The following is a 72,089-nucleotide window of genomic DNA, read 5'->3' as shown; positions in this document are numbered from 1 at the left end:
TATTAGTTGTGTAGTGCTTGTAGTGCTTGAGACACCAACACACCAATGGTTTTCAGCAGCCCCTCGTGTCATTTGGAGTACACAGTTGCTCCCCATGGTATTAAATCTAAATGCAAAAGTTATATAGATATATATGGGTATAAAATATAAATATATTCAATATATATATTATAAATGGGAATGGATATTAAATAATATTAAATGCTATAAAAATAAAAACTATGTTTCATGGATACAATGCTCACTTAATTATTTATAGAATCAAAAATACGTATCTTATATTATTTAAACGTTTTTTTTTATAATACAACGCACATTGAAAACATTTCATAATGATAATAAGGAATTATCCGAGCATAGCTTTTATCTGATGCCAAATGAAACCTCAAGCTCCTTACAATACAGTACAGCCGCAACTGAACGATACTACAACCTGCGCTCGTCACCTTGAGACATAAAATTTAAGTCTCATTTGCCCAGTAATTTCACTAGCTACGGCGCCCTTCAGACCACAACACAGTAATGCTTACACATTACTGCTTCACGGCAGAAATAGGCGCAAATAAATTCTAAAATAAATTCTGAGCCGCATCATGGTTGCGCTCTTTACCTTGACAGAAAACATGCTAATGCTCAACAGCCTAGCAATTTTTATAGCTACGTCGCAATTCGTACTGAAACGCAAAAAGTGCTTCTACACAACCACTTGGCGGCATATGATATCTAGCCTAGATACTGGTTGTAATAACTTAAGATATAAAAAAAATACAATATATTACTCACCGCTAATAGATTTCATGTTTGTATTTTTCAAATTAAACTGATTTGTTTCATCATTGTCTATATACGTAAACTGTCCTTTCGTGCATTTCCAATTTAAAACATAACGTTATCTTAATAAAATATTTTGAATTGAGCCTGTATGTGCAATACACGTTCTTTTTCAAGAGTTTTGCAGCGGAAAACAAGGCTGTAAGCGCGGGAAATCTATGTCAAGGTCACACAGACAATAATTATGAAAATGCGTCACTGAAACTTAACCTCAACACTTAAGTTAAACATTTAAAAATACACTTTAAAGCTAACTCCCGCAAGTACATATTTAAATCTAGGAAACTACACTAACATAGCCCTACACACAACACTATTTTAATAGCTTTACGATCAAGGTCAAGTCAATATTTGAACTCAATTCACATTTTATAATGTTTCATTAAAATTTGACATAACTTGCGTGGTTGCCCCTCGATGGACGTAACATCCCAACTCGAAGTTGTAAGGCAACTGCAAGCAACGGTAGAGGTCTCTGCCTGTGAAATTGGCGCAATTATAACGCATGCGCAATGTGATTTGCGAACCGGCGGGATTGAGTCCGACCCGACGCCCCTCATTTGATAGAAAAATCGAGGACGTAATGTGACGTCAGGCCCCAGTACCGCAAATACAATATGGGTTAATCGTACGCTACAAAAACATGAAGTTAAGCCGAATGACCTACCTGTATTATGACTTGGCTCGTCGTCTACTCCGTCCCTAACTGGCTTAAATACTATATGTCGCATATACTTTTCATACTTCCCAATTTATGCTGAAATGTAACTTTATAGAGCTAAACTTTAGTTTCAAAACTTATTTAAGCTACGTTGAAAGCATATATTATCAATAATTTCGTTAGAATTATTTTTGATTACGTTGTGGTGAGTAAGTATCACGCATTTGAATAAAATTACTGTATTTAAAAAAAAAGATAATAGTGGCGTACTTAAGGTCACCTGATGGTAAGAGATCACCGCAGTCCATACTCTCTTGTGACACCAGAGGAATAACAAGAACTTCGCGAACCTTATAAAGCCTTGAATAAACGAACGTACATAATATAAATTCGCAAGCTGAAAACACAGTGAAACGAGCCGGGCGAGGATCAAACTATGTGTGGATAGAGTCAACGGTTACATATTGTATCACGGAGTGCTTTTTTATATTATGTTACAAACAATAAACAAAACTATTTTATTTCGAAGGTAAATTGCACTTGAAATATATCATTATTTCATATAGCTCGTTGAGATGGCAGATTTCCTTAGAGAAGAACGACCAAGAAACTCTAAGGTTGCACTTTTCAAAACAGAATGGTATTATAAGTTTTTATTTTCAATTTAATTTTACAAATAATTTGAATTACGTCAAAAAATGTAATTTAATAAGTAAAAACATAGTTATTGAGTACATACTTAAAGTACAATACAGTAGAAGCAGCAATCAACACATACCGTAAATAAAATAAAGGCATTGTGCGAGCATTTTATTAGCTATTGTGTAAAAAAAATATATATTAACTTAAATTTAAAAAAATAAAAGAAATATAAAACATAAATATTATTTCCCGGTGAGAGGATCATACAGCCACCACAAGCAGCACCCGTTCACGAGCATGACGCATGGACCAGCAATCGCCTCCCTAAAACATATTTTAGGGAAGGGAACGATCCGCCCCACGTCGCCGCCACAACTGTCACGAGAACTCTACCAAATAACAATTAGGGTATTACTGATAAAGAGGTTAAAATACATTGCTTCGTTAATCCGACATTTCATTGCCTATACTCATTGATGTACTTTAAATAATTAAACTCCCAACCGACTATTAAAAGGTCGTGAAAATTTTCCGTGTGGCGTTGTATATATACATTAAGATATACAAATAACATTAAAAAATTCATTCAATTGACACCTTATAACACAGCGGTAATGTTCAAAGTCGTAAAATTTGTATACGCTCATTAGAAGTAGTAACACTACGTCATGCGCTAGACGGACGCGAACACGAGGTAACAACATTTTTTTTAGCAATTAAAATGTAATTAATCTAGCAAAATAATTAAAAACACCAATTTTCTTACACAATTTTGTTAATTAAAGGGGAATTTACCTGAAATACGACAATCCATTCTTTTTAAGTTTGGATATGCTGTCTAAATAATAGACACTTTTTCACTACACACTTCGTCATTGCGCGACGTTGTATTCAAACCGCAGTCGAAACACAACTGAACGAAAACTCTGCCTTATAGACGCGTAGGCAGAGTTTTGCTACGGACAAATTTGAGCGTGATTGTGAGTCTAATTGCTTATCGTACATCAATGAATATACAGAACAAAATATCAGGGATACATTAGGTACTTCACCCACACTTCGTCTTTTAGTCTATCCCTATACACAGTTTTATACTAATAGCATTCCTGTTGTTATCCCTTTGTAAATAATATAAAAATGAGTAAATTTACATTTTAATTTACGTTCTTCTCAAATCCGAGGCACTATATTTAGAATGGGTGGTAGTTTTCGATTTTCAATGAGTGATTTTATATCCTATTTTTAAGTGATTTTATATCCTAAATTTGCAGCTGAATTTCAATTTTCCGCAGGATAACCTTATCGTGGCAAGGGATGGTTTGTTTTTAACATCGCAGGCCCTTGGCAACTTTAAATTGCTGTTTCTTTGTAAATAATTCTCGCACTTACCTTTTCCTTTCCACACAATTTGTTCTTCCCTTCATAATAGCCTTGATGTTTTATGATGTTTTTTGGGTTGCGTAATCAAATAAGACAACGGCCCTCTTTAAATACTTAACGTATTTATTACTATTAACTAAAATCTAAACTTTTAACTAGAATCTATATACACGCCTGTAGGCTTTCTCTGTAATCTAAATTCAAAATTGAGTACTGCTGTCATCTCATGTCTGGCGTACCCCAGGATCAGCTCGAACCATCCGACCGCGTGCAACTCAAAGCTGCTCGAATTGTCGGGGATCTAGTGCTCTATGAACCGCTAGATCAATTGGCGTTGCGTATAGACTAGAGGCGTCACTTCATTGTGTGTCTTCACCGCATTTATCTCGGGGAGTGTTCCGAAGAGGTGTTTGAGACTGATTCCTGCCGCCAAATTCGACCTTGCACGACATGCAATCAATCAGACTATCATCCCCACCATCTGTGTGTTGCTAGGTAAAGTGGGCGGCGGTGAAACGTTTATTTTAATTTTATTTGTAGAATTCAAATTTAAATAAGTTATTGTTCAAAACATCGTCTATTCGAAAAAGTATGTGTCGCACCTAAGAAGAACAGGCGCAAGAAACTCAGCTGGCTTTTTTTTATATAAAAATGTCGTAAGAATATTATGTAGTACAATAAAATTTATTATTAAATAGCCTGAGGGCGGTCTTCAATCGCAACCGGTTGTATCATTATCCTTTACCACACACACGTTATTAACAATTCGCTACCTCAGATAATATAGAAATATGTATTTCGATTTGTTTATATTTCTCTGGTCCATTTTGCTCTTACTGTGTATGTATGTAATAAAGTAACTATTTGCATGGATATCCATTTTAGATTTAGTTGTTGTACTTTAATGTAATATACAAAACTATATTTTTTGTTACCTAAAATATAACGCCTGATCATAAATCTGCGGCAATTTATCAGGGTTACAAAATTGCTATTACCAGTGAATTAATTATTTTATTGTGCATTTAGAAAAATGCACACGTAATTGTCTTATAAGTGTCATCAAATAAATTATAACTGCTACGCTTTAGATGAGAACTTTAAACTTGCGGTACTAAAGTTAGTCAGTCCAGAGATATTATTCCCGAATGGATTTTATATCAGCAAAGTTATTTTCATAGACCTTAATATCACCCATTGACGTCTAACAAAGAGCGAACGTTTTCCGACACAAGGAATAAAGATACAGAAATAGAAGAGTCTTTTAAGTCTTCTATTCTTCTACAATTTATAAAATTCCCCCAACTTTTCCATTCCTTCTTAAATAGATATATTACAAAGAAGTGAAACTAATATTGTATCCTTAAAGATACTCGTACAATATTAGTTACGTTAATACGTCTCGAGTACCTAATACCAAAAATACTATGCCTGCATTAGTGTATATATTGTCCTAACCTTTTGTTTATATTCTTCCTTCAGTAATTTTTGTGTTTTATCCCGACAGACAAACGGAAAAACAGACAAAAATTGTATAAAATACTTTTTTTTTGGATTCGGTACAATACACAGCAAGTATTATTTTAATGAATTAAATTCAATGTAAATTTGTCACTGAGTAACGAGATTATTATATGTATACTTAAATATTCTTGAAATTCTTCACTTTACGCTACCTTTACTACTCATTTTGAACCGATTTTAATTCATTTTTTTTTTCTAGTCTTCAAAGTTTATCTATCAAAAAACTTATACAAAAAGTAAAAAAAATATTTTTTCTGTAAAACAATACATTGAAGTTGGTGCTTATTACTGATTACTACCTCAGGCCAATTTAATTCGTATTGCCATTCTTTTAGATATATTATATCAGTATTGAATGTCTTACTGTCCTATGAAACCTTCAAAATGTGGTGAAAAATTTCTTTTAAGTAATTAGTAAGCTTGTTTTATAATTTCTTATATATTTTTAAAGTCAATAATAAATTCTGAATCAACAACTTGCAACCTGCTTTTCAATTTATATCGTGTATTGCAGTCAATATAGTTAGTTACCACCCCACGCCCAAGGCTCCTCAATAAATAACATATTACCTTTCGCTTGACACCAGACACAGAACGTGGCTTATAATTAAATTTTATCACGCTAAGTAAAATAGATTGCCTCGTTCGTCCTCAGATTCAATATACAGTCACTTATAAGTTTGAAAGTAATGAAGTTAATTCACCTTCAAATATCTGTTAATTGTAAATATTTATTTATCGTGACACTTTTATAATTTATAATAGATTAACGATTGTAATAATAATTTATGTCGTTGAAAGTCATTGTCGGGAAAGCTTATGGGAGCGCTTTTAGCCGCTTGCTTGAACTTTTGTGTATTTATGTGTCGAAGGCTCTGTATCTAAAACTATGATTATAAATAGATAAAATTAAAGAAGAAGGCAATATCGCTCTGAATATATGACCCTCAATTTCTTTGAATCCCATTTGGCTTTGCCTTCTAGATAAGCACAATAATTGCTCGCAATTTCAAGTCCCAGTACTCGATAGTGGCGAGCCATTCAGGGGAATGTGTTCGAAGAGTTGATACTGTAAATGGTGTTTTATAGTTGACGCGCAAAATTGAGTTTTATAGTGGTTAAAATTGAACTTTTCATTTTACCCAATAGTTACTTCTGGCACTGGTCAAGGATTTCCCGAGAGAGGCCGGCATGGCCCGTGTATAGTTATCTCCATTACAGTCATCACCTTTGACGGTAAGAATAGTTAGAGGTAGCGTTTTTGAGATAATTTGATTGAATCGTTACAGACAAAAAGGCAGAAAGGTAATAAAAATAGTGTAAAAAAAACTAAAAAACACGCTTTGGTTGAAAAGATAATGATTGTAATTTAAAATGAACATCAATTCCTGCCTTATCGATGAAAGATCAAAGTCTAATTGTGCAAATTGAAAAATGGAATAATTTTATGATATTAATGTACTGTCATCGGTCCTCGATAAATCTACGAAGTTTGAACGAAATCCGGCCGATTAAAGTGGGTCAAAATCGCGCTCAAATGAGTCGGTTTCAAACAAACATACATTCAGTTAAAGCTAGAAAAAAGCGTGTAAAAATAGAAAGCTTCATAGGTAAGTTCTAGAATAAAAAGAACATTATTTCACCTAAGCGTCGGTGGCGCCATAGGAAGAACCGTTAACATGCCAACGCCGAAGATTGTGAGACAAACTCTAATGCAATAGCATCAGTGTCACAATTGGTGGACTTGACAAAGTTATTGTTTTGACATATACTTATGTAGATACGTAATATAACATAATATTAATAGCTATTCGCTATGTATACATTTAAATTGATCTTATTGCAATATCATTCTCAATGCCTTACTTCCACAGTTTGTTTTTCTTCCAGAAGTTTTATATAATAGTTCGAGCGATAAGGAGCTAAGAAAATTCATAAAATAAGATTGACGGTTAAGTCAGCTCATGTCAATATAATATCGTTTAATTCGTATAATATACTCACCACATTGTATTGTTAGTTTCTCCTTTTTATTAAACATAGCATAGAGTTATTTAACATAGCTTAGAGTTATTTCCATCCGAAAAGTAATACGAGGTTCTCTCAAATCGGCAAGTCAACAAGTTCAAAGCTATTTGTTACTAAATAAATTATTTTTCAATACATTTGCTCGTAAAGTGAGCCTCATTACATTGTTCTAAGGGCCATTAACCGAACTATTAGCGGATTTTTGGTGCCGTTCAGATTGTTTGGGTTTTTTCAAGAACAATATTTTTAACAAAACCAACAATTTGTTTAGATTTGAAAGAGCGACATCTCAAGTCAAATTCGTAATATGCAAATATTGGGGTTAAGCAGGTTATCTGGTGCTCAATGCTGGGAGAGTTTCTTGCGCCGCTTCTTCTCTCTCAGAGCGCCATTTGTTTCCGAAGCGGTAGTAGTATCTAGTAGTATAAGAAATGACATCAAAAAGAATTCGAAAGGAATCAATTTTGAGAAAATCAATGCCTTTTATCAACTATAAAGTAGATAATCTAAAGGAAGCCACAACCTGAGAGTTGAACAAGACATATCAAGATTTATAAACGTTACGTCACTCTAACGGTAGGCTCAGTGGAACAGCGCTCCCACGGAACGCGAGACGTAGTTAGGGGGTTCGAGTCCCACATCGTTCATAAGTTTTGTGTACAAATTTATGGGGGTTATCACTTTAAAAAAATAAATTGTTTATCAAGGATGCTGAGCGGCGACGCATTGTAATGTGGCGGCGTATCAATTACCATAAGCTGAATGTCCTGCTCGTCTCGTCCCTTATTGTCGTAAAAAAGTATGAATTGTACGATTCCTTCAAAACAAAGAACTTTATCATTACAAAGTATTGTAATTTGTTTGAAATACAAATCCTCAGGCTTTGTACAACAGATGAGACAGCTTCAGTTTATTATATCTTGAAATTTTTCATAAGATACATTTTTAAAATTATATTCTGTGGTACACAATCTAGATTCTAGACGACAGACAACATAAAAATTTGTCTTAGTAAAAAATTTTTTAACGTCTATTAATATTATGTCTTTAATACAATATTAAATGTCTGTTAATGTTCTTCCTCATGTTGTGGTATCTTAGCATCAGGGGCTCCTTTCGACCCCGTGGATATAAATGCCCTTTGAAATGACGGAACGGAAATTACGAAAAAAAAATACGTAACTACACTTCTTAATTTCGTCATTGTCTAGTCGCATCAAACCAATATAGAATTATACCTTATTTCTTACCCGTGTACACATTAACTTAAACAGTTTTTAGACATAATTACAATTAGATACTTTTTAATAATCTTAACAATGACTGGTCACGTCCTTACGAACAATTTGGGGCTTTGTACAAGCTAACGCAATCGTGTGTCACTCCGCCCTTTAATACCGCACTGGCTCCTTCAGGTAGTTAATTAGTCAGAAGTTATCATTCACAAACCGCGATGCGTGAGACGATTTTATTCCAGTCATAGGTATTTAAGTGTTTTTTTTGATCGGAGAAAATGTCTTCACAAATATGGGAGTGGCATAAAAATATTTTCGATAAACAGCATTACACCTATTTAAGCAAAGTAGGTAATTCTTTCACATATCTTTATCATTAGCTTTGTCACATTAGGTCTGACCTTACAGCAACAAGGAAATAGATAAGTAACGTGAAAATGGGGCCTTCTGTCTTTTTTGGCGCGTATCAGCCCTGGGTTGGTAACATTAGTTAGTACGAGTAGATAAATGATAAGTGTGAGTTAATTAATTAATCAATGAATTGTGACTTGTGAGTAAATATATCTGGAAGATTTAGATATTTAAAGTGAAATTTTCTTTAGCGGCGTTGAGCACTTTTCTTGGGATGGGTATAATGTTAAACTCGCGTCAGGACACGTGACCTGATCGAAAATTCGTAAGACAGTCGTTGAAATTATGGCTGAAAGTTGATTTTTCTGACATATAAACTTTTTAATGTAAAATAATTATAATAGTTCTGAAGTGTTACATTTTTATGTATTAAAAATCGTCATTCTTGTGTACAATATTCAAATTCAAATTCAAATATTTTTATTCAAAATAGGATTTAAAATCACTTATTGAACGTCAAAATCTACCACCCATTCAAAAGAGACTGCCTCAGACCTGAGAAGAATGGGCGCAAGAAACTCAGCGGGCTTTTTTTTCTTTTTTTTTCTTAATATAAAATATGGATTACAATGTAATATCGTACAATAAACATTTATAATTAAAGAGCCTCAGGGTGTTCGCTTTATTCCCAGTCCGTGGTGTCATTAAGAAAATCGTTTGTGCTATAATAACCTTTCCCACACAAACGTTTTTTAACAATTCTTTTAAATTTCGTAACACTTTTGTTTTGTACATTTTCTGGGATCATATTGTAGAAGCATATACATCGCCCAACAAAAGACTTACTAACTCACCCCAACCGAGTAGTAGGCATAACAAGTTTATGTTTGTTCCTCGTGTTAACATTATGAATGTCACAGTTTCTAGAAAATTCCTCAATGTGCTTATGAACATACAAAACATTATCAAAAATGTATTGAGAAGCAACAGTCAAAATGTTTATACTCGTAGCAAAGTAAAGGAATATTGTATTTAACAAAAAATGCTAGAACTTTTATACTGATAAATAAAACGATTCCGGTGAACTTTTTCCCTAAATTTTTTCTGCCTTCCTGTGCAAATATATTTTTACTTCTGCCGGTACTACCGGAGTGCAACCCGTATTTTTTTGTATGTACGTCAAAATCGATCTGTTCTTTGTTGAGTTCTTGTACTTGTTTAAATATTGTTCTTTAATTCCTTGGCAGTCATTTTTGAATGCACCATCTTAGTTTTATTATTTGCTATTAAAGCGAGAACGAACAACCAAACTATGTAATAAGCTTACTTGTGCAGTGTTTCCAGAACTTAACGACATGGATATTTTCAAAAAAGCGCGTACCTAAACTTTTATTAAGGGCCGGCTACTCTCCAATGATGCACGATAATGTGAGCGGCGGTGCTTTATTTGTCCTCCTCTTCTATTAAAAATAGATATAGTAAACTACACTAATTATTGCAATTATATACAGCCTGCCGAGAGATAAAACGAATAAACGGATTGACGATCAGATGTCGGAATCTTCAAAAATAACCGTTTGTCTAACAAAACGTATATTTTTAAGACAAAATCTTATAATAATTACGCCCAAAAAATAACAAAACAGTTACACAAACGTGACAGTAATAAAACTAAGTTATAAGACTATACTTCTAACTTAACAAGGGGACCCGCTGGGTCAAACCTAATTGATTTTACTAAAGTTACTCCGGACTCAGTAGGAAACCCGTTAGAGTCACCTTTCACCGGACGAACAATTAATTTGAAACTGATACTTTTGTTGTTCGCGTCCAAATATATCTGATTTATAATAACACCTTTCGTTAATATTTGTTTATTTTCATTAATGTCCGTTTATAATTTTATTTCGTTGCATGTTAGGAAACAAATTAGATTATGATTGAGGGAGTTTTGTGTAAATGTTATTTCTTGATCGTAACTTATGAAAACATCATTTAATTATAAGTAATGGGAGATGTTACCAACGAGTAAATACTTTTTTTTAAGGAAAGAAAATCGATATATGAGGCCTTTGTATGTTTTTTTTATTTATACTAGTATTCTCTTTAATTATTAATTGATTCTAAAGTGACTAGACTCCGCTGTGCGTCCGTTAATATAACCAATATGGTGAATTTACAAAATAGCTGTCATGAAATTTAAAAAATATTAGATTTTACAAAAATACCAATTTAAATAGTATACACGTGCATCAGTTCTTCTGTCTGTCAACGGTTTTGTTTCCATTAATTATTGACACCCACCTAATGAGAAAAAACCAAGATGGCGTATGTCAAAATGGTCACCTTCAAAATTATTTTTTTAACTTCGCGCTAAGAAAATTTTAAATTTTAAAAAATTCGGGAGATTTGAAGGTTTTTGAATATCAAGATTTCTTCAGATCTTGACGTTTAAAGGTCCTAGTCAAATGCCGCCAAACCGCGGTTAAATAGGTTCATTATTTTAAAAGTTATTGCCGTTTGAAAATTAAAAAAATCGTGTTTTATTAAAACATTTCCATAAACCATATTACCAAATGATGTTAAATCTATAAATTAATTCGCAAAATATGCAACTTTGAAAACTGTCTTAATAAAAGTATTTTTAGAAAATAACTTTTAACTTCCTTCCTAACTTCCTTTTTAAAAGTTGGGAAATAATTGATTTAACCTCGTTTTTCAAAAATTGAGTTCATCAATTATATCGACGTCTTACGGTCCTAGGAAGCAATCCTGACGATTTTTGGTGACTGCGAGCGCCATTTTGTATGTATATATAGACCCCCCAGATGCAATATATGAATTATTTGAAAGTGTATTGGAGGAGATAATTAAAACAGAGTTTGCTACTGTTGTAAAAAGTGAATAGATTTAATATCATGTACATTCTACAACAAAAGTTAATAATATGCAAATATTACACTATATTTACTTCTAAGACAGTCAAATCACACGTGGTCTCTTGTCATTTAATGATTGGGAAACAGCTGGCATTCATAGGAGCAGACAAAGGCTATATGAACTATATAGTGAGAGATCATTATATAATCATGATGATCTTTTCTCGAGTATGTTAAAAAATACTCAAAAATTTTTAAAAATGTTTGTTCTATCGCAAAGTATGTTTATGCATTTTTTTATGAAAATAAGGGAAAAGTCGAGCAGGACGTTCAGCTGATGGTAAGTAATAAATACGCCCTACCCATTACAATGCAGTGCCGCTCAAGATTCTTGAATAACTCCAAAAATTCTGAGCAGCACAACTGCGCTCGTCACCTTGAGACATAAGATGTTAAGTCATTTGCCCAATAATTACAGTAGCTGCAGCGCCCTTCAGATCGAAACAGTAATGCTTACTACATTACTGCTTCATAATAAAGCCGGCATCCTGTGCAAATATATTTTTACAAAAATCGAGTTTTTATCATTTGTGTGTGTGTTGTCATTCGAAAGGGCTTGATCAAACTGGTATTTTTAATACAATTTATTTTTAATACAATTCCGGTAGATTTTGAGAATTCTCAAAATAACTACGAAAACATATTTTCTAGATATCGTTTTATTGGGAATAGTTTGTAAACGGCTTTACACTGATCGACTGAACACTGAGTGAAAATCGGTTTATTCATTAAAAAAAGATTGGGGTTTAAAAAAATGTAAAATAGGGCTTTATTTAACTTTTATCAGACATTTAAATACGAAGAGCTCAAAATAATACAATTTGTATTTGTAATTATTATACAAGTTAAAATCGTCAAGAGTACCGACTACTTGAAGCGTTCAGGGAAGTTGCAGGAATGGTCTTTAGAGCCAACCGTTTTCCTCATTTTTATATTATTATTTACATTAAAGAAGGCAACGATCAAATGCCTTATCTGATGGAAAGAAAAAAACCTGGCGCCCACGTGCCATTACAAAATATTGGGTGTTGTAATAAATTTTTTTGCTTATTCTCAGAATAACGTATTTATTATTATTTGACCGAGTACTTAATACAACATTACATGTATAGCTAAAATCGTCGTGATTTGATACTTTTAAGCTTATCAGTGACAGGCGTCAGTATAATTCGATCCCAGTCTTTGTTCGCAGTATCGACATAAGTATCTTATAATGGAATTTTCATGCACTTAATTTAATACCACCATTGGCTCGATCGTGAACACCTCTCCTGTCAGACTAGTGTCATGTGGAGCCTTATTAATAATCCAAAAGCAAAATACTTGGATTGCAGCAAGTTAGTACTTCACCCTACAACTTACATCGATGTCTCCAGCGTATTTCGATCGACGTTTTTTGTTAGCAGCGTCGCTAACAACAAATCTATACGACACACGTAAACTTCTCTAACATTTTAATGCCTTTTTATTTAAAAGTGTGTCTAGGCTATTAAATTTTTTTACCAGTGGGAGGCTCCTTTGCTAGGATGCCGGCTAGATTATGGGTACCACAACGGCGCCTTTTTCTGCCGTGAAGCAATTATATGTAAGCATTATTGTATACGGTGCCGTAGCTAGTCAAACTACTGGTCAAATAATACTTAACTGCTTATGTCTCAAGGCATTAGGTCTTATGGCGCAAGTGTGCCGCTCCAAAAACAGAAAACACTGAAATTTGAAAATAAATCTGACATTTAACTATTTGAAATTAATTACATACAGTACAGGCATACGAAAAGGCTGATTGAATATTGGTTTATAATTAAATTATTGTGATTTAATAACTCCGAAGTGCTCCAATAACAGTTTTTATCGTACTTTATAAAAAACATTTTCGACAAAAAGTTAGGAACATGATGATATATTTTGGAATACTTATTTATTATTTCCGTGCTCGTTACGGATCATACTCCTATTTCGCCACGAACTATGATGAAGTAACAACTCACACAATTTCATTATTACAAGTTTAATGAAGCCTATTAATTTGTACACTTAAACTTCCTACCCTCAAGGACACATCCGGTCCGAGGTTCGAGTCTCCCTAAGAGACGGCTGTTGTTACGTAGTAGCTGCGACCTCCATGAGCCACGTTGCCGGAAAAACTTTCGAGCTACCAACATAGGGGATGTTTTTTGTGACTAAGGAGATTTTTCAAAAGAGTTATTTTTTGGGTAAGTACAGTATGTTTTAATTCTTTAAACATTTTGCGTATGTAGGTACTATGGTATGTGGTGGTTTTGGTTGTTTAACAAAGAAAAGCTTAAATAGATATAAATTGTAGCACAAAATAAATTAACTGAATGTCCGCTCCATTACCCCATTAGGCATACCAACTTCATTTTTCACTTATCGGTTAATTGATTCCTATGAATCGGCCTATATGTTGTCCTGCTACACCGCCGCTGCTATGCCGCCACACAATTTTAAAACGATGCCACCATTTTTAAACAAATAACAATCACACAAACTATTATCTAACCTACTTTCGGAGTGTTCCATTTTCCAATACAAAAACTCCAGAAATATTCTACACGGCCAGTGTAAAAAGGCGTTTCTAACTGTTCCCAGTACTACTCCTCTTCAAATTACAATTATTTGACATTAAATTTCTCTTACTGTCACTCTGGTATGTACCAGACTAATGGATCTGTAGAATAAATTGGATAATAGAGAGCAGCCAAGCGGACGACACCGATCCAGTACATTGGAGCAAGTGCCGATAACTATCCGGTGTAATGTACCGCTTAATCCAATAATACGCCACTTCCGACACCAAAAACCATAACATTTTGAGACGGATTTGGCTAAACAAGCGAAACTAACACGTATTTATATAATAATGACGTTCAAGTTAATCTTTTGTGTTGGGAAGTAAGTATGGATATACAGATAATAGACAATATAGATCCTGCTGTTTACATTATTTTTTTATGAGAAAATTTACGACAAGAGCCTAGTGCGTGATACACTTTGCTCATCACGATACAGTGTCGCTAAGGATTATTGGTTTTACTCAATGACAAAAAGAGTGCTTAAAGATAGTGTAAGCAAACCTTTCTCCTTAGTCGTGTGTCAACTGTTACTGTGCGACTCGGGTTCTAAATTCAACATACGTAATCTGAAATGAATAAATGTTACATTAATGCTTATTGACCTACAATATTTTAAGCAACTGGAGTAAATGCGGCAATGTATAGATGACTGCTATAGTTAAAGCTTATTGTGGTTTAATTTGTTGCATGTTCTATATTTAGGTTTTTTTTCTACAACCTGATAAATTTACAGAACGTCATTGTATTCATACAAAAATTTAGAACGGCATCACAATTGCGCTTGTCATTTCGAGACATAAGATGTTAAGTCTCAAAATTCCAGTGTTTTTTTAACTACGGCATCCTTCTAATAAAACTAAAAATATGGATGTAAGGTGAATATAAATAATAATATAATAATAATAATATACGTTTTTTGAATACTAAATTTAACTCCTATTACAGCGATTAGCCTCTATAAAAATTATAAATCTCTTTCTTAAAAAAAAAATATTAAAAATCGCAGTACTATTATTTTATTTTCAACAATGTAACTGTAAAAACAGGATTTTAATCATTTTATGAAATAACGCATTGATTTCTGTCGTTTGACTATGATCAATATGAATTTGGACCGAACTTGATGAACTTCATGAACAAAAACAATATTTATAATTCAACTCACTAATTCACATATTGTTCGTTGAACATCAAAATATATCACGTCATGTTCATTGGCTTGAATATTGTTTTGACTTAGTGATATCGCATCAATGCTCTATTTCGCGCTTCGATGATTAGGAAGGTAATCTTTGACGTCTGTGTATCAACCGAGGTGATGTATTAGAAATCAGTGTACCTACCTTATATATTCTCAGCTATTTTGCGTTATTTTTGCATCATTTTATGTGTTTTGGTAGTTTTGTTTTTATTTTCGATAAGAGGAAAAACCGTTTATGTATTTAGGCCGTGATGGAATGGACTCACATGCAACCTTCTACCGACTGAAAAGCTCCTCTATGCTGGTAGCCTAATTCTTTTCCAGCGAAACGGGCGGGGCAAAGTCAGCCAAATTTATAGCTTACAAAATTTATATCGTTACTCTTAACCATGTGTCGCAGATGTTCAGGAGTGGTGGTCTCACCACTTCCCACCACGTGAACCTCTTGTCCGTTTGCCCCCTCTTGTATCAAAAACATTTTTTTTTTGTGGGAGCAATATTTACATTAGTTGCTAGACATATTTGACTCACAGTCACAATAAGGTAACATAACATTTGAAACAAAGTTGAAAAAATTTCCAATCATTCGACATAATTTATCCTTTTACAATCAATTACAGATCCAATGTAGGTGTTAAAGTGAACCCTTTGAGCAAACATTGTCAATTCACAATGTAAGCACGCTTGTCCCTTATTCATGTACATAATATATATGAGTAAGGTCTATTACATAATAATGATTCCCACAGCAAACAGCAGTCAGGTAAGCTGGCGTGTGCGATCCTCATTATAACTAGCTTCCGCAATCAAAGTTTACGCTTTGGTTTTCACTAAACGAAGGCGTTAATTGTTATAGAGTATATAAACATAGGTTACTAACCGATTTGTGTTAAATAACAATAACAAAGAGAACACCAAATATTGAGGAAGTCTTTCCAATAGTCTTTAAGGAAACAATTTGTTATTTTTAAAGTGATATTCCTCACTTCTGGGATTAATTATAGATGGATGCTTGGATCCTGTAGATAGAGACCTGATCTTACCTGAGAGTTGAAAAAAATATTCCAAGATTTTCAGATTATGTGGTATGAGTACGGTTGGCTTAGTTGGTAGAACGCTGGGACGTAAACCAAGAGGCGCGGATATGAGGCGTGGATACGAGGCGCGGATACGAGTCCCGCATCGTTCATAAATTTTGGTAAATGTACTTTTATTTGTATAGTATTTCGATATCTTATAAGTAAAGCTTTACTAGAATTTCCTGATTACTCGTACCTACACGAAAAAGTGGATCAGCAATGTAGGTGATCGGATGTATACGCGGTGATTACCTACGTTCGAGTGATCACTGATATTTAAATAACTTTTCTGAGATTATAAATTGAAGGATACAAAGTACTTGAACGTGATTTGAACTCCGCCACCAGACGTCGCAATTAATAGAATACCAATCAAAAATAATTTTGTTAAGATTAGTTCGTAACAAAAATCTCTCAAGATAATAATTACTCGGATGAAGAGATCGACGAAAGAAGTGATATCTAATTGGATTCCAAGTTCTTCGAAAGTTCCCCAAAATCATACCTATATTAACGCTCTTTAAATGCTTCAAAAAATAAATCTGAGGTAATTGTTATAATGATGTGTATACTAATATATGAAAGATAATTAATTGAAGTAGGCGTTACTTTGCGGAAATCCATAATTATTCAAAATCTGGCACGAGACTCAACACGATTTTCTATTACAAGTATCTACTATGAGTCTCGTGCCAGATTTTAGCGAGACAACACGTCCTGAGATTGTTTAAAAACAAATATTGGCGGAATTAACACTAAAGAAAACTCAAATCATTATCATCATCTAATATATGAAAGCTAAAGAGTTATTTTGTTTGTTTGATTGTAATACTGGTCGGATATTATTAATTCTGTGATACCCAGACTCATATAAGCTTCGTTTAATTCATCTTTGATTTCGTTTTTATAGTCAATTGCCAGCTGAAATTATGCTGAGATTAAGCTAAGACAGTCCAATGCAAACTCAAGTTCGCGTTTTATTACACTCAGCTAAGTTTTACATAAGGAAAGTCTGAGCAAAGTCTCTATAGATCTCACCCTAATTCTGCAGAAAAAGCAGACTTAGTAACGTAGATAATTTGTACTTTTACTTAAAGCTATATTAACTTTGCTTTGCTTTACTTTACTTAAAATGTTTGAAATATATGCAGTGCTTGGTATAATTTAAAACATTTGAGTATTTTGTTGCATCGCATTGTATAGATTGAATTTGAAAAAGCGGTAATGACTTTCTTGCCACTACTTCTCATAAATGCTTAATTTTTCCGATATTTGACAAGTTATACATTATACCATTAACTACTTTTCAAAAGTGGTATTTTTTTGGGACATGTATTAAAAGCTTCAGATTTTATTTTACTATTTTAGTTATTATTTTTAGGCAAAAAATTCAGCAAAATATACAATACATAAGGCATAATAGTTAATTTATGACCAAAACTTATTATACGCGAAACCGTAAGGCACTACTAGTTTATTATATAAACATTCGACGTCAGGAGCTTTCCTATCAAAACCCAGTGACGGACATGTATTTAATGTAATTATTAATAATCTCTTATTTACACAATTCACACTTATTATTATTGATTATTGAGGATCAAAATGAATAATTTATAATTTCGTAAATAATTTTCTAAGCTGTGTCTTTAACGTCTTTTAATTCAAGATATTGTTATAACCCAATCTCGTTTGTAAGACACTACTTTTCCAACGTACTACTAAGTTTTAAATGCCAAAAGGCGTTCCAATAAAACTTTTCATCTATATTCTCAATTAATTGGTAATTGCAAATTTGGTAGGCGGAAACATAGTCGTTATAAATACAGATTCAAATAGATCTCTTCATTCATTTAAAACTCACGCAGATTTTTATATCGTTATCTGCTCTGTTAATTAGTGCTTCACATATATCAACTATTATTATCTCCCCATGCTCCTTTATTAAATAAATTATAAATTTACTACCGAAATTTATTAATTTAAACAGCCTTCTCGAGCTTCAAATGAACGTCCGTTTTGAAGCCCCTTCGTTGATGAGGCTGTAGGTACTAAAATAATTCATCTCAGTAGTCGGGAATTCATTCCGTTAATTAACATCGATTCTATTTTCAAACCACATCAATTCCAATTAAATTTAAACTCACATCTTCTAATTGTATGTTTATATTGATTACTTCAATCTTATCTTTATTAAGGTCAATTAGAAGGTTTTACATGATTAATACAACGGTGGGCGAACTTGGTTCGTGAGGTATTAAGAAACAGTTTTTAACCGACTTCAAAAAAGGAGTAGGGACTCAATTCGTCGGTATATTTTATCTTTTTTTTTTATGTCTGTCAACTCAGAACTTTCGATGGTGTGAACAGATTTTTATAATTCTTTTTTTAATTTGAAAGCTGGTGTCCTCTCCGTGTGGTCCGAAGTGTGTGATCCATAAAAGTATTATTTTTGCTATAAGTATGTGTGTGATAAATTAATGAATGACTTTTTATTGATTGATTCTTTTTTTATTGGAAAGAATATGCTTCAAAGGTAGTTTGATGAGAGTTATCTCATTATGGGATCCATAACTAACCGACGATGTGACGTCATCGACGTCAGGTCCAGAAATAATTTAATAAAATAAAATAAGCCTTTATTGCTGTCATTTTTAACTTTATTGACAAAACATATTAAAAGTTTAATAGAGGTAACAAAATATCATTAACTTAAACTAACTAGATCCTATCGTTGGCATTCGGTTTTTCTCCCCTTGCAACAGCTTTTCTTTCCACAAAGGCCTTGTCTAAGGCTTTCCACTTGTCTCTATCTTTTGCTTTACGTAACCCCTCTGGGCCCACTGCTTTCTTAAAATTATCTTCCAATCTCTTTGTCTGTCTTCCTCTGCTTCGCAGGCTTTCTCAAGGGTAACATTACAATTTTGGTCCATTTCTCATTCTTTTCTCTCAACATATGTGTTGTCGAGCGCCATTTCAATTTTCTGTATACTGTTTGAACTTAGTTATCATTTTATCTCTTTTATCTATACTCTATATCTTCTCCACACTCCCAATACGCTTCTCTATATCCCATTTTTACAAATATTGATTTTACTTTGCTGCTGTTCTGTTAAAGCCCAAGTTTGGCATGCGTATGTCAGACATCGATGAGATTATGTAATCGAGTAGTAAAGCAGGGGTCTATTTTATGTCAATTTAAAACGATCTTAAGACTAATATTAGGTAAAGCTTTTCTAAGCTTAAGAAATCTTAACTAATTTTGGTCGTGCATACGTGGATGATACAGTATAATAAGGACAACTCAGCTCCAACTAGAACTCATGAGAAAAAAGTTACAAAATAAAGATTTCATTCTCGACAATTTCCTGGTCCAAAAATAATACAATCGTAACAAAACTCCGGAAACTGATTTGAAAGAAAATAATCTCTGTTGTGTCTGTTTTAATTTTTCTCGTAATTTTTGTCGGATTTGAATTCTATTCTTCTAGTGGCGGCTTATATGATTAAGCCATTTTATGTACTGTTTGAAGTACGTAATCTAGCTCTTACAAATTTAAAATATCAATAAAAGCAGAATACATACCCACACACACCTAATTATGGTATTTATTGATTGTATTTGATAAAGTTAAACAGTTAAAACTGTTTGTATGCAAAATTGGATGCTGTTATTTCCTTTTAAGTAAGATAATTTTTAGCATTCTGCACGCTTGAAGGTTATTCAACGGTATCATCTGTTTGTTTCTCATTAACTGCAATCGTGAGAAAGCTGACATTTGACCAATTTCAAAATGATGATGGCCATCATGGAATGACAAAATTGTTTCTTTAAAAAAATACACATTGCATCCACCTAACTTTTTAACCCAATACTTAGACTTCTAATACCTATTATATTCGCAATACAAACAATTCAGTCAACCATGTGAGGTAAGTGGGCGCAGGGTGCAGAATGCACATAGGCCAGGTAATACTAACAAAATTTATTCAAAACAAAACATTGCATTTCACTAAATTTATAATACTTACCTAACATAATTAGGCAACGAAATCCCTATCCGATGAAAAATTTACATTAAAATCCCCACTTAATTTAATAAAAAACATTAAATACCTATACGCAATACAAATCATTCAGTCAATGAAATTTCATTACATAGGTATTCTTACAATGAGCGAGCGGGTGCGGGTGCTAAATTTATATTATGGCGAAGCAACGTTTGCCGGGTCAGCACTTATATAATTATATAACAATGTGCATTGTGAATGAACCTCTAAACTGCATAATATGTAGGTCCTGGTACATGTTGCTAGGATGACACATGATTTCAACCGCTATGAAAGATATTACTATCACCGCTACCATATTTATGTTCTCCTGGTATCTATGTAGTAATGCGTCGTCAGAATCTATTAACGTATACTTGCGTCATACATAAGACAATCTCTTCTTCAACTATAATCGCCTTGTACCAAAACACTGTATAATGCTTCCTATCTCATTCTCTCGCTGCTGGAAGCTGAATCCTGTTTGTTTAAACAATTACCTGTTCGTGTCTCTATCGTCTTGCTGTTTCGTTTCATCGAGTTTCAAATCACAACGATTCTAAAAAGTTGCACTTCAAAAAAGCTCAGCACGCTTAACTAAATTTTTATTAAAAAAGTATTGAACCCAAAATCGATCAAGCGATAAATAGACAAAAAATATGTACAGATGAAAGAAAATAGTAATGAATGTCTGGGTGAAGAAGTAAAAACGCCGAATCTATTTCGTATTAAAACGACACATTTCGTAATCAAACGCAAGAATGACATAATTTAACGTGAAGATGAAGTTACACATAACATGAAGATTGGTTCGACGAGTCTGCGAACGGTAACCTGTATTGAAAATCTTAATCACGTTTTCTGGCCAATTTGTCAGCTATTAATTCCGTTGGGTAGAATTTAGAACCAGCGTGACTGGCTATAAATTCCATTACCACCCACTGTTGCGGTAATTCTAGTCAATTCAGACAATCATTTCATAAATAATTGGAATATTGTAACAAATAATCGAAACTAAAATTTGAGGCATGGCGCAATATTAAAATTAATTTTTGTCAGTAAAATAGTATCAACATCATTCTTTATTAGAATGATGTGATATGTTGATGATTACATAACCTATATTTGTTTACGTAGAAATCTTAGTATATCTATACCTATTATCTATCTAGATATATAATTGAATTGGTCTTTGTTTGAGGCTCAATCATGCCCAAACCACTGATCGTATCGACGTGAAACTACCATCATTCGATGCGAAATTTATCCGAGATGGTTTATGGCTACTTATTCGAATCGAATTCCATCGTACCTTCATTAAATTAATTCATTTTAAAATTCGCCCAGCGAAGCGGGGGAGAACGGCTAGTACCTATATTATATAATCGCAATTCAAATAATTTATATGGCAAAACAACATAAACTTTTAAGTTAAAGACAGAAAAACATTTTCAATAAGTTTAAAGTAGGAATACTGAACAAAAAAAAATTTTAATGTTTAGTGTCAATGTTACTCTTAATGACTTTTTTTTGCGCATTTAAATTAGCAGGCACATTGGCACAAAGTCGGACATAAAAAATCGTTAATCCCAAGATCCCGGTAACAATAGTGTCACATACGATAAAAATTAATGAATTGTCTTCGGTCGTTGATAATTATGAAAAGTTTCAAACGGATGGACGTTTTGAAGATTTTAATAATCTCGTTTAAAGATTTCGTTACATAAAGACAGACATACATACCAAGCTAATAAAAATAAGACAGATTATTTAATTTATTACATTGTCATGGGTGCCTGATAAGTCTACAAAGTATCGCTTCCATCTGACGTTATTAAGTGGGCGAATATCACTGTAATGATACAAGAAATAAGCGTGTTAACAAAATAAAAATATATCTTAAAAAATATAAAGGGCAGATCATAAAGTTCAGTACTTAATACCACCAAAGAGGTTTTATCTGCTATTGATGAATAAAAAAACCTTAACGTTGTATCAACTTTATTATGCATCATGCTGAACCGCCTATAGTCGACCGCAATTTAAATTAGGTAGTAATTTAAAAACGGTTATTCTGTTTTACTGCATTTTGGATAATTCATCAAAATAATTGTAAAAGCCATTAATATTGTTGCGAGTTTTGCATCATATTTATCCGAAATGGGTTTCACAGGTAATTTAGTATGTAGGTACTTTCATAAAGTTCTATTACTTCTAATTATAAGACTTTGAAGCTGGGATAACTTTGCTATAAATGGCAAATTTAAACCGTAATATATATATATATATATATATCATTTCCATTTAAAAAGTTTCCCATAATTGCTCGCTTAACCATAATTTTTATCTTTAAAAGCACAACTATATCATACGTGTAAAGGAAATACGTGGGTTAAGATAACTTTGCTATAAATGGCAAAGTAAAAGAAATGTTGTGGAGTCATAAATAAAGTGATGCAATATTAAGATGTTCTATAGAATAATTGTAGCTCTATGTGAGGCATCACGACTGTAAATATGGAAAAATCCTCTATATTATGTAGAGGTAGCTAAGGCTATGAGTTATTATTTGAGAATAAAGGGCGGTAGTTTCTAAGTTTCCTTAGTTTAATGTATTTTTTAAGTTTGGTCTACTAGATATAGGCCGGCTTCCTGAAGTAGGTACTTTAGCTGAATGAATATTTCTTTTGATATTATTTCGGATGAATTTTTTTATGACAATAAGGGACGAGACGAGCAAGACGTTCACCTGATGGTAATTGATACGTCCTGCCCATTACAATGCAGTGCCGCTTAGGATTCTTGAAAAACCTAAAATTTCTGAGCGGCACTACATTCGCTGATCACCTTGAGACATAAGATGTTAAGTCTCTTTTGCCCAGTAATTTCACTGGCTACGGCGCCCTTCAGACCGAAACACAATAAAGCTTACACATAACTGCTTCACGACAGAAAAAGGCGCCATTGTGGTACCCATTATCTAGCCGGCATCCTGTGCAAAGAAGCCTCCTATTGGTAAATGCCCTTAGTCGCCTCTTACGGACTGGGATTTCTCTATTATTATTATGCCGCAGAGCAAAAATTTGCATTAATACATCCAACTTTACGGTATATACCAATATCTGCTCGCCAAGATAAAAGCACAACAATTGCATAAGTGGAAAGGATTATGGGTGGAAAGCTTTAAGTGCGACCATAAATTTCGATCATTCTGTTTTTTATTGTTCGCTTGCTACAAACTTGTAGAGGTAAAAGGAATATTATCCGGAGATCCAGTGATCAACAAAGGCTACAATAATTACTTCAGCCATTGACACGAGTGTCGCTGCTGTCGGACGTCGGTTGCGCAGGCGGCAGACAGGCGCACGCGCAGGTAGACCCTACTGGTGTGTCAGAGATAGCAGTATCGGACTTCTCGCTCCCACGCGTAGTGGGGCAGCAAAGCGCGGGCGTGTTCATTGCGTGTGCTACATTTTTATTTAGTTTGTAACCGTTCTTTGATAAGTGTGCATTGTGTTCCCCACCGGACTGGTATAAACAGTGTTTCGATCGCGAAAGTTCAACAGATGAGTTATAAAGTGTTAAGACTTTCTCGAAGATATCGGCTTGATTGCCACAGCCGGCTTTGTAATGGGAGGGCGTAGGCTTATTAAGACCGCAGCATTTTTGATTGCAGTTGGTTACAGCAGTTTACTTGTTTATCAAGGCAGTGTTAACTTTAACATACAAGACAATAGGGCGACTGTGCAAGTGGCCGACCTATCTATTGAACCTATTACAAAGGCGAGTGTATATGAAAGTGGACAGAACAGAAATATATCTCTAGATGATGTTTTCATAAGTGTTAAAACTACAAAACATTATCAGTACACCCGACTGCCAATTATTTTGAAAACATGGTTCCAGTTGGCAAAAGAACAGGTAAAAATATTGTTTGATGTTTTTTTGGAAGAGTTATCTTAAATCTAAGTAGGAACAATAATATTGTTTAGACATAACAATGCAAAATAATTATTAATTATTAATATATTTTTTTGTAAATTTATGTAACTAATTAGTTATAATTATTTCGAGAACTATTGTAATAAAAGCCTTTTTACTTAATATGCCAATTTAGGTTAATTTCAAAAATAAAAAATTTTTGAAATTTTAAGTTATACTACACTAGGCCTTGAAATTACATCAATAAAACATTTCGCATATGTAAAAAATCTGACAAATTTCATTCAATCCATTCTGTGATTCAGTAAAAAACATCCAAACATAACGGGTATTAATTTTTACATTTATAATACACCTAAGTACAGATTTTTACCTAATCAAGAGGCGGAAATTAAAAATAGTAATTAGTTCAAATTCGAATATTTTTATTCAAAATAGGGTGTGACATCACTTATTAAAATAAGTAAAACTACCACCGGCGCGACAAACTCAGCGGGATTTTTTTTTCATCAATCATACCTATGTACCTATTACAATTAAAGTAATGATTTACAAAGGAAAATTGTACAATTAAAGTTATTATTTAATAGCCTGAGGGCGGTCGCTCCATTCCCAATCTGTGGTTTCATTAAGAAAGTCATTTATGTTATAGTAGCCTTTACCACACAAACGTTTTTTAACAATTCTTTTGAATAACCTAATAGGTACTTTTGTTTTGAAAATTTTCTGGGATCCTGTTGTAATATAACTACCTAAGTACCTAATAAGTCTTTAGTTACATCGATTTGAATAGATATTTTATGTGATTGTATAGGTATATTCACAAATTGACACTGAAACGCGCCTTTCTGCAATTAGGTACCTACATACCTACCAACCTATCTAATTTGTTAACAGTGGTTCTTTAGATGTTCCGAGTAGGTACCTGACAAATAAAAAAGCAAAAATAAATGAAATGGATGGTACCTATATTGAAATTAAATATAACTTACCTACAATATTTATGTAGGTAATGTGCTAAAACCTATATAATAATTACTTATTAAACCCTAGGTCATTACATTCTTTCATCAATAACAAGAAGGATATACAGGAAAACGGTCATGGAGGAACCATTTTGTAAAATTAAGCAAATTAGCAAGAACTCACGTTTCACAAAAATTTTACTTTATAGGTTATGAACATTCATAAAGTTCTTAAAACAGTTTCCCCGGTGTAGGTACCTACTCTCCCACTCCCTATTCTCCCAGTTAAAAAATGAGTACCTAGGTAGGAATTTTATATGTAGGTATGTAGTTTGCTGCCTACTTATAGATTCATTTTAATTTGAAACCTTTATTTAAAAAGTTTGTAAATGTTCCCAAAAGTAGAAGTTTAACTAAGATCCATATTTTAGAAGGCGTCTTATTGCGTAATACACGATCGAGTAGGTATATTTTTGTCTCTTTTATGAACAATTACGAAGATAGTGACAACAATACACTTGATCGTAGGCGAGCTCACTCCTCACCATTATTAGAACTATGCGAGTCTGGTAATGATAAAAATGTATTGATAAAATGAAATATTGTCTATGACTTTTAATTTATCTTTCTACTACCTATCTGTATCGTGTCATTATTAATATAAATCTTCTTAAGAATAAGATATTATGTTATTATATATATTAAATATAATATTGCCTATTTCTTACTTTACCAGTTGTCTTTAAATTAAGTGACAAACTTTAGTCTTCGAACTGAGTCTTAAGATTAGATAGGTACATCAATATATAATCAATACTTTCAACCAAACTATAGAATGAGCTTCTTTGGTTTTTCTAGATGATACCAGACGGATACCATCAAATAAGACGTACACACTAAAAGGACGCAAACGCTCCTGTGGTTCCTCAGGTATTACTGGAGAATGTGTGCGGCGGTGATCACTTAACATCAGATGACCCGTACGGTCTTTTGTTCTCGTCTTCCATAAAAAAATACATCACCAACTCCAATTCACTTACAAAAATAACGTTGTTGCAAAAATTCTGAATAAAATTGACCATTTCTTGTGAAGAAGCATCTTATTCATATTCTTGACAGTTTTGCTTATGTCCATTCGCAATAAACCAGTTCAGTGGTTGGTCGACGAAATCACGTATCAGCACCGCATCTGCTAAACATCTTTTTCTTAGAACGACTTCTAATTTACATAGTTACATCAAAAACTTGATCGTTGTTCTCTTTTTTACGGAAAGGTCAATAAAATAATAAATCAAAATAAGTGTCCAAAGTTTGTCGACGAAATCGCGTATCAGCACCGCATCTGCTAAACATCTTTTTCTAAGAACGACTTAAAATTTACATAGTTACATCAAAAACTTGATCGTTGTTAAGTCTTTTTTACGGAGAGGTCAATAAAATAATGAATCAAAATAAGTATGTAACATCCGATGGAAACAACATGATTAAGAAAATATATTCTCTGTTCATCTATCTCTACGGGGCCTCTGGTCGTTAGCTGTATTTGTTTTAACTCTATCAGAATAAATATCTCTTTAATGTGTACAATATGAACTTTGACACCTCTGCTTTTATTAATTTTGTTGCGTAAAGTTGAATATCTAATTAGATTGTACTGTTATTCTACATTAATTGTAATTTTTGGTTGTGCACAGTAAAATATTGATTTCTTTCAACATTTTTGCTTAAACCATTTTCAAGTAGTAAATTGTCCAAAAGTTTATGTAAAACCATCATGTAAACCTATTTTTCGCACTGAAAGTGATTAGATCGTAAAGTGCACGCTAGACCTGATCACTTACATTCTGCCAAGTCATAAGTACCTAGTAAGAATAGACACATCTTAAATTCAATAGAAATTAAATCGTAGTAATAACAATTGCCGTGAGAAGTTTTATTCTTAAGTTCATATTTGGAACGTAATTTAATGCATCCCATGGTTTTTTTTTAATAATATACACCCAAGATTTCTACACAACCCCAAACTACGACTAGTAGTATGGGTGCCAGACAACGATATATTTAATACAAAATGTACATTCCTAAACATACATAAATATATATAAACATCCAAGACTTGGAGAAAAACACCAATTTTCATCATATAAATTTTCGAAAGCGCACCTGTAGCTCAGTGGACACGGTCACCAAGTATTGGGCTATAATATGTATTTATTATGCTAAATTATACTAAAATATTTTTTTACGTATACTATAATATCTAGGAAAGAAGCTTTAAATGATTTTTGCCTAAAATTAAGAATTATACTTACCTACATCAAATTATCATAGTCAAAATAATTTGAGTAAGTATTATAATAAAAAAATAAGATAAGTATAGAAGTGTTGTTATATATTCCGTTTACGAATAGAAACATTTCAAGTTGATTTATAATGGGGCTATAAAACTTATCTAGGCGCGGCACAAGCGAGTGCTGTGCATTTCCTGAATCTGGAGCGTGCATAATCGACCGTTAATCTGGCTCGAAGGACCAACATTTATGTCCATTGTATACGCGGCCCTGCGCTTGCGCAGCGCGTGGCACTTCGGAGTGCGGCCCGACGCGGCGTACGCCCGCCACGTGACCGGATTGTGCCGATGCTTTCGACCTTTTTTGTATCAAAAGTATCCATCATCAAAGAAATCAATATCAGTCTGTGCTACAACTAATCATTTACTTTTTGTCAACCAGTTGGTTTTTATTTAGTTTCCTGGTAAGATTTATTGAGGTTCTTGGTAAACTGTTGCTTTACTATTAACTTAAAAAAAGGAAGTGTTGCTTGCATCCGTTATTTAATTCTCTGTAATATATTAAAATTTTGTAGGTAATAACCGTATCTTATTTTTGCGAGTAATTGCAGAATGAGGTGATCACTTCGCCCATAAAATTATTACTAATTTGTCGCTGATTGAGTTTCTTTGAAACTTTGCGTAGATTCACTTACATACAATTTCCATTTCACGGCATTTTAGTAAAACAAAACATTACCCGGAATATTACCAATTCTTATTAAGGTGAAACCCGTTACCAGAGCCGGATTTATAGGAGGGTTTATTATACTGGAGCCATGAGCTCCCAGCCCTTATTGAATTAATATAATATACATATATTGAAAAAAAACCACGCAAAAGAGTCTCTAAAAGCAAGTAGTTTCTTAATAATAGAATACCAAAAGGACAGTAATTTAAATAAAGTAAGGTTTTCGTTTTCAAAAATATTTTATTTTAAGTATTTAAAAAAAGTTTGTTTAGTAGGGGCCTATAAGTCACCTGTGAAGCGACATGTTATAGGGACACCCGTCGACTAAAAATCGTGAGTTACAAACTCAAAATCAGAGATTCGTTCTCAGCAAATTCCTCCACCAAAAATTTACCAATCGGAAAGAAATTTGGTAAACTGAATGGGAATGAAGTATTATGTGTCGGACTGTTTTGATTTCTTCGCTTATTGTAGTCGAATTTGTGGCCTAATAGATTAAGACATTTTAAGCACTTTTAAAAGTAACTAACAAAAACAAAAATATCAAAAAAGGAAAACAGAGAGACACAGATAATGATTATATAGTGATCATATTTGAAAATTATTTTGATCTAGGGTTAAAAACCAAGGAGAAAAGGGTCGAGAACATTAGTATGGCAAAATAGCCACTAATGTTTCCTCTTAAGTTATCATAATACTTAAAACAAGCCCCGGTTTCACAAGCGGAATGTTATTATTTAAACAAAAGTCATTGCGTTCTGTGAAGCCCACCTTAGATAAAAAATTCAACGCCCGTGATAAGGGACAGGAAATACGATCTGCGGAAACGAGAACTGTCAACGAAAGAGAACACTGATGTATTTATGGAAGATTTGCTTGTGAATACGTCACGACTCACGTAGGAGGAGATTAATAGGGAATCTTATATGTCGTGCATATGATACTTTTTGTACAAAAGCCGAATAATAATGTGTCGTTAATCCAATAGGTAAAATCGTTGACTCTCTCAACAAGGTGCCTCCGATGCTATCCAATATGTTTGTTTTCTAACTCATATTATGTACTTTTACTCGACGCTTCGTAAGATCGTAGCAGTGATATCAAACTATCCTCATTTTTCCTTCTCTTTAATAAAAAAACATAACAAACCTACAAATCTTTGTCGATCAGCGCTAATTGCTACATTCAGATTAATTTCCATATTATTATTGTTTTTTACTGGATATTAATTATTAATATAATTTGCTTCAGTTCAAAACTCTCTTTTCTTGCAAATTATATATAAAGGAATAAATATATAATATTATTTATAAAGGAATAAATTGAACCACTTTAATCTAAGAAAGTGTAAATATATAATAGAGGTAACACGCAAGCACAGAAATATACAATCTGATAAAATACATTCACGATTTATGACGTAATATTGACCTCTTACGATTTATCTGTTGTGCTAAATACTACGAGGTAACCGGGCGTGGCACACCCACAATGTATTATCTAGATTTAAGCTGAACTGAATCCATTGCTTCTGTTGTTGAGAACTTTTGAAATAACTTACAATCTGTTGTATCGTGAGGAATGAACCAATCCCAGACTTAGATACAATCAAGAGTCAAGGTAGCTCAGTTCGATAATATTATAGACTAATTTAACTTTATACATTATACAATATTTTTAAAAATGGTTTTATTACCTTTATATTAAAAGAACACTTTTTATTTGTTTACTTATATGTAATAATATAATATTATCAATATTTGGAATTTAACCTTACAGCTTAGGTATGCTCTGTTTAAAACAAAAGAAATGGGTAAAAAATATTTTGGAAACGACGTAAGATTTGAAAAATTGTTTAGCTAAATACTTATTTTTTTGGAGAGATGGGAATTACAGTTACGTAAATTGAAGACCTCCTGTGCTAACCTAACGGCTTCAACGGCGCCGGGCGGGGGCCTTGGAGGCGGAAAATGTAGCTCACAGGCACGGGCTGTCTCGGAAGGAGACTCGAACCTCGGACCGCCTGCTCACTAGGCTGGATGGAGAGAAGATCACTAACAATCTAGTATATCTGACAGTAGTTTGTTTAGTTGTAACCTCACTACACTACACTGTGATAGCGGTGCATGATGTTATGACGAATTGCGGTCATTTGGCGCGGTATGAAATCCATAGGTACTAATATTATAGAGATCTGGATATACTGAACCTATTATAAAAGTCAACATAATATCTATATGAACAGTCAAGGGTACCATCATGTAGACAAAGATATTTTGCTCTCAATTATGCGTAGAAACGAGCATGCGCTCCATATTGGTCAAGCCTTGCTTCCCCCATTTGGTTACTTCTACTATTATTTTTGACGACCTCGCGATAAGTTCTGTTGTACAAATATATTTATGATGATAACTTAATTATTGCTGTTTTATTAGCTAATTTAAACAATTTGTTATGTTTTTAAAGTGATAAGCCTCACTTCTAGGATTAATACACAAATAAAAATTGAAAAACAAAAGTTTATGAACGATGCGGGACTCGAACCCACGACTTCTGGCGTTCCGTGCTAGTGCTCTAACCAACTGGGCTAACCGTTCGAGTGAAGTATCGTCATAAAATCTTCTATGCTTCGTTCAACTCTCAGGTTGTGGCTTCATCTAAAGGATCTAGGTACTTTACAGTTGATAACCTGCTCAACCCCAATATTTGCATATTAGGAAATTGACTTGAAATGTCGCTCTTGTATATCTAAACAATTTGTTATGTTTTTAAAGGGATAACCCTCACTTCTAGGATTAATACACAAATAAAACTGGCACGGAAAGCCAGAGGTCGTGGGTTCGAGTCCCGCATCGTACATAAAATTTTGTTTTTCAAATTTTATTTGTGTATAAAGCTAATTTAATCTGTATACGATAAAGATCTATTACAATTCTAAAAATACTACTTAATTCTACGTTTAAAATACCTTCTATCAAATCAAAATAACGGAAATATATATACGAATAAAAATATAAAGCTGCTTTTACGTCATGTTGTGAAACTGATTTTATTTTAAATAATAAATATAATATGCCTTCTCCAAATTTTTATAACCATTGTTCAAACGTGGTTCAAACCAATATCAGTGTTCTGTCAACAAGCGGCGGTGGATTTTCCGACCCAAATGCTAATATTATGGCAATGTTATTCGATAGAAACTATTGTACAAACACATTGTTTCTTTTGTTCAGTTTATGTACGGCTAGTTACCGAATTTAGGGTGTGGTCCTTCTTATCGGACATCAGTAATATGATAATTTGCCGGATCTGTTTGCACACTGTTCTATTCTGAAAGCCAGAAAGTTTTTATTAAATATTTATTATTGGTTTTGTGCTTAGATAATTTGCACGTCTAGATAGATAGATCACTTTGCTGCTAGACAACCTATGAAAACAGGTCAGATTTATTACTTTAGTGGGTGTGAGCTACGTGTTAAGGCTAACTAAATAATCACAATTTTTTTCGATGTTTTCACATTGTTGTGATACGTCTAAGGTTTTGTGTTATAATAATAAGTATATGAGAATCTTTATGGCAGTATGGACTCTATGGTATTTAGCACTTTATAATATGCTTCATATATTTTAAATGTTGCTCTATATATTTAAAAAAAATTGAGTTTCCTTTTTAACAAATATTGAAAACCCCATGTAATGTAAATTAATTGAAGTGATTGTTTAAATAGGATTCGATATGCTGAAATTGTTTATTAAATCATGTGTTTCATTTGTTTTAGATATGGTTCTTCACAGATATAGAAAATCGACAACATCAGAATCAAACCAGTAAGTGATACCTTTGATTTTCTTACATTTTAAAGGATTCTCCGCCAGTTGCAGAAAGCATTCTTTAAGTTAATGTTTCATTAAATATAATACCGTCAGTTTATTTTTCATTTTAACAGTCAAAGATAGAAACATTAGCTTTAAATATGCTTTCTGCAACCATCGGTAAAACACGTTTAATAATAACTGACTGATTTTAACATTACTTATTTCATAAAATCAACAATGTTTATTTATCCCGATGATTCGACAAACATTGCAATGAGCGTGCTCGCTGATTATTGTTAAAATATGAGACAACCTTTATAAATAAAGTATTTTTAAAGGTAGACCCTTTATTGGACATTGCAACATTATTTTACTTTTCTAAAACAAAATATTTTTTTTTTTTAAATAAACGTAGCCTTAGTTACTCCTTATTACATCAGCTACCTGCCAATAGAAGTCCCTTGAAAATTGGTCCAGCCAGTTTCAGAGATTAGCCGGAATGTATGTATATGTATCGTATATATATATAGTCATATACATGTAGTAATAGCTGCCATTTATTAATACAAACGTTCTCAACTGTTTTCTCCTTGGGTTTTAACCGAGACTAATAGTTTTTTTTTAAATAAGATCCAAATCATCATTACCTCTCTGTTTTGATTTTTTTGATATTTAGAAAAGGCGCAGCTCTAGGACTTAGAAAAAGCTTCCCACTGATTTACATATAATATTTTTCTAGCTTCGTCTTTCTGAATTCGAGCCCACGAAACTTAAAAATCACTTCTCTGATGTCTAGAGGAAACATTATCATCTACCCAATCCAGTCAAAAAGTATATTTCTCCCAATATGTAGTATAGTTACAAAAGTCAGCAATACTTATTCTTAAAATGTTAAAATACAGTTGGGAGACAGGAGCTCAAACGAGGTAGAACCTGTGCTATGAGTCTGCTGCCCCCCAACTCGTTAACTAATTTTATCATTGCATTTTATTGTCTGTATTATTGAGACTTACATTTGTGCATGATTATGATCCTTCCAAGAGAGTGTGAAACCTATATGTATCTCTATTTATTTCTATTACAACAACAATCCAGTGATAGTATTATAGTCGTAACACGAATGTAAAATTCTAATATTACCAACGCCAATCACGTCCCACTAAGCTTGTCGCCCTGCTAGTAAAAGATAGAATGTCTCACATAACTTGCATTACACCGGCGCACCACCGATACAATGTTTCCAAAAGAAATGCAGTCTTACCGCGGAAATGGGTATAACAGCAGTGGGTCACTTTTCATAATTGTTCATATTTATTATTTTTTGTATAATTTTATACAAAAAATAAGTCATATACTTTTGTGTTATTGTAACGTAACAAGATAAGAATAATTATATTATTGTGCAAACATTTTTATTCAAAATAGGATATGAAACCACTTATTGAAAGTCAAAAACTACCACCCATTCCAAAAGGTATGCCTTATACCTGAGAAGAACGGACGTAACAAACTCAACGGGCTTTTTATCGTAAAAATATAATATCGTATAATTTTTTTTCTTTATGTCTTTAAAGTAAAAAAAATATTATACGATATTATAGACTGAAGGCGGTTGCTCCATTTCCATTCTGTGGTATCCTTAAGAAAGTCATGTATAACAACATCAGTCGTGTACAACGTTTTTTAATAATTATTTTGCATTCTGCATCTTTTTCGCAAAATACTTATTTAATCGACTTAGCCGAGTAGTAGGCATAATAAGTTTATGTTTTAAAAGATTTGATTTCAACATATTTCACCGACCATATCAGAATAAATGACTTCTGCAACATAATATGACGTTTCGTAAGTTTGTTGTTCATGATGCTACTCACAGATCCACTCAGTTTCAAACAAATACTTTCCTGTATAGGAGTATTTTCAAACTTAACCGTTACTGAAATTGAAGTCGGAAATCATCTTAATACTGCACAAACAACTGTGTCCCGTTTAGTAAGCGAATTTAGACTGTATTTATATAGCAGTACGGTTCTAATTGTATTAATTTGTCTCCAGACGGTCACATGGTAAACACCAATTGCTCGGCGTCACATCAGCGAAAACACCTTTGTTGCAAAATGTCTGTGGAATATGACCGCTTCTTGGAGAGCGGTAAAAAGTAAGTGCTTTAAATATTATGTTTTTATTATCTGTCGACAAATTTATTTTAATATGTATACCCTATTAGTAGATGTAGATGCTCTGGGGCGTTACGGGTTATCCTGCCTAAAATTGGCAGGCCGTATCAGTCGTTACGCCAGCATTAATGAAGTCATCCGCAGGGCATTTGCCGCTCTTAGTATACCAGTTGATTTATAGCCAAATGGTATTACCCGCCGCGATAGCAAGCATACTGATGGAATGACGCTGATGGTTTGGGCAAGGGGAAGGGCGCTGGTGTGGGACGCGACTTGCGTCGACACTCTGGCTCCTTCTATTGTCCTAGTTACGTCAGTTGGTGCTGGAGCTGCTGCTTCGACAGCCGACGATAGCAAGCGTCGCAAATATGTCGGTCTCAGAGAGTCATACATCTTTGTGCTGTTTGGTGTCGAGACACTTGGCCCGTGGGGCCGAGAAGCGCGGAGAATGTACAAAATACTATCTTCGCGCCTCAACAAGGCTACTGGTATTTCGGTCAACGATTTCGATCAGACTAGCTATCCAACGCGGAAATGCTGCCAGTATTCTTGGTACACTTCCACGTAATGTTTTAATTATATAGTTTTTATTATTATTATATATTATATAGTTTTAATTTTATGTAGTCATAGTATTGTAAATATAATTATAAAATTTGTTTTGTTTGAATAAATGTATATACGAGTATATATACATAAGTATAACATGGATGTGTCCGCATTATACATATATATAACAATTTTGTACCAGCCATTGCCATTATGTAGTAGTAGTACATGAAGCATAAAATATTATTATACGAGTATCTCTATTACCTTATTATATCCTTGTGAACTGACGAACCTTAAAGGGTTGAAGAGAAGGTCTTTCAAATAATAATACCAAATGGTTTATGTGCAATAAATCGGAAAATTACAAATACAGATAAAATATAATATTTATTTGTTAATTATAATTAATTCGTAACAATTGTAACACTGTACTGTTTGAACACTTTTATCTGCTGTGTGTTCTACAGACAATACCAAAACATAAAGAGTAGTTTACATAGAGATTTTTGTCTGTTTGTCTGTATTTATGTCCATTGAAATTGCAAAAACGACGGAATAGATTTAATTAAAATTTTAAACAACATATCTATTTGCAAGCATAGTATTTTTGGTGGTTGGTAGCTAGTATCTTATATACATACAAATAATATATTGTAGCAATGTAGAATAAAGGAATACATAAATAAAAACAAATATTACGATATTTATTTAAAAACAAAACACGTACTTAACACTAAAATTTAAGCTACTACGGATAATGTAAACATAGTCTGCATTATACCCTATGCTTGAATATCAAAAAGCCTTTATAGCAACCATTTCGTCGCGTTAACACAAAATAGCCTAGACGTAAAAGTATCGTCTATGTAAACTATATTTCCATGAAATTCTGTCGTTAGGAACCACTGATAGCTTCTCTACGGCCTAATAATTGTAAATAGCCTTTGTCTATAGCTCCGCCCATTTGAAGGGATGCGAGGAAATTCGAGGAATTTGCGACCACGGATCTCACAAGCGAGGAAGATATGCCAAACGCCCTGCTTTTTGTTTTAATATTTATTTAATCTGATCAGATACGGTTAGTTTAGTAAATAATCTTATAAATGACTTTTTAGAAACCTCCTTTAATATTTGATTCTGATTGATCTAAAGTCAGATATCGAAAAATAGATGACCAAGGAAACTGCAACTAACCGTAGTTTTAACAATATTGTAAAGCTGTTTACGCTGAATTATTAGTTAAACTTAAAAAAAAACATCCCTGGAATGATTTGATTTTTTTTTCAAGTTGTTAAAAGGTATATACATTTTGGGAAGAAATGATTGTATTTTGTAAAATTACACTCAAATCAGTTTAATTCATTTGCTTGTTAATATTTATATATAGTGCAGCTTTTTAGGAACCAAGCTGTGATATGAGCTTGCTTGTGCGGTGTTTCCTGGAGGAGCCCGATGCCTTAAAAAAGCGTGTACGTTTCTAATAGGCCGCCAACGCTCCTGTGATTCATCTGGTGTTTCAAGAGAATGTATCAAGAAAGAGGCGGTGATCACATAACATGAGGTGACCCGTACTCTTGTCTGTCCTGCACTACCGTAAAAAAGCAAACCATACAGAAACAGACGACCAAATAATATTTCCATTTTTTTTCGATTAATTATTAAACTTTAGTTTCAAACGGAAGATACCAAATCATATGAATCGCTGTAATTAATCATTGTAATTGTAACTCTTTGATTTTGATTTATATTTTAATGGCGATAATTCTTTTGAACCAAACAACTAAAAGCCGGCAATTAAAACACAATCGAGGTAACGTTACGTTGAACAACAGAGCTGTGTCATCAATCAACGGCATAATTACACTTTAAAGTATTTGTTTATCTATCTCTGCTTCAAATAACGTTTTATATATTACTCTATGTAAGTTTCATAATCTGGTTAATTGTTTGAAGGCAGCGAATTTTATTGCAATTTTATTTGCAAGTTATTTTATTAATACAACTGAAGCTGACACACGTGTTGTAAGTTAGTAATTCCTACTTCCAATAGATAATATTTTAGAGTTAGCATAGTATAGTTAGTATAGAAAATACAATTTATTGTTTGGCGGGTATCAAGTCTTTGATTAACTAAAATGAGGAGACAGGAAAGTTATAGAACAAACAAAATATGGGTATAGGTACAGTTTGGTGTTGCAGCTACATCAACATCTATCCATCTCTCATCCACATCCACATCCAAAGTTTAACTATAGCAAACGTTAGCCAGAGTCAAATAAATTGATTTAGGACTATGAACTATTGCGCCTGATGGAGGGGGATCTACCCTCATTGTGAGATATTTTCGCGGCATCACAAAACTATCGCTTGGGATAACCCCAATGGATATACTACGACTATTGATTTTTTTTATTTCAATTTTTAGCTCTCGTTGAGATCTATGTTAGTGTGATATAGCTATATACGGGTTGTTAAAGTAAAAAATGAAATCAAGCTCTAGAGGTTGCTGCATCCAATATACGATAATTTATATCTATACAGTAAATTCTTTATTACTTTTTATGAAATAATATTATTTTAACACTCATATATTTATGCAGATGCAGCACCCTACAATTTGTTATGTATATTACAGCCATTGAAAAATACTCTATGTGATTGAAAAGAGTGGCCGTTGAGTTTCTTATGTTCTTCTCAGGAGCTCAACGTTTTACTAACATATATTGACATAATAACATAAATGAAATATTTGTAGTGACGATTCAAAAGAGCTTAGTTTAAGCCTAATTGAATAAAGTTTATTTGAGTTTGATTTTGTATAAAAAATATTTGAAATTAATGTTAAATGATTTAAAATAGCCAAATAAAAATATAAAATCGTATTTATTTTGAAAGCGCTTCTCAAATGGTGAAAATACACAAGTGTTGTCGGCCATTTAGCGCTCGTCCATATACAACGAACAACGGTAAACGAAAGATCTTCCTTCTTTTTCACTCGCCGCACAACACTTACTAATTATCTTTCGATTCATGGCTATTTTCGCCGAATTAATTTATGTCAATATATGGTCCTGGTCTTAGGTGAGCGTAGGTGAAGTTAAGGTTTTGAAGGCATTAAATCACCCATGTTTTATGGATAAAAGAGTCGTTCCTTCCATTTCTATATGACTCTGTTTGACAGTGGATTAGTTCTGCTAATTCTCTCTCTTGACAACTGTCCTATAAGACTTTGAGAATCTTATAGGACAACATTAGTGTCGTCGTGGCTATTTTACGAAACTATGCGTTAGTTTTTTATTTCATTTCAAAACCAACCAGTTGCGGTCCTTTCAAGTCGACCAGAGTTCTTTTTTTTTCGCTAGGGTGTTAACATACTGGCATCGAATTCCGTCCAATTAACGTATATTTATCATCTGCGCTGCCATTGGCCATATTCTTAGCTTTAGATATATACATTTGTATAAATATATTTTTTTTGCATTTTAGTTTATGGGAAACTTATTTAGCACCTTTTGCCTAAAATTCTTGAAGGTATGCTTCGTCCAAATAATTACTCATGTACGGTTTGGTACTTCAATGCAGAAATGACTTCTTTTATGGAAGAGACGGACACATAATGTGAATCATCGCCGCCTTCTGTATCTTACATACCAAAGGAATCGTTTTTTTAACTTTGGTTACAATTAATTGCATCATACTATGATAATATTATGCTAGGAATGTCCACATAGAATCTAGAAACTTTAAAAAAATAAAATAATTTGAACATAAGTTCATCAATTGTTGATGATTGATTCATGTAAATAAATATACTACATATGTATGATAAATAAAAAATAGTTTTCATTCAATTTATTAAATTCCCGCTAAGTTACCCACAGTGAAGTAGATCTCATAGTTTACTTGATATATTCGTTCTTTATATATATAATATAACTTAGCTTATACCTACAACCAATTTTTTAATGTTTTAATACTTAATGGAAAGTGAAAGCAAAATTTTATTATTTAAAAGATCTCCAACGGGAAGGGACTCTCAGAAAATTTTATAATTGCTATTAATTTTTTAATCATTTATTAATCGTGACCCTTATGATTTCATATCGATGGTAAATATTTCACTATGGTAATATTCTGATTGTTGATTGTAGCTAGCGTCGCTTTGCGGAAATCCATTGTTATTAAGTAGCATGGCTGATCAACAGGGTGAATAATTTATGTGTGCATGTTTCCTTTGTGAAAGCAATGTTTAATTGTATTAATACACCATTGTACATCGAGTTCACAGGATTCACTTGGTTAACTTTTTGTTTTATATAAGTTTGGGGTCGAAGCACTTGAATCTATTATGACCTTAGTGAGTAATAGAGTTGGACACCTCCAACATACATTGCTATGCAGACGACGGCACTGGTGATGCCGTATACACGGGCCATGCATGTCTCTCTCGGGAAATCGTCGACCAGTGCCGAGAGAAACTTGTGTCTTCTATCGAGTCCTCTCATGAGAAGGTCGCGGAATAGGGTAAATTGAACCTTGTCCAATTTAACCCCCAGAAGACTCAAATTTGCGCGATTACCACTAAAAAAAGCCCCATTTGCCGTATCACCCCTCATCGACAGCACTTTCCTTAAAGCCTCGCCTAGTATCGGAATACTAGGTCTCTAAAATCTCGAGCGATTGCACATTCCGTGGTCATCTGGAGGGCAAATCCACATTGGCTTCGAAGAAGCGGGGCGTCATAAATAGAGCACGGCAATACTTCAAGCCGGCCCACATTCTAGCGCTCAGGTCTCTCTCATCTCCTGTCTGGCGCACCCCAGTATCAGGTCGATCCATTTGACTGCGTACAACGCAGAGCAGATCGAATTGTCGGGGACCCAGTGCTCTGTGAACGGCTGGATCACTTGGCGTTGCGTATAGACGTCGCTTCATTGTGTGTCTTCTACCGCATTTATCACGGGGAGTATTCCGAAGAGCTGTTTCAGCTGATTCCTGCCGCTGAATTCCACCTTCGCACGACACGCCACAAATTATGATTGATCCTCACCATCTGGATGTGTCTGTGTGCGGTCCTCAAGGAGCTTACTTCCACGTACAACAAAGCTGTAGAATAAGCTTGTGCGTTGTTTCCGGGACGATACGACATGGGTACCTTCAAAAAAAGCGCGTACACCTTCCTTAAAGCCCATAAACGCTCCTGTGATTCTTCTGGTGTTGCAAGAGGATGTAGGCGGCGGTGATCACCTAACATCAGGTGACCCGTACACTTATTTGTCTCTTTATCCATAAAAAAAGTTAAATACAGTGAAACCTTATTCGAACTGCCTTGCAACAAATGCAACCCAATTTCTAGATTCACTTAAAAATTATTCGCGGATTTGTACATCAGTAGGTACATAAATATTATATCATTAAAAATGATTACAATAGGTCTCCACCAACCCAATATGTTTTGTGCGTGTCATCAAATGGATTAATTTGCTGAGCTTTAAAAACTACGAAGAAAGGAAAAATATCAAATTTCTTTAAACCTTAGGTACCTTAGCTTGAAGATAATAATTAATCAATTTGTTCAAAATCTTCAATTAAAGTTTTCTTTTAAATATATTTGTTATTTATTTTAACACCTAGAAACGTATATATATCCCCTATAATCCCTTATAAATTACCATTGCATATTCACAGTTTCTGTATCCGTCGCATATTTACGGAATAAATACTCCGCGAAAAATATCTTTATCTATAAAAGTATATTAAGTATATACAAATTGACCTTAAAATGACACATCAAAACTTTAAATCACATTTTAATTACATAATTAACAAAACATCAATGTTAAATTCAAAGTAATGTTAATCGTGTAATTAATATCCAACCATTTTAAATCGTAAAGCGACCGACCATGTGTTTACCATTGGAACGAGTGTACGTTTAACAGACTCAGTTGATTCTTTGATTTTTTTGTTTTGAGTAAAAACAAGACGCTCTTAACTTCTGTTTTTAAAAGCTTCACTGTATAAATAATGGATGTATTGTTTGTATTCTAATGACTACAACAATATTATCTTTGTAAACTGACAATTATTAATGCTTAGTTAAGTACAATGCACACCCTTTCGGAATGATTTTAAAGAAGGACTGCCCGTCGCTTATCCAGCAAATAATTAAACAGGTTTTTTGGTTTCAAAATCAAATTTTATGTATATTAATATGATAATATAAGGAAAGGTTATTTATTAGTGAAATCTTTTATTGAGTGATGCGCGCGCTTCTTAAAATTTCACTCTCATCATTTTTTCATAACGCGCCTAAAGAAGTATTACTTCAAAAATATAATTACAGAGATTTACAGTAGTTTAGATTACAAATAATACAAACGCAATTTTTTCTAATAGTAAATTTTTTTATTCATGAATTCAAAATTCAATGCAGCACTGTCCACATATTATTTCAGTCTTATGATGACGAGTACCAAAACTTGACAAGTTTACATAAATAGTAGAAAGTGTTTATGTCTGAAAAAAATGTTTCCTAACGAAAATTTGGTACAAAGAAGAGATTTTAACAAGAATGAACTTACTACAACTAACACAACTGATTTTTATACAAAGCATCCAAAAATAATAATTATAAATATGAGAATTACCAACAAACCCCATTAGAATCAAACGAGACAGCTATAGGTACCTGCATTGTTTGATCAGCTATCAGCACAGAACCTCAAACAAAATAATATAGCCACTTATCTTGAGGAACCAAGCTCAATGTTCAAATACATACGTTAATGGCTTTTTGAGAGTAAGTCCAATATTATTTCGGGCTCACAGAAATTTTCACGCGGCGACACAGAGATCACGATCATTGTGTTTTTGTTAGGGCCTTCTTGTTTTCCTTGCCATAAGTGTTTGATTTATCAACACTGCGTTCTTAAAAACAAATAGTTCAAACTCACTTCTTGTCGATGGAAAAAATAATTTCTTAATCACTGTATTATAAGTCAAAGTTAGCATCGTTTTATGTTAAGAAAGTTATGCCGCATTCACTAATTATTCTATGATATTAAAAGGTGAAGGTTGAATAAATACAAAAATAATGAAAGAAGTAAAATGAAATAGTAATTTCAGATATTGTGATCGTATTACATTTAAAACACTTTAAAGTCAGTGAATAATCATTTCAAAGCTTCTACGAACATAAAATATCAATTAAACTTTACTTTATACATACATTAAATGTTAAAGTAATAAATAGCCTTTTAGTAAGGTCATGCTCAGACTAAAGAATTCTAAAACAATATTTTTATCGCATTAGGGAGTTACCATGCTATGTATAGTTAGTAAATCATTTTTCATGGGTCATTTTCTATTGTATAACAGTATACAGGCAGACACCTATATTGTCTTACCAGAGATAAAATTAAAGAAGTGAATAAGGATATATTATGTCGTAAAATCTAATGCATTTCAATCAAAACAAGATAATATTATTACTGATCTGGTCCATCCGTCATGATCGTGAACGAGTGGTACTCGTGGTGGCTGGATGATCTTGTTACCGGGAGATCTGCTTGATGTGTTTTTTTTTTATTATTATTTTCTTAAAGTTAAAGTTTTATATATTTTATTTTATGAAATGCTCACATAATGCCTCTATTTATTTACGGTATGTGTGGATTGATGCATCTACTATACTCAATAACTCTTGTGTTTACAAGTATTAATTTACTTTTTTTTCTTTACTTACTCGTGTAAGCCTTTCAGTTTTTGACATTTGAGTATTATGATGCGTCACTTTGCATATATTGTAATTGAAATGAATTGTAAAACAATTAAAATGTAAATCTTGTCTTAAAAGAGTGGCAATGAGATTCTTGCTACTTCTTCTCATTAGCTCAACCCTTTACGAAGTAGCGGTAAATTCAATAAGAAAAAATATTTTTATTTTTTGACATTCATAAGTGTCATTTCCGTGACCTACATGAATAAAGTGATTTTGAATTTGAATTTGATAAAAAACCTGGCCAGATTTTCTTAGTCGAGACGAATAATTCTTTATTTTTCTTTTTTCTGTACGTTCTATATTCAAAACAATGAAACTATCTTCACAATATTTAAAATGAAATGCTAAAACAAATTACTACTTAGAACATAGAACTGAGGCAGGGCACATGGTAAGAGGACATGATAAACGGAGTAAGAAAGTGGACACCCCAGAAAAAATGGGATGATGATACCAGAGAAGTAGCAGGAGTATTGTGGAACATGGTGGCTCAAGATAGACACGAATAGAATCGGTTGGAGAAGGCCTTTGCCTATTGGCAAACAGATCCACAAAATTTAAACTAAATGCAACTTATAGAATAAGCTTTTTAGTTTTTAAAATGATAATATGTTTGTTTTAGAGTATTCTTAAAAAGCTAAGATCTGAATAAATACTAAGTATATTAATTTTATTATTACTACCACTACTACCAATACATAATAAAGTTGTAAATTCTTTCGTCTCAATATTCCAGGCGGTCCCAGGTGTGTAGTGTTGGGAACTCAGAATGACGGGGATTTCCTCTAAACGAATACGTCTCCCTCGCTTCATTTATTATTCGCAATAGAAAATATTTCTCTCAAGAAATCTTTATTCGATTCATGAATGTTACATTGTTAAGTCGACTGGTGCGTTGAATATTAAAATCGCGGTAGAGGCAACTTATCACTCCTGTTAAGTATTATTCGGTTAAAAGAATATTACGGTAATAATTTCTACGCTTTATGAAGTAGGAGTTTAAAATTTTTGAAGTGAAAACTACTTTAGGCATTAAGTTAGGCAAGCATGTTAGGGCCAGATCTGAACAAAACAATTAAGAAGGTTTTTCATATTGAAAATAAAAAAAAATATAGTAGCTTAAACTAATCTGTAGTTCATGACACAGATCAAATTGACTTGCACGTTGGGCACTTTTGGTATGAGAAACTTATAAACTGAATTCACTTTAATGTAACGCCAAAAACTTTTTTAAATGAAAAAATTACCCATGACCGCTCTAGTACGTATTTAGATCAGATACCAAAAAGCCTATACTCTGTAGTCTATACTTTGTAGATAGTCGTGGGGGGCTCGTTCCCTGCCCTAAAATATGATTGAGGGATGCGATGGCTGGTCCATGTGTATTGGTGGCTGGATGATTGTGTTATCAAAAATATGATAATTAAAGTCATCTTATATATTTATCGTTAATACCTTTATCTACTTATACTCAATAGCTCTGGTGGTATTTATTCTGAAGTGCAGTCTACGACTAACAGTTTGTTTCTTGCGTTTTTCTAATGAAAGAAATGAGCATTCCGTTTCCGACGTCTCAATGCTTGTAAAACTTCTAGTGTTCGATAGAAAAATATATGTAGCTTCAATAACAAATATTCACCGATAGCGCTTCTATTTTCATTAAATTTAAATAATGCTATATTAATATGGAAAACAAAATAAAATTAAAAGCAAATTGAAAAATATGGCCATCTTGAAATTAATTTTTAATAAAGCATCTGTGGCACTAATAAGGCAAAGCGGCCTCACCCAGCATGTAAGATGCAATTTCACGAACCTGTTATTCTGTTATTCGATCCATAATGTTATGAGTAGCCATTTGTCGTACGCCGTCGCAATATATTATCCGGTTGTGCGCTTGCGCAGCTCCTGCTTATTTGCTTCGAACGTAATGTCGGAGAATTATACAGGAATAATTATTGCCACCCAAAGGAAACACGCAATTTATGTAATCATGCTGTTTTCTATCGTCTTGTGAGAATGTACAGTGCATTGATCCCGTTCTTGCCCTATACATACAAGTAAACGTTCAGGAAATAAATTTTTACTGTATTATGATACACACGAACCTACATCTCTGAAGTTTTCTTTAATATTCCTAACACCGCAGTTCAGATTTTTATACTATACCTAGGTACATATTTCATTCTACAATAAGTGCCGGCAACGCTCCTGTGTTTCCTCTGGTGTTGCAATTAATGTGGGCGGCGGTGATCACTGAATGCCAGGTGCCCCTTACGCACCTTTGTCCTCCTTTTCCATAAAAAAAATAATATTATAGTACAGTGTTTATTTTATTACTATTTTATATTCATATGTAGGTATATTATCGTAAAAATCTGAACTGTGAAGAAAAACTCAGAGATGCACTGGTGTATCAAAATATACCAACAATTAGTTTCCTGTAACGTTTACTTATAAGAAATGTCTCCATTAAGGTTATTAATAACGTGTTTCTTGTTTTAGATGGTTCTGTCATTTCGATGATGACAATTACGTGAATGTGCCCCGATTAGTCGCCGTGCTACAGTCGTACAACCACCAAGAGGACTGGTATCTTGGAAGGACCTCGATCTACGAACCTGTCAAGATTTATAAGAAACCAACTAGCTCGGTGGGTATCAATAATAATTGCATTAAGGATTCTACTTCTAAAATCAACGACTATTTTACTTTAATAAAATAAAATAAAATCTGTTTATTTCAGACTGTTGGCCCATAAGTGTTAGTATTTCTTAGAAACTATGTTAGTACATAATATTTAACATTGCATAATTTAATTTTTAATTTAATCCAATTTAATTAATATAATAAAATTTAATTCAATTTAATTTTTATTTGATTTAATTTAATTACATTTCTTTAATTTCGTTTAATTTAATTTATGTGTGTTTAAATTTGAATAAGACTGTTGTTTTGAAAAGTATAATGTTATGACTAGGAATAAAAATAAACTTGTCATGCCTACTGTTATTACGGCTAAATCAAGTTATTAAGACTTCTGTATATTACGTAATTTAAAAAATACTTAAAAACGCTTATTAAATTGTGATAAAATTTTATTAAAAAAAAATGAAGCCCGCTGAGTTTCTTGCCCCCGTTCTTCTCAGGTCTGAATCATACCTGATATATTTCGAATGGCCGTTCAATAAGTGATTTCAAATCCTATTTTGAATAAAATTATTTGAATTTTAAATTATTGTCAGAACAGTTTATATTTCTGTGGGAGGCTTCTAAGCACCGGATGCCTATTTTTTTCCTAGCCGTCAATCGTGTGCAAGCGTAGTAGAGTAGATGTTATATCTCAAAGTGACGAGCGTAATTTCAATGGCTCATATTTTTGATCTTTTTTAGAATCCTGCATTATAAAGAGCTTTTTACTGAGCATCAGATTAAATACTTGCCAAAAAAGTCTCGTAAAAACTGCAAATGAATTCCATTGGGGAGTTTGTTACTAGAAGTTTATGAATAGCGGTTCATTTGTATACTGTTGTTGCGGTTCGAAGAGTGTGGATAGTGGTTTAAATTATTAAAGGCACTGGAGACATACCAAGTTGTGATCTAGGTTGTATTGCGGTTCGCTACGCCCTCGGTACTTTTATGACAGAACATATTCTGTCATTTTTATGTTGCAGATTTCGTTCTGTTACTTTTTGCAATTAATAAATTTACTTATTTTACACCGTTTTTTAAAATTACCAAAAAGCTGATTAATTTTCACAATTCTATTCATAAATCGCCATTTCCCAAATAAAATTTGTCTTAAGTTTATTATGTAATTATTATTATATTTTCCAGTACAAAAAACTGACTATGTATTTTCAATTTCTTAAGTACTCTACACAGCCCATCGTTTTGTTTTTGATGATTAAAAACTATCGATGTAATTTAAAGTGTGAATGCGATCTTAATTTCTTCTTATACTTTAGTCTTACAAAACTTAACCAACTTTAAACATTGTACAGTCCGAAAAAGGGCATATTTTTATAAATAAGACAAGTGTACTTCAAAGCTAACATAACGTTTCATTTTGTTTTAGTTACTCTTTTCATTCTGGTTTGCTACGGGAGGTGCAGGATTTTGTATAAGTCGAAGTTTGGCTTTGAAAATGTTACCTGTTGCTAGGTAAGTAAATAACACTCTCCATTAACTTAAAAAAAATTCCAACGTTAGACGAATGTTAAATTAAACATGGTAAGACATTCACAAGTACATTTTATTTTACGTTATATTAAAAAAAAAACTGTTTTTATTCCTGGCCAGTTATTTACGTATATGTAGGCACAAATCATTTTTTTTAGCTTTACGGCTAGCTGTAGGTATATAAACAATAAGTACGGAACTATATTTGTTCTCTCCCAGAGCCATTAGTCACCGAAGCATGAATAGTACTTTAATTAACATCAAAATTAATTCCAAAGGATAAATTTTTGAAAAAATAAAAATGTTAAAAAATTTAAATAGATTAACGTCCATTCCCAATATTTAGTCTATCGCTTACTTGAGATAAAAATCGTAACTATCGTTGACTTTTCTGTCCCAATAAACTTATCGACGGTAACTTACCTTATCCGGACACGCTGTCTGTCAATGGGACTTAGACTGGGCTTATTGGGACAGAAAAGTCAACGATAGTTACGATTTTTATCTCAAGTAAGCGAAAGACTGGATATTGGGAACGGCCGTTTATCAATTCGCTTGTCATTTTATATCATAAAGTAATTACATAATACTCGTGTTGGTCTTTTTAAATATTAAATATTATAATTTTCTAATTAACTCCTCATTTTCAGTGGTGGAAGATTTATCAGTATTTGTGAGGGAATTCGTCTTCCAGACGACGTTTCCATGGGGTTCATTATTGGTAAGTTTTAGCAAACAGAGGCTCTGTTTATTGTATTTGCTTCGGTTTGTTTGACAAGCAAATAACTTCTCAGTGCTTGGAGCTAAGTCAATATGTTATGTCGACGTAGGTTTATAGTACTTGTAGGAGTAGCAGGGGATTATTAAGATCTGAGTTATTATCATTGTTGAGTCCTTTAGGACCATCCTTTACCTCACAGAACATAAGTAAAAATGAGATACGATACCTTTTCTTCATAATTAACACAATAAAATTAGAATTTCAATACATATTATGTAGATAAACAAAACATGGTTTATCCATATATTTACTTAGGTCTTATCCCATTAAAATTAAAAAAAAAATCTTTAATTGTGATATTATTATCTATAAGTAATATAATATTCATTTAATACGCTATGGAAACGCATTTTAATTTTAATATAAAAACATGCCGGATTATAGATATTATTAAATATAGTAAATGGGTTTGACTAAATTCATTTTATGAAATCCATTTAATGCTTTCAAGACAATTAAGCTATCGCAATTCAATAAAAACCTTGAATCGTTAATTAAAGTTGGCAGAGTTACATTATGTACAAATTTAAAATAATTTATTCAATAGAACAGTTTTTTGAAGAGAAATTCATTTAACACAAAATTTATGCGCCAATTACAAAAGAAATTCAATTACAGAGCATTTAATGAAGAAGAATCTGACACTCGTGCCGGAGTTTCACTCACACTTGGAACAAATGAAGCTACTGCCCCCGGAGACATTCCGCGATCAAATCTCATTCAGTTATTCCAAGATGAAGGACGAATGGAATGTTGTTAATGTTCCTGGATTTGATACTCGATATGATCCCACTAGGTAAGTTACAGTGACGACCTTAATTGATCGTTAACCTAAGGTTTATAAGTATTAGTTAGACAAACCATCTTCTTTGGTGGGCTAACACTTCGATTATTTTATTTATTTAGAGCTTTATTTCATGACATCTATACATTTAGGTATTTACTCATTATCTAATTGTATTTATTAGTATGTATAAATGTTTCACTATGTTATATAAAAGTATTTTGTTAGTATTGTAAGTCATTATCTTCGATATAAGCAACGCCTTTAGCGGTAAAGGCCTCCGTTAATTTCCACTCGTTCCCGTCTCTTGCAATTCTTGCTCACAAATTTCCTCCTATGTCATCGCTCCATCTCTTATTAGGCATATCTCGATTTCGGTTCCTATTTCTTTGAGAGTTTCTTAAGATATTATTTTTTTTTCGATAGATCAAATCAATTCTTATTTCATATCTACAGAACAGTAACGAATTTTGTTAACAGATTGCACTTTCTTAATAACAATCACTGTTTTGACAAATCTTTCATTGAATTATTAAATTAAGTAAAAAATAATGGAGGCCTTTCATCAAAAAAACCTATAAACCTTCCATAAAAGAGGTCTATCCATATTCCTTTTGATGAAACGTTTTACTCAAGATTAATAAACACTCACAGTAAATAATTTTTTTATTTTCTATACAATAGGTGCTATACAAATGGGTCTAACAACATTTAGCAAGTATTTGTAACATTACAATATAAATTCAATTATACCTTAAGAATGAAGAAAATCGCATTCGAAAATAAACCAAGAATTATAAGTTCGAATTCAATTTATTTCTCGAGGTGTCAAGCGCGCGTACTCTGGAGAAAATTATTTTAAAATGTTTTATTTTGTTGCAGGTTCCTCTCTCTACACTGTTTTCTATTTCCACATTTTAAGTTTTGCCCGAGGTAGTGGCTACAGCTAAATGGCAATTTAAATGTTTTCAGATACTATAAAACTGTGCTGAAATCAATGATTGTGAAGTAAAATACAATCAAGGTAACGTCATTTCATGTATTATTGTTGCATTTAATACAAATCTGTCGCATTAAATTACAACTCAAAAAAACAAATTTTAATGAAATAGTGGCTCTTTCATAATTGTTGTTAAATGAAAGAAATAGGGATCATATGTATGTATTTTAATTCGCTTAGACAAAGATTCACAGAGTGCGAGAGACAAGGGTAGATCGCAACGATGTACAGTCACCGTTCTTCGCGCTTCTGTGCAGTAAAGCGATATAAAAGTTTTATACAATACTTGCAAATTATTTTCGCTAACCGCTCAAACTCTGTGACTGTAGGTACTATATACCGTAGAAATTAATGTTAACGTCAATAACTTTATCTATTTTTCACTGTAATTTTCATTTCACTTGTGCTTCCCATTATATTTTGTATTGTCTTTGTTACTATCTAATATTTCTCAAATCAATGAAGAACTTCTTCGAAAAAACCTAAATTACAAATTATATTATTATTTTTTATTTCATATTATCTTTTTTACGTAATTTCAACTTGATTGTTTCATTGTAAATTCGCAAAGGAAAATGGATAAAAGGAAATTAAATAGAATTCACGTAATTTAAATATTAATTTTTGGTTGGTTGTGATAGTAAGAGGCGTGTGTTATTGTTGTATGTTCTTGTATATTTTATTATTCTCAATTGTTTAAGAACTGTGATATTAGGTGTATTTGTATAAAAAATTGTGAAGATGTGCTTATTTTTAGACATATTTATAGTCGTTTATGAATTATAACATTGTTTTTATTGTTTATTTAATAAACAATCTACCGTAAATTAAAATGCATTATTATTTATTTACCTGACCCAGCAAATGTTGTATTACCATATAAAGTACCTAATTAGAATATTTTTGGGGTATAAAAAGTAGATGCAACCGAGACCTACCAAATATATCGTACTACAATTATTGTATTCGATTGCCATCTTGCAACCCAATAGCGGTTTTGTGGTTGGAACAGAATAATATAAAAATCGCGATACAAAAATAGATCGTAGAAAGGCGAAAATTTGAAGTTGTATCCATTTTTTAATGCTGAATCATAAAAAAAATGTCATAATAGAAAGTAGCAGTCTCTTAGAAACTTGGGTTCAACCTAGACTCATGGTTAGCACTGCATAGTTTCACAAATTATTTTAATTCTAATAGCGATGCAAAAAATACTCAAACGTCAAATGCCTTACATGAGTATTTCAAAAAACAAAGTTGAACGAGACAGCATTAATTATTATCTATAATATATAGATGAAAATAATCAAGACCTAATCTATTAGATGTGGTTGAATGGATGAGAAATAAATCTATAGCTCTATTTACAGAAGATGAATGACTTGTGAATAGGTGTAGTACATCGCTATAGACGGTCACATTAGCCTTTAGACTTGTCACCGAGACCTAGGTAAGGTTTTGGGGAAATTAAGCAAGTGACATCGACATTTGATTAAACTAGGCTTCATTACCTTGGATGATTGATATGAGATATAATTACTAAAGATATTTATTTTACACAAATGAAATTTGAAAAACAAAATTTTATGAATGATTTGGGACTCCAACCCACGACCTCTGGCATTCCGTGCCAGTGCTCCAACCAACTGAGCTAACCGTTCGAGTGACGTATCGTCATAAATCTTGTATACTTTGTTTCAACTCTCACGTTGTGGCTTCATCTACAGGATCTACTTTACAGTGGAAACATAACAAATTGTTAACTATTTATTTTAACTTACTTCTATAAACGAAATTGTTAGTATATATTTAATATTATTATGTATAGTTTCAGCCCATGTTACAGTCATGGTGAAATATTTATTATTATTATAATATTTATATTAACGCTTTTATTTATAATATTCGTGGACCTTCTGGCGTCCCAGTATCAGCTCGGTCTATTTGACGGCGTGCAACGCAGAGCTGTTTGAATTGTTGGGGACCGTGAACGACTCGATCACCTGGCGTCGCTTCATTGTGTGTTAAAAGACTTCCAAATTTATCACGGGGAGTGTTCCGAAGAGCTGTTTCACCTGATTCCTGTCGTCGAATTCCACCGTGGCAAGACAAGCCATGTGCGATGACTGCTGGGATGATACGACATTAAAAAAAGCGCGTACACCTTCCTTAAATGCCGGCAACGCTCCTGTCATTCTTCTGGTGTGTGAGAGAATGTGGGTGGCGGCGATCACTTAACACCAGGTGACCCGTACCCCGATCGTCCGCCTTTTCCATAAAAAAAAACCTTTCTTCCCCAACGGCCATATAGACGAACAGAGGCCGTTGAGGCAGTAAAGTCCTCGAATGGCGAATACGTACTGGAAGACGTAGTATTGGTAGGCCCCTTACAAGACCGATCATCTGGTCAACATCACTGGAATACGTTGGATGAGGGCAACATAGGGCCGATCGTCGTGGAGATCTTTGGGGGAGTCCAGCAAAGTTTCGTCTTCCGGCTGGAATATTGAATGAACAACACTTATATGCAGTTAATCCGCTTTTACAACAAATTTACCAGAAATATTTAGGATCTATCAATATGTAAATTTAAAAATATTATTAAGTAAATTCTCTGTAATAAAGGGTATTGGTAAATATCTGATTATTTGAATTACAAACAGCCTTGGGATCAAAGCTGCTCAACTTCAGATAGCATAAAGTTGTCTTATAAATATAAATGTAAAATAACACCGTATTAAAAATATTTGTAAAAATTAATTAATTATCTTAATACGATATTTATAATTGCTATTTTGTGGCTTATTTCAGAATAAATATTTGAATATCAATAAATGATCATACTGACTTCATGATAAGGGATCACCGCCGGTCATGATCTCTTGTATTTATGAGCTATGTACTATTAGGCAGAAGCCTCTTTTATAATTAAAGAAGAATTTTTTAATTTATATTGATTTTTGTGAAGTATTCAGAATAAAATATCATACCCGAACTGTTTTATCCCGTTATGTTGACGTAATCGCCGCCGCAAGCTGTAGTCTCTTGCAACAGCCGAGAAATTACAGCAGCGGTGCCGACATTTTTGTGGATGTTCGCTGTTATTGTGAAGGTGGCCATGACGTATCAACCCACGGAATAGAAAAAAAATAGTGGAAGTGGCATGTGGGCGTTACCCTGTCGCCACTATTGTGTACAAATGTACCTACTCGAGGCTCAAGTGATTTGATCTCAAGTGAAACATAATCTTTTAAAAAAATACAAATATGCTTTATTGTACCATTTTGGACCTTAGAAATCATAGCCGCTATAAAAATATGTCCAACGAGGGGATTTCCTATCATCGGTAATCATAATTTTCTGATTTAAATACAATTAATACTTTTTATGTGTTGTGCAAAATATACAATTAAAAATGACCCATAATATTACGACGTATGATTCATTTATCTTTACGTTTATTCGATGTAACTTATGTTAGAATAATTAATGTTAACAATAAAAATATCTTGCTACTCAAAAAGTGCATGCATGTACAAATCGATATAATTTTACCGAAATAAATTTTACCTTTATGAATTGTATTCAAGCATTGCTCTTTTCCATGCATCATGCGATAAGGGTGTAAGTAAGCAAAATGTTATAATATGGTTGTGGTAATTGTATACAATACAGATTACGATGAATTCAAATTAAAAGTAGTTTTAATTGTCTCTTAGGTACAGCTAATTATTATTAAACAAATATGTTGAAGATTCCAGTTAAACTAAATAAGTGTTAATTTTTATATATAGACAAACAATTTTTTGATAATATTTAAATATTTGGCATATATCTATTGAGGTTCCACCGAAAAGGTTGAGTCGAGGTAGAGTAGAAGAAAAACCTCATCACATCATGGAGTACAGGATATACGTCATAGAATTCTAAAAAATAGATCGAATGCCATGACTTCTGGGAATGTTTGCCATTATTGTAGCATATGTACATCATAATATAAAATATCATATATCATAAGACTAACAAGAATATTATTATTCATCAGTATATTAGTTCAACAGAACTCATATCTTCTCTTTTTATTAATCATTCGTTACTGCTTGTTTATAAAAAGACGTACTTTATTGGTTATATACATTATCAAGCCTCATTTCTAGGTTTCACTAACTTATCGATATGTTTATTCATTTTTGTAGAACACTAGTTTTTTTGACAGTAGTCAAATCTATGGTTACAGAGTTCCTATTACTTCAAGTTTTTATAATATGTTATTTTATGCAATTTAAAAAAAGTTCTGAGGTTGTCATAATCACTTTAAGATTGAGATTAGCGTAATTGTATTTAGTTCGAAATCGATGTAAATAAATTTGTAGTTTAGTCTTTTCGTGATAGTGAATTAAGGCCTATCATAAAGCCAGAATTAAGTGTGTGTATTACATATTTAATCCATTAATGTGTGAGTTTAGCGACATCGGTTTCCATAGTAAAATGACATGATGCCACTTCTACTAGATTTTCTGTTCTTTGTATCAGCCTGAAGTTCATTTAACGTTTGTTTGTAAGTGGAAGAAAATCCATTAATATGCATGTAACTTATATTTAGTTGAGATATTATTTTTTCTAATCTTTATTATTATTTATTTTATCTTAAATAGTTTTTTTTATTAAATTTGTGCTGAATAATAAATATTAAATATACAAAAGTGCAATAAATACGCGCGAAATATAAAACATCGAAACGCAATGCTATTGGTTGAAGCGCAGTGAAGCGGGATAGACTCAGACGTCACAGAAACCCCGCGCAAAATGGCGCGTTTGAATAGCCGAAATATCTTGCCGGGAAAGAATATTTATTTTTTAATTGAATAAGAATGTTTTTATCTTTAATTTAATGTGTTTGATAATTTTTAGGTGGTAAAAAGCAATTTTAAGTATTTTTAAAATTCATGCATATATGTACCCTATTCCGCAATTTGGACGATGTGTATACATCCAGATGATGGAGATGGTATTCTCTCTATAAATGGTTTCTCTCAATATATTGCTGAATGATCATGACGCGAGTAAATTTTCTAGAAAAGGTGATTATAATAATATTAACTCCAAGAAAAGATACAAACTTGTAATGTAAGATACAAACCCACTACACGGCTAAGTTACGTTAGTTAGTCTTCTGTTGGGAGAATCAACAGTAGAATCGCAGAAAATATATAAAATGTCAATTCAAATCAATCAATGTGATTGAGCTGTCAATATGACGATAATACTCACTAAAGCGCACCTAAAGAAATTTTCACTTAAAAAAAACATTTTATAAAACAGTTCAGAATTTCGTTTGCTCACTTCCGAATACTTGTTCACTCATCGTCCGTAAACTGTTCGGAATCGCGTGTAATATCGTGAATGATTAATTAACTCGATTGTCACGCATCATTCGTCTCAGCACGGTGGGTCCGGAAGATGACCCGATCACTTTTAAAATCGATTACATTTTGCAACGTCATTCTCCTTAATTACCTTCATTTAGTTCCTTACCTGGTTAATAGGTTAGTGACTTTTTACATCGTTAGGTTTACAACCCTTACAAAAAGAACTAGTGACCCACATCAACTCCAGAAAAGTAGTCAATTTATGTTTTCCGAAATAATCAGATATAATCGGTATATCTTATGATATATAAGTAATTAAGCACAACACTACATACTCTCTACACGGACTAGTAAAAAAATAACGACTCCGTCTCACCTTAAATAACAGTGTAGCAACAAAACAAGCCGATTAACGTGTAAATACATAGCCCCACGCACACACTTACACTACTACAGGCCGATAGGCGGCCATTATGAGAATTGACATCGTCTGTGACAGAACAGTTTGCGTCTCAATAAAATATTTAAAAAATGCAGTCGTGCGTTGTGTTAACGTGTAAGAACGATACTATATAAGTATTTGTGGTCATATATTGTTATTTTAGGTAAAAAAATTTGTGTAACTAGTATCCCCCGTAAACGCACAGACACTAGCATAACGGTGCTTCACTTGCTAATATCACGGCGCAGAGTCCTTCTTTTTTTACTCGTCCGTGACTCTCTACTACATTATCTCTGGACCTCGCTGGAACGTGAAGCCCCCTCCCATTCCCCTATCACTCCCTCGCTCTTGCCCTTTCGTATCACTACGGTTTGCAGTTGCAACTTGTATTGTTTATAATTTTTCATTGTTACGTTTTGACTTTAATGGAGTTTGTGTTAGCCAAGCTAGGTTTGTAACTACAAACATTTATAGGTGAGATGTGCTTGAGTCGCACGCGCGACGTGAGGAAGCGAGAGGAGAGAGCGGGGCCGCGGCGGTAGTAAAAAACCACCGTAACTTAAGACATAAAGTTTGACAACTCTCTTCATGTACGTCGAAGCGTTGCTACGTACAATATCTTTATGATTGTTGAATAACATAACAAATAAAATAATAAATTGTATATAAAAAATAATCTTAAATGAATTATACACTTACAACCACAAAAATAAAACACGTGGTAGTAAAAAAAAACAAGTAAAACAAAAAACACATGTTGCTTATATGTAAAATGTTTTAAAGATGTTTTTATTTTTTTACTTACACTATGTAAGTAAAAAAATATTTAGTGACTTTATACAATAATCACCAATTCTGTCACTGTATCACTTTTTAACACTGTATTCAATTCAATTCCCATTATTTAAATGTTTTCTATGAAATTAATTCACAAAATAACTCAACACAAACACAAGCCTCGCTTAGATCATGAAACGTTAGTGACTGTGTAAATTATGTTTGCATGCTGTACAGAGCATAATTAGGCTCAAATATTATTATTCATATAAATAACTATTTCTTTGTATATTATTATTATATATTTCTTATAAATCATTGCAAATAAAATAAAGTTGATAACTTTGTAAAGTAGTTTTTTCATCAATAAAAAGAATCATAATAAAAAATGTATACCGGAATAATTATTTTATTTATACCTCGAATAGAACTTAAAATTCGTTCCTATCCAGTGTCCCACGACACCACACAGTTTTTTTTGTAATTTTTTTTTAATTACATAGTCACTTTAAAAAATCACACCTAGTTACACATTAATTAACATTCGACGTTCTCACGGTGAAGAAAACCTCATCGACTATATAACCCATCAATTTCTGATATCAATTTATTTGCAATGCAAACATTGACATACTATAACTTCTTTTTAATACGTTTAATATCATTGACTATTAACAACTAGACTCCATATCGCCTATAAGAAGGTGGTCTATAGTCACAAATGTCCAAGCGGTGTTGTACATATTAACTAATACAGATACCATTAAAACATTCATTCAAATTAACACCTTATTTCGTGGCTGTAATGTTCAAACTCTAATGTATACGCTCATAAGAAGCTCAATGATTATAGTTTGAAATGTCCAAAAGAGATGTACAATGTAGTTTGTTTTAGCAATTGAAATGTAGTTAGTGACATAATTTAGATAATAAGGAGCACTTACCTGAAATACGACACTCCATATTTGTCAAGTTTGAATACGCTTTTATTTGGACAGTTTTTCACTGAACACTTTGTTATTGCGTGACTTTTTTTTCAAAGCGTGGTCAAAACACAACTGAACTAAAACTCTGCCTAATAGACGCGTAGGCAGAGTTTTGCTTCAGACAATTTTTGAGCGTAACTGTGAGTGATGTTCTTTATTGTTAGTCAGTTAATGCAAACAGTTGAATCAACTAACAGATGAGTTCGTCGTACTGAAATCTGTATAGTCATTGGTAAGGTAATGATCATATCATTTTTTTATGACAATAAGGGACGAGACGTGCAGGACGTTCAACTGATGGTAATTGATACGCCTTGCAGTTGTTTCATCGCTGTAATCTTAGGATCAACCAGTAGAATTTGAATAATTATTTTTGTGAAGATCGGGAAAAGGTGTGAATGAGTGCCATATTATATAATATTAATAAATATTCTATTCTATTTCAACTATTGAAGATTTCTTGTATACATTTGGTGTTGAAGCACTGATCCACGGATCTTTTGCAAGCACTACCTGTCAAATATTTTTGTTTAGCTTTGAAGGTGAGTGTGGATATTAAGGCTGAAATCAACTTGATAAAATGATAGGACGTCCTTTGATGCCCTTACTTCTGGAGTTTTATATCACACTCTCAAAACCTACTTTTAAAGGGCGTAGGATCTCACACTACAGTAGAAATAAATATGATAGTCAGATTTATGAGGAAGAGTATGAGCTTTTATTAATAATTATTATTAGCACTAGGCTGTTCCTCTCAGCATAATTTATATTGATTTTTGTGAAGGAAGTCGGAAGAAAATGCGCTTCCGAACTACATGTTTTATCCGCTTGCGTTGAGGTGATGGTTTGGTTAATCCTAAGTACCTACCTACCTATATAATTATACAATAATGTGATCCTTAGTAGATTGAAATAAAATAATGTGATACCGTATTAGCCCATTTCTTATACACAAGTCACAGTCATAGACTAATGCAGCCTTAGAATATACTTAGGGTATAGATGATCTGACAGCACGATAATTTGTGAATAATGTTGATTTATGAATGTGTGCGTTAGCTAGTGGTTTTATATTTAAAATAATAAGCAGCTAATGTCAAGCGTAGCTGACTACTTGTCAACTTTACTACCTGTCAATCAAAATCGGTTATAATAGATTCGCTTATCGTTTCTATCTTACTGTATCTCCGTTAGAGCTATTTTTGTGTCTCGCTCTCAAGCTTTGTCTATAGGCTAGTATATTGTAAGTATAGTTATCTAATAGTGAAAAAAAATGTAAATAAATGACTGAATCAAATCAAATCGAAACCACTTATTGTTTATCAAGGAAATTACACTTATGAATGTCAAAAGTTTTATTTTCTCTTTACATTCACCGCCACTCGGGATGAGTGGTGACTGAGTGGTCTCTTTTAAATCAATAATTACATCTTCATCGCTTTTCATATCATTTCAATTACAATATATATTACTAGCTGACCCAGCAAACGTTGTATTGCCGATATTAAAATCGCGATACAAAAGTAACATCAACAGTTACGTAGATGGGTGAAAATTTGAAGTTGTATGTATTTTTTAATGCTGACTCATAATCAAACAATTTAAAATAAATATGTAAAAAAAATTAAAAAAAAAATCGTGTGGACCACCCTTAACATTTAGGGGTATGAAAAATAGATGTTGCCCGATTCTCAGACCTACTCAATATGCTTACAAAATTTCATGAGAATCGGTCAAGCCGTTTCGGAGGAGTACGGAAACGAACATTGTGACACGAGAATTTTATATATAAGATATTGTAAAGTGACGCAACAAAAATACTCTAATTTCAAATGTCCTTACGCGAGTAAGGCAAAATAAGTTAATGAGAGTCAATACGTAAAAACAAGAGTTATTAAGTACAATAGACATATACTGTAAATAAAAAAGTATTATACAAGCATTTTACTAGCGATTATAAAGAGTATAATAACTTTAATATTTAAAACATGAAGCAGAGATCCTGGTGACATCATCAATCCGCGGTGCACAACTAGTCATACTATACTAAGATTAAATTGTATACCTCAAAATATGTTTATAACATCCGGCTGTCTCAGATGTGAACACACGTACGCAGGATATCTTTAACTCTACATTTCTCGAACGTATTCGATTTACAAGATACGAAGGAAGCACTAATCTCCATTCCGTGTCACTCCCTTACATCAAAGCTCGAACGCATTAAGACATTTTCATTAAGGAGTTAGATCGGATCGTTCATGTGCACATTACGATACGATAATTACAATTATCTCCTTAACTAACACTCATTTAGATTCCGAATACTTTCAAAATGTCATAATTTGAATGCTGGGGCACAGAATTGATTGAAACAAGCGGTATATATATGTATAGTACGATATGTTACATTTATTAATAAATACGTTTTACCTAAAAGTTAAAATTGTGAAGCTAAAAATAAAACAATACAAAAATAGCTACAAAAACGTTATTTGCTCAAGCTCAACTGTCGTCACAACTCACTTTCTTTATTGTATACGTTTATACTTGCACACGTTTATTTTTCTAGATAAACTATGACAAAAAAATTGAGTTTAGAGTGAACCTCTATTTTGAGCAATTCACGCACGCCAATACAAAGTGACATACAAAATGCGAGTGTAAGACGAAGCTTGCCACACTAAAGTATTAAACCTGGCCTGTTTTTATCGATTGTCTAACAGCAAGAGACTCTATCTCGACGTATAAATCATCTTAAAAAAGATAAAATTGGTTACCATTGTTTCCTATTGTTTTGTATTTCATAGTGTCACTTGCTAAATAAATATCTTAGATGTACAAATCACTTCACATTGTATTAGTGGGAAATTTATCGAAGAACCTCTTGGTGTTGGATTCATTTAATTGCGCACGCGCATCATAAAAATAACACTATCATAGTTTTTCCAATACCGCCATAATAAGTTCTTCAAAAATAACTGCCAAATCAGTTACAGATACAAAAATTATTTTATCGATAATAATCAATCATACAAAAATATTTGTTCAATTAAAACTAGAAATGCAGGTTACTAAAATTAATCATACTCTGCCTTCTAATGATCAAATTAATCGTATTTCAGAGCTACATTCATTAATAACATCTATCAATTGAAGTATTGGATAAGCATTCACTAGAAATGAATTTTGCAAAATATACAAAACTTTAATATTCATTTAAGAAAAAGTGACTCAAAACTGTATAAAATCAAAGTTAAAAGTGGGAACGATATCAAAAAAATACGTGAAATTTTATTCCTCATTTTATTATATTTATTAAGGGTGGTAACCTAACAAAATATTTCGAAGGACTTTCGAAAATCCCTCAACTTATGAAAAAAAAATCATTGTTTGTGAAGAAATCGGTAAACATTGATAGATCTGCAAAACGAATTTAAAATCAGAATTAAAATCGATATCATCATAAAGCTATAAGTTATATTATCACAACCAGAATAATATTTTCACATAGTTACCATATAAAGTAACAGTTTATAACATCGTTATGCAGACGTATAACTTAACATTAGGTACTCATACGATACAAGTTGAATAATAAAAATAAAAATGTCACGATTGGACTACTCGTTGCATGCATAACATTTACCTCTAGGCGACATTTTTATACAGTCCCATATATCAATACCTCACGTTGTGTGGCCATATAAATCCTGCATCATAAAACCGACCAGTATCTAACATTTAACTACAACGCTGACTGGTTTACGTAATGACTGCTTTACTAAAAACATAAGCTTTCAAAGGGCGCCGATTGATATCTCTAGATCGGTTGGTAATGACACCCAATTTAATGGATTGTGTAGTGATCCGTTTCTTTTGTAGCATTATTTTGTTTGAAATATTTAAGCGACAAAATTATTCAAATGTTAATCAACGTTATGTATGTCTATACACGTTTATATTAACGTTTTAGTATATCAGATGTTACAATCAATTCGCGAATTGAAATGAAACGTTTGATCTACATATTGTGATTGCAACACGACAGTCATTATTGGGTTATTAATCATCAAAATTAATTGCGTTTATATTTGAATGATATTACAACGTCGTATATTTGATTAGTGTTGACCAGCTCATCCCATGTCTCCTGCCATTTCTAGTGAAAAAATCTAATTTTCAATATAACTCTATGGGATATGTGTGAACCTGAATAGCTTTTGTACCCGACCACCTAAAAACTAAATCTCAACGATGTTAAGCTTTTCTTATCATGACCTTTACAACTATGTATTTTGGAGACCTGCACCTATTGTGGTTGCTGAATAATCAATATCAATCAAATAATTATATTATTATTGTATCGTATTCTTTGGTTATTGATTCTAATAAATCAATAATGATTTATTAATATTATACTTCACTAAACTTTTTTAGTGAATAGGAATACGAAAGGTGTGTCGGTTCTCTCCCGAGAAATGCCCGTCGTTATTCATTCATAGCATCAAAAGAGAAATAAGAAATTAAAGAAAGTCTTCAAATTTCACATTACAAAAAACAAAGAGGCCTAAAAAAAGGCATCTAAAACATCAACAGCCTGTTGATGTTTTAGATGCCTTTTTTTAGGCCTATAATATAATGTCTGTACATTGAGCGGGTCCACGAGGCGCCAAACTTAGGTTTAATAATTGAATAAAACATGCGTTTCGAAAATACTACTAATAAAAAGACATACAGAAACTGACAACTCCAAATGGGGGCTGCTGAAAACCAGTTTAGTGTGAGTGTCTTCTACACTGATCAGCGATATACAGAGTCAGCTCAGCTTTTAGCAGGGAACCACGCGCCGCACAGTTCATTTTTTTTTTATAATTTAATAATTTTTGTTACATATTTAATTCAATTTATTATTTTATAGTGTACATTGAAGATGCCAATGTGTGTGTTTTTATTGCCAATAAAGTGTTTCTATTCCATTCTATTAAAATGAATAATTTGGCCTCCTAACGTATTAAAATGATATGATAATGTTAAATGAGAGGATGGAATTATAACTTAATGCTCCAGGCCCATTCACAGCTTAATACAATATTTATTAGGCAAAATTAAAAGGGAAACTTCGCTTTTGTTCCACTCAATAGCTTACCAGGAAGTTTTAATAGGTTTAGTGAAGTTGATACAAAATTTATGCTTATTATTATATTAGTGACTGAATAAAATGATCGCAATTATGCTTTACTGTTCATAGGTGAAGGAAATAAGTGAGTGTTATGTTTAGATTTTCAGAAAATGCAGAGATGCCTACTACGTGTAGAAGATCTATCACTGAATTTTGAAAATATAATATATTTACTCTCTCAGTCAAAAATTTATCGAAACTCATTAAAATTAAACAATAGATTAAAATTAACATAGAAATTAAAAGTGAAGTGAATTTTTTTAATATAACGCATTTTATAAATTCAACTGTCAATTCTATTTGAAAATTAATAATAAGTATAATGATTTGTCATTTATTATGACTAAATATCTAAAAGTTTCGGACTAGTTTATTTTTTTATTGCTACACTAAACCAAATTTGAGAACAGTTTTTTTTTTGTTATAATTGACGACACGAGCAAGACGGTAATGTGATGGTAAGTGATTTACCCTGCCCATACTTGTCGAACAGAGGTCCATTTGTATATTTTTTTCTATAGAGAAATTTCAGTTTAATCGTGATATGGCTCTTACTCTATTTTCAATAATATAGTAGTGTAGGGAGGCTTGGGGATCCTCGTTACGAGCTAAGTTCATCCTCGTGTCTTTTCTTCAACTCCAAAAGTGATTTGATATTGATACATTGATTGTTTCATAAGTGTTCCTAAAAAAGTGTCCCCTCCACGTAACTTTTTGTCCCTCTAATGTGTATCATTTATTTTTCATTTCAATTTTTTTATTGAATGCAAAAATTTATATTATATTATTTTTTGAGGATAACTATATATATATAGAGGATATTTGATTCCTGGAGCCCAGCACTATCTGTTTATTCCGAGACCTCGAGTAAATAATATTTTGTATAAATGTAAAGTTCGATCAGCACTTGACGTAAATTATTCGAACGACGCCCGACACAACTGAACAACTCCAGTGGGGACGTAACGGTTTTTCGTTACATTAAATTGCCAGATTATTATAACCCACTTAAAAGAAGTACTTTCCAAATAAATTAACAATTTCCCCTTCATATTGTTGAGAATACTTATTTTTAATTAAAATTTGATAAATCATTACTTGAGCTCATGGTCGCTCAGAGGGCAATGGAGAAGGCTATGCTTGGAGTTTCCTTGCGAGATCGAATCAGAAATGAGGAGATCCGTAGGAGAACCAAAGTCACCGCATATTTTATCCCAGCAAGGCTTAGCTATCTCACCGTTGCTAGACCAATAATGCTACACGGTAACAAACGCATACGTCGAAGTATGTGAATAGACCTAAGAAAGAGCGTAGAATACGAATTATGTTCATTGTGCCTAATTATCCAATATTAAATCTGTTATCAGTGATCTGTTCACTCATATAAACTGAAAGTATGGGCGTGACCCATGCCAACCGCACCCTTGAACAAGAACTACCAGTATTGTCCGATAAAGTGAATGGATATCTTATTACAATATAATAGTACTAAGTCTATTCGTAATGTTTATATGTACTTAGACCGTTTGCTGTATGGCGATAAACGAGGTTATGAGAATTGATATCAAATGCTTTATCGAAAACGACATTTGAACAGGCGCAGTACTAAGAAGGCCACATAGATGTAGTTTTGAACTGGTAAATACCCGGATCTAAGATAAGCAAAGGAAATTTATTCTCAAAGATTTATCTGAGACTATTAGACTACAGGTAGCTAAGGGGTCCGTAATGCTAAGCCTGTCCTGTCCGTCTAGATATGTCTTCTGAACCTTACTAGATAGTGACCATGTGGTACTTTTCCGACTACTTATGAAGCTTTTTTGGAAGTCTTCAATTAGTCTTCATTTGTGAAATAATTTGAATCGATGAAAAGGATATTCTGTGCTTCTCAGCCGCATATCCGAACAGTAAGCATTTTGATCAAACCACCCTCTTTGATTGTTGGGTATCATTTTTGACATGTCCTGTATATGACGATAAGCATTAACTTTGACTTTCTTCTTTAATGTACGCAAAAGAGTCAAAGATGATAGAGTCCCAGATGATGTTCAATTCTCGCAAAAAAAACTACTTATAAGCAATGCTATAGGATTTCAGCGAATTCAGGCTTTAATATCATGAACTGTGATCCTTTTTTAGTTCTATAATCACGTGGTAGTCCTTGCCTAATTTGGTCTGACGTTGAAATCTATAGATCGTACTTAGACTTTGCTCAGACCTTACTCATGTAAAACTTAGCTGAGTGTGATAAAACGCGAACTTGACCATTGCATTGGGCTGTTTTACCTTAAGCTTAGCATAATTTCAGCTATCAAATGACAATAAAAACAAAATCAAAGATTATGGTGAGGCTACGCTCAGCTAAGTTTTACATATGTAAAGTCTAAGTACGCTCTAATAATCTCAGCTTGAGACAGAGGATGTGCTGGTACATATCTATCGATAGTTCGATAAACGACTGACACCTAATATGAACCTCGAATAAATATGAAAATAATTATTTAAATATAATTGAAGTTTCTAACATTACAAATGCATTTAAAAAAAAATACTAAATACGAAGTTTTAAAGATGTTTTACAAAAAGATTGTTATTAATTTAAGCTAATAATTATGGTTGTCACTTTGATAGAATTACTTAGTATAAAAAAGCGGTTTTCTGTTTTCGAATTCATATTTACGTCTATTCGATGCTTTATAAGGTCGGTAACGCTCTTGATACGATCCTCTGATGTTACAAGAGAGTAAGGGCTGCGGTGATCAAAGACCCATATGCTCGTTTGTCCTCCTCTTCCATAAAAAAGTTACCTCAACAGGTTTTAGAAATTACAATTTAAGTAGAGTAGAATAAATAATTTTTAATTATATACTCCTCTCTGCTGCCTCCGCTTGCCAATCCCGGCGGCTAGATACCCGCATTTTACTGCAATACTTCTCGGAAGGTGTGGTTCCTTTTCATTTAAATTAAATTGTATTTGTTCCCTTCCACTGGATTATCAAATAGAACGTTCGTAAACGTATTTACATTCTTTGCATTTGTATTCTTTGATTTTTGTCCGACCTTAATGAGTACACTTTCCATACGTATTACATACATATTGTAACTTGTAACACTCAAAATTTCCTTCTTATTGTTGAAATACTTATTTTTAAGTTTTATTTGTCAATTGTTAATGAAGTATGTAAGTATGGCATTTTTTATAAAAAAAATATTCATTTCTCATTGACCATGAAACACCAACCCCGATAGATCTTTCAATTAGAGAATACTATGTTCAGGTTCTGGCTTGTAAGTGATTACACTTTATTGCAAAACAGTATGCTGGCTAGATTATGGGTACCACAACGGCACCTATTTCTGCCATGAAGCAGTAATGTGTAAGCATTAGTGTGTTTCGGTCTGAAGGGTGCCGTAGCTAGTGAAATTACTGGGCAAATTTTTTTCATAAAAAAATAAAATCGCTTCAACTATATACGTTTCTAATAAACGAAACATTTTCACACAAAAGGGGCAACTATCACAAAATGATCTACGCTTACATTCGAATGGTCACAACCTTTGTAGGTCATCTGAATGAATCGACTGAGTGACTTCGTTCCAGTGTACAATTTACTTCAATAGTGTTCAGCTAATGCCCCTCACATCCTGTGTCATATACTCACACTCCATTGTCACAATATAGCTCAAGTATGTATTGAAAGCTAGAGTTAGCCCACAGATCGTATTATACCATAACCCAAAATATAATCGAAATTCCGTTCGTAAGGTTTTTTTTTAAATATTTATAACACAGAAAATTGTAACAATATTTATTGTGAACTAGTTAAAATAACGGGCCCAAAGTCCTTCCTCTTTCCGTACCGCATAAATTTTTTGGAATCGATACAGTTAATTTAATATTATATATGTTGGTCTTTGCTGAAGAATGTGGTATGAATGAAGTATGTGGTGCATTTATAATAAACAAATTTTATTTCAGAGTAAAGCATTCAATAACAAGTATCAGAATTAAATCTGAATTTATTCCAACAATATAAGAAGTATCATTTGATACAAAATCCAATTTTTTATTGGAGGTAGTACTTAAAGTGAACTTGTTTCCAATTTTAATTGGATACATTTACATAAATGTTGCAATAGAATAATCGTCACAGATATCAGCAATTCACATCTATAACGAAGTGGCAATTATAAAATTCAGAAAACCTTATAATTCATAATAAATACGTATGCGATGCGACATATTATTATTAAGTTTTTAGTTTTTTAGTATCAATGGTGGTGAGAAGTTAATTTAGCAACTCAATTAGGCCTCTATCTTTACAGAGTAGCCTGTAGCGATAGAGTCTTAACATAGATCTAGTGAAACGTCTGTACCTACTTATCTAGTTAATATGTATAGTGCAGATACTGTGTATTTCAATTTTGAACTCGTTGAGTGAACAGGCAAACAAGTCAATCTTATGTGGGAGTTTGTAATTCGCAATGCAACAGTGAATTTTTTTCTGAAGATGAGGAAAATAATTATTGAAGACCCCGAAATGAGCCCATATATCGGGCTCGGGTGTAAACACTAAATATCTCCTTTTATTTTGGTCTAATTGTGAATTCTATACTAAAAACTTTAATTAGTTCGTCATTGCTTAGTAACTAAAGTTTTAGATTTATTTAGTTTTAATTGCTCGTACCTATCTATTTAGATCAACAAATTGTTTTCCAGTTCTTTATCTTTTACCTTCTCTGTGGCACGTTTACGTATCATTGTGATAGTAAAATTTTATAAATTATTTTATTATTATAATTTGATTCCAACTCGCTTCTCGTATAAAATAATGCGAATGACATAAAACGGAAAGTAAAGTTTCATGCATTAACAAATTACGGGCAGTCCTACGCCATTAGCCAGTTAATAACAAACTAAATTGACTATTCCGCAATAATTTGCAATTACCGCAATAAATAAAGCAAAGCACAAACTCTACCGTTATTACCTATCTTGTTATCATATAATCAGGCAGGTGGACAGCGAACGAATGCGCCAAGTCACGAACGGGAGTGCAATTCTAAATCTCTAGATATATGGGCTACATTTTGCAATAACGCTATTTTCAGCGTTAAATGCAGTGACATTTTTTGTGTTTGGTTTCAGTTCAGTTTGTCTATTCATACGATTAAATACTATGTTAGTTTTATATCCGTATAACATTTTGTTGAATTTGAATACAAAATTAAATTCACGGAATCGCGGTGTTTTTGTTTAACGAAAATACTTTTTAGTGGATTAAGGCTCGTATAGTGCTTAAAAAACTATACGTATATATCCCGATATTTCGTTGGGTTATGGTATCACAATAAATATACGTATGTAATTTAATGTTTATGATAGAGGGTAACCAGATTTTTTTTTTTCTAATATTACATTTTATAAAAAAAAGATAGTTTAAGTAGGTAATCGGGGACCCACTATGGCAATAAAGAATTTATTATTATTATTACTATTTCAACAGATTTTTGTTCTCGACTTTAAGTCGGTAATGAACCTAAGTACGGGCATATGCCAAGTAACTTGGTTCAAGTGTTTTGCGTATGAAGATGTGGTGTTGATGAGTTGTGTGTTAATGAATGATGATTGGTATGATTTTCGTCTTGGATTGTCAAAGAAGTTGGGTTCATAAAACGGCGGAATAAAGAGCAAGTATCTATAATTATTAATTTTTGTACTATATATGTATTTTCGTGAAGATCTAAAAGTTTGAGAGTAGATTTCAAAGATTTTGGTATTACACCTGTTGACGAAATTATGATGGGTATAATTCTGAAATTTCTTGGTGCCACATTTGTTTGATTTAATCTTATTATTATTATTATCAGTTTTAATTTCAGGAGTTTTAAATCCTGTATCCTTTATATTTGCATATTCCCTAAAGGCGTATCTAAGAGAAATTTGATTTCAGATTTTTGGCCAGTTTTTGATTGTTACATTAAAATCATCGCGTCGTTTGATTTCCTGTCTTGAATTTTGTGCTCGCGTTATCACATTTTTATTATTATCCGATAAACAGTGCACCTTATGAAACTAAGTAGAATTATAATATCATTATTTAAGTCAGTGGCCCCCGAGGATATCAACAAATACCGACCTATAGCAATTCTACCGGTGTTTAGTTAAATGTTTGAAAATTAATACTCAATCAATTGTTTTAAACTTTACTATATATTATCTTCTTCACTCCAAGCATTTTCATTTTACCAGGGAAAGTCAACCATGGGCTTTTGGGAGGACTCCCATGATACAACAGTTATTTTCTGCGACCTTTCAAAGGCTTTCGATTGCCTGGTGTATTATTTAGTATTATTTTACCTAAAGTTTAGTTTTATAGTTAATTAGTTCGTTTTAGGTTGGATGAGGGCAGCGCAGTACCGATCGTCTTGGCGATCTTTGGGGGAGGCCTATGTCCAGCAGTGTACGTCTTCTAGGTATGGGTGTTGCACAGGGTTCGATCCTTGGTCCATTTCTCTTTTTAATCTATATTAACGATCTTCCATAAGCTCGCTGATTAGGTTTGTTTAGTGTTGAAACATTACTTATGATCAAAATAAAACAGAAAGAAAATACGGCAGACAGCAAAATACTTAATGATACTATGTTAAAAGTATCAAAATGGTTCTCAAATAATATCCTTTTGTTTAATGGTAAAAAAACTAAAATCAAAAATTGTGTTAAATTTTAACTACCCAATGTGCAACAAACAGAGGTTAAGAAAATATTCGATTACAAAACTCTGGAATTTGTAGATTCGGCTGTTTTTCTTGGCATTATTATTACCATACACAATGGGGCTCATACATATCAGTAGCTTAGCAAATAACTTGCGCTCTACAGCTTTTGCCCTTAAAAAGATCAGTCTATTGGCTGATGATACAGCTCGTTTAGTCTGTTAGTTAGTTTGGGTTGATAAATAGTGGGAACTGTTCAAAGTATTTTTGTGCTCCAAAAGAGAGATATTAGAGCAATTTAAGAATAATTGAAGTTAATCTCTTGGTTGCATTTTAATGGAACTCGTAGGTACAAATACAAGCAGTAGACGTAGAATAATTATTTTAACTCTTACTTCACGACCGTGAATATCTAATTATTTGAACTGTGCTTCATTAATCATGTTGGAGTTTATTGCTTCATATTTCTAACTACCAGAGAATTCTCAATATAATATCTACTATTAAATAAACTATACTAGCATTATTAAAAATATATTTCTCGTATAAAACATTTATAAAGATAACATTTTGCTTTGATTATTTATCCATTCAGGGTCTGTTCTAGAACTACTATCATTTTCTTTCTTCAAGTATTTGGTTTGAGGAATTGTATAAATATATTTATTAAAATACTGAAACAGAAATAAATGTTTTGAAAAGTGGCAATGAGTTTAATGCCATTTTTTCTCATTATAACTTAAATTACGAGGAATTAATCAGTGTTATAATATCTGTAATTCTGACATTCAATGAGACATGAATAAAATGCACTTAATAAGATATATTTAGTCTCAACCTCGAAAAAGATAACATGTTCTCGTTTCAAAACTTCATGTTTTCGTTTAACGCGATTGAAGTGTAGATAATTGCGCTGCTTGTGAAACTTTGCCTTGGAGGATCAGACCCCTGGCACAAGACAACTACTGTAATTGGCTGGCAGGTGTGGTGAGCGAGTCAAACTTAAACTATTTGAAAATAGAATTCATTTTATCATTGGGTGCTTTATATCGTTTAATTTATGAAATGATTCAAATAATATTATTCAGACAAAATTTAAATTGGGTGAAACTAGTAATGAAGTCGATATGAATATAACTTTATTAACAAAAAAAATTAATTAAGTTCCTGGAAAAATACTTTAAAAAAAGGAGTCTCTTTGAGTAGGATAGGTTCAAAAATAGTTTTTTGGAAAAATAAATTTTGTGCAAGTAAGCTTTTTAGATAATTGAGAATAGATGAAGATAGACGAAGGAGATAATTTATTGAATTATGAATATAAAGAATCTTAGCGAAATAAAAACTCAAGATAATTCATAGCATTTGGCTAATTCAGGAGTTTAAATTGTTTTGAAATGAAATTTAATATTATTGAAATGGATATTATTTGACTTTACCTACTTGTTAAACTAAATATATGAAATAAAATAAAAACTGTATTTTTTCTGATTTTATGAAAATAAAATATTTTAACAACTTAAATTACAGTGTCTGATCTTATTTGGCACATCTAGGCTTTTAAGATCGTTAGCAAAGCACTCGCATTAAGCTTCTTAAAATTCAGTGAAAGGTGGTTTTGAAAGTTGCTAATGTAAGCAATTGAATTATATAGAAGTAATATTATATTATAGAATAATATTAATACTTATATAGAATAGATTTACTGAAAAAAGGTTTCTTCATATCAACTGGCTTTGTGATATTCAATAATTAAGGAGTAAAGAACCGCTTAAAGAATTAGTTGGAGTGTCGCCTGGCGGTAGTGATCACTGATAATATGCTCATTGGAAAAATCAGAGGCAAATTTTTGCATGCTAATTTTAATTAGCCGAAATGAAATGAAATGAAATGAAATTTATTTGCAGGAAACATTGTACTTAAGGTGTTAACAATATAATGGATAATCCAATATGTTTCGTCAATTGACATGCAAAATATGTTACAAAATTGTCTAAACACTAATCGTACTGTTTTATTGAAACATGTCGGATTTCACAATGATATCAATAATATTTATAAAATGAAATTTTAATACTTATATAATATTATAATATGAGACGTAAATAACTTAATAATTCATTTAGTACCTATGTATAATATTAACAAATTCAATGTCGTAAAAGTATATTAATTTACATATTTTATTATCAAATAGACTAATTCATTTTGTATTGAAAAATTCATTTAAACTATAGAAGCACTTATTTGTTAACCACTGATGCAGTCTTCTTTTAAAAACTTTGAACGGTAAATCTTTCAATTCATTGGGCAATTTATTATATATTTTCACAGACATGCTGAAACAATTTCTACTTAAAGATGCAGTTCTACAGAAGGCCATTATGAGTTTATTTGGATACCTTGTATTTAAAACCTTCTGGCTTTTTTTTGTATAGAAATCACACATATGTTTTTGAACAAATAGGCTTATTTCATAAATGTATAGGCATGGCAGCGATAGAATTTTCAATTTTTTAAATAGCGGTCGACAAGAATCTAGGGGGCCGGCTCCACAAACCGCCCTGATACACTTCTTCTGTCCAATAAATAAATGCCCTATGCTCACCGAGTTGCCCCATATGACCAATCCATATCTTAAAGCTGAAACCACGAATGCATGATATGCCATTAGCGCTGTTTTTTCACCTATTGTTTTTGATACGCGTTTGAGGACAAATACATGTTGGTTAATTTTTTTGCTAATTTTGTCAACATGTGACTTGAAGGACAAGTTGCTGTCTAAAGAAATACCAAGAAAATTGACAAGTTGTGCTTCTTTAATATTCTCATTATGATAATTAACATTAATATCTTTTCCTTTCCCATTCTTATTATAATACTGCATATACATTGTTTTTTTTATATTTACAGTCAGGTTATTTTCAGTAAGCCATTCAATTGTGTCCTTTATTGTTTTATTAATTTCTATATCATATGTCAATTCATTGTTACATTTAATTACAATAGAGATGTCATCAGCAAAAAGAGTACAATTATTAGTAGTAATGCTAGGTAAGTCGTTTATGTAGATTATGAATAGAAGTGGACCCAATATACTTC

General features: G+C 32.6%; 1 protein-coding gene across 1 annotated transcript; it reads left to right on the top strand.

The window, feature by feature from the left end:
• The first annotated feature begins 23,989 nt into the window (after positions 1 to 23,989).
• On the top strand, positions 23,990 to 50,350 carry LOC126964812 (fringe glycosyltransferase). Its single transcript, XM_050808132.1, has 8 exons — positions 23,990 to 24,436; positions 32,222 to 32,270; positions 34,314 to 34,416; positions 45,276 to 45,423; positions 46,849 to 46,934; positions 47,603 to 47,673; positions 48,352 to 48,529; positions 49,400 to 50,350. The coding sequence occupies exons 1-8, from the start codon at positions 24,146 to 24,148 to the stop codon at positions 49,452 to 49,454; spliced, it is 981 nt and encodes a 326-aa protein (XP_050664089.1). The 5' UTR covers positions 23,990 to 24,145; the 3' UTR covers positions 49,455 to 50,350.
• Positions 50,351 to 72,089: the final 21,739 nt, after the last annotated feature.

This window comes from Leptidea sinapis, chromosome 1 (genome assembly GCF_905404315.1).
Source record: "Leptidea sinapis chromosome 1, ilLepSina1.1, whole genome shotgun sequence".
Classification (NCBI taxonomy): domain Eukaryota; kingdom Metazoa; phylum Arthropoda; class Insecta; order Lepidoptera; family Pieridae; genus Leptidea; species Leptidea sinapis.
This window is presented reverse-complemented; position numbering and strand designations above follow the sequence as displayed.

Excerpts from the sequence above, each read along its gene's own strand:
- LOC126964812 (XM_050808132.1), top strand. The coding sequence starts at position 24,146 with ATGGGAGGGCGTAGGCTTATTAAGACCGCAGCATTTTTGATTGCAGTT. Across the intron at positions 46,935-47,602 it reads AAAATGTTACCTGTTGCTAG|TGGTGGAAGATTTATCAGTA; the intron begins GTAAGTAAATAA and ends CCTCATTTTCAG. Across the intron at positions 48,530-49,399 it reads ACTCGATATGATCCCACTAG|GTTCCTCTCTCTACACTGTT; the intron begins GTAAGTTACAGT and ends ATTTTGTTGCAG.